At 46.2% G+C, this 70,799-nt stretch overlaps 2 protein-coding genes across 2 annotated transcripts; both read left to right on the top strand.

Moving 5' to 3' along the window:
* Positions 1 to 1,615: 1,615 nt before the first annotated feature.
* On the top strand, positions 1,616 to 29,366 carry LOC102457302 (cytochrome P450 2J2-like). Its single transcript, XM_014578205.3, has 9 exons — positions 1,616 to 2,097; positions 4,615 to 4,777; positions 8,836 to 8,976; positions 12,998 to 13,158; positions 18,883 to 19,059; positions 20,779 to 20,920; positions 21,879 to 22,066; positions 25,318 to 25,456; positions 28,217 to 29,366. Exons 1-9 carry the CDS (start codon positions 1,891 to 1,893, stop codon positions 28,396 to 28,398), a joined length of 1,500 nt encoding a protein of 499 aa, XP_014433691.1. The 5' UTR covers positions 1,616 to 1,890; the 3' UTR covers positions 28,399 to 29,366.
* Positions 29,367 to 38,312: 8,946 nt separating this feature from the next.
* LOC102451199 (cytochrome P450 2J2-like) lies at positions 38,313 to 63,763 on the top strand. Its single transcript, XM_075936104.1, has 9 exons — positions 38,313 to 38,681; positions 42,279 to 42,441; positions 50,365 to 50,514; positions 51,567 to 51,727; positions 54,818 to 54,994; positions 55,544 to 55,679; positions 57,481 to 57,668; positions 60,166 to 60,304; positions 63,224 to 63,763. The coding sequence occupies exons 1-9, from the start codon at positions 38,472 to 38,474 to the stop codon at positions 63,397 to 63,399; spliced, it is 1,500 nt and encodes a 499-aa protein (XP_075792219.1). The 5' UTR covers positions 38,313 to 38,471; the 3' UTR covers positions 63,400 to 63,763.
* The last annotated feature ends 7,036 nt before the right edge of the window (positions 63,764 to 70,799 follow it).

Genomic DNA, 70,799 nt, shown 5'->3' with positions numbered 1-70,799 from the left:
AACTGCATGGGGGACTATTGTACCCATCAAAGCCTCTAGGTGAGCGGTCCAATGGTGGAATGCAGTAGTAAGGCGTGCAACTGGGGGCTTTAATAGGTGTCCCCTTGAGTATAACCCAGTGGGTCCCCCTCTGAACAACTGGACATACGCATTTGCTGAACACTGATGTCTGTGCACTGGTCGCAAACTCAGCTGTGCAAAGTATCCACCCCAGCAAAACAGCTGACCTCTTGGAAAAGCTTGTTGCTCATCTTGGTTTGTGTCCATGCTTTGCCATGATGATGGATGGTATTTACATTGAAGTTGACCTGCAGTTTGTGATGTATCTGGGTCAAAACGCTGCCTCTCACTATATTCACAATAGGAGTCAAGACAGAAGTGGGTTCCAATCAGGCTGTAGCACAAAAAAGGCGTTCCTGTTCATTACGCTTACTAATGTACTTTAGCACATAGACTATATACTTCTGAAATTGCCACCAATGTACACAGTCTTCCAGCTACAGCAATGAATAGCAGCCCAGTGGAAATTAAATCTGGAAAAGACTGCTCAAAAAGCTGTTTCTGAGGAAAAGGGCCCTGTTTCATAAATTAAAACGGACACCAAAATGGTCCAGTATCAAAATTTTCCATTGTTCGTGACATTTTGCTTTGTATTGGCTCCTGACATACTTTTCAAAATCATTTTAAAAATCATAATTGACATTTTTTTTACTTGGCTGTAAAATGAGTGTTGGTAAATGAAAAGCTTTTTAAAGAAGTTCAGCAGGGGTATATCTACACCACACCCAGAGCTAGAAATAAACTATTCAATTTGAGCTACGCAAATTGCGTAGCTTATTTCGAGTTAATTTTGAAATAGCTTATTTCAAAACTTGGCACTGTCTACACAGCACTTATTTTGAAATAAATCACTATTCTGAAATGTCCCTTATGCCTCATGGAATGAGGTTTACAGGGACATCAGAACAGAAAGCCTGTTATATTTTGAAGTAACGGGCATGCTCAAAAGATGCAGAATAGCTATTTCGGGATACCTCCGGTACCCCAAAATAGCACTGCAGTGTAGACGTAGCCAAATGAGTTGGTTAAAATTTAACCAGTGAACAATGAGCTAATTCTCTGCTGCTCTATCCTACTCACCATGGAACATGTGGGGATGTATTGAGGGGGCATCTAAGATTTTTAGATGCTCAAAGCCCACTCATGTGAGGCGTTGAAGTCACTGAATGTTTAGGGTTCTCTGTACCCTGTAGGATTGGACCTTTAGGGCTTACTTGTGCCGACCTTTCTCTGACTAAACTTCTGTTGACTGCAGTGTGCTTCCAAGGCTTCAGTGGGAGTTGGGGATGCAAAGCGCCTCATCTATGGTGCTCAGCACTTAAGAGGATCAGCCCCTGGGTCTTTTGTATGGTGCCCATTACCTCAGGTGCCTTACCGTTTTTAAATTATATAACTCCCTACATATGTAATTAGTGATGTAAGCTCCTTTCACTGTAACCTAAAATGTTTGTAATGCTTATAATCCCAATTAGGTATCTGTATAAAGGAGCTCACTGTTAATTAAAGGCAGAGAGGGGAAATGATTTTCCAGCTCAAAATCTGAGGGAACCTATCAGAGTGGTAAAGCTGCAAATGAACTTACAAGACTGCTTCTTTAGCAGAATGAGCAGGATTTCCTTTGCTGCAACACTGTTTAAACCTGCTTATTTTGTGAGCATTTTCACAAACAGAGGTTCCCGAGCACTCCCTTGGCAAGAGCTGCCAACCAGGCAGTGACTGGCATTTTAGCCAGTTTACTTTACCCACTTCTACCTGCCATCTCAGTAAGACTAGACAAGGGTCAGAGCCCATGTCCCTTTGGGATTAAAAATCTGTACATTGCCACTCAAAATGCAGCTGCACTTGTGGTGCATTTTAACTTCCCTCTGGGAGAAGATGACAGCCCAGACTGTCCTTGTCATTCTGGTCGTATTTCTTTTGCTTGCTGATCATGTGAAAAAGAGGCGCCCCAAGAATTTTCCTCCCGGGCCACGACTTTTTCCTTTTGTTGGCACTGTGATAGACTTCAAGCAGCCCATCCACCTCGCTCTGCAGCAGGTAAGAGCTTGACTGAGATTGAGCATATTAATACTTTGCATGTATGGGGGGAGTTCTAGAACAGACCCTTGGAAGCGCTTTACAAACAGTAAGTCTTACAACAGCCTGTGATGCTGGTAATTGGTACCTGATCCCTGGGTGCAGAATGGATCTGAATGCAACAGAAGCAGAGAGATTGTTCCATTTGAGCTGACTCCAACCCACCTCCACCTCTCTGTGGTATCACAGAATGGCTGAGGCAGATTGTGGAAGGGCTGATAGGAGATTGGTAGATCCACAATTATGCAGACTTCAGAAGAGCTTTTGTCCATTTATTCGCCTTTGCTCTGAGGTGCAGGATTTGTCCCATTCTATCTATTTTACACATGGAAAAACTAAGGCACAGAAGTTAAGTGCCTATGTGACTTGCTCAGGGTCACCAGAGAAGCAGTGGCAGAGCCAGGAATAGCATCTAAGAGTCCAGATTGACAGTGAGGTCACTGGCATTATGACAATTTACACCAGCTCAGGACCACCCTCCAAAAAGTAGAGAAGAAGGGTCTTAATCTTCATTATAACTGGTTGGGCAAAGTAACCTCCCTCTGGGGTCTGGCTTGTTTTCTTTTGCTCTGCTTTAAGATACAGTTCTCTAATATTCCATCCAACCTAGGTCAGGTTGAGGTTCTCTCCAGCTCCCATTCCTCTTGGGTGATGCCTGGGGGAACTTGGGAAACACTTATCAACAGGGCTATATTCTGGTAGGTTTTAGTTCTCAGAATAATGATTACACATACAACTCAAGGAGGGCTGTCCTTTGGATTTATAGGGCCCTCTGCAGTACTATTAAACTGGTGCAGTTCCCCTATGCCCGACAGCCACAGTGCGAGAGAAGGTGGGAAGGGAGAGACCATTTTTTTAAATATGTGATTTTTATAATCTTTAGCAACACACTAACGAAATATTTCAAAGGAAATATTAAACTGAGATCCTGCAGACACACAGGTTCTGAGTAAATATTACAATAGTGAACAGCTGTTTTTTATCAGTAAATTCAGAAAGTGACAGTATATACCTGGGGATTGGCAAATGCCTGTTAACTGGCTTCATTACCACTTGAATGGCTCTTTCACAGTTTCTGTGTTGTGCTAAGAGGCCGAGCAAGGTAGAAGGCTTTTTCACTTGAAATTAATTAGCTCTCCCCACACCGCTGCAACAGCCACTGAACAAGCATAGGAAAAGGCGAGGGAGTGGACATTAAGATCTAGTGGCAACAGTGACACATGGTAGCACTTGGGATATATGCCATTCCCATGTATGCCACCAAAATTTTAATTGCTAAATAGGGTGCTTCTGCATGCCCCCCTTCCTGCCCCTCTAGGTGGCCTACCCTGCATCTCCTCCCCCTGCAGGCACCAGTCGTCCCTGCCCATTGCTGTCCCAAATTTTCAGGTGCCCTATACAGCTGCATATTCTGTGTATACAGAAGGATGGCCCGGATGCAAGGGACCTTAATAATTCCTTGTGCTCATTTTGCTGAGCCAGAAAAGGATCCTACAAATAACTAAAAAAAAACAAAAAAAAAACCCAGCAAGCAAATGGTCTAGTAGCATTTTATAGACTAACAAAACATGTAGATGGTATCATGAGCTTTCATGGGCACAGCCCACTTCTTCAGATAACCAGAGTGAAGAAGTGTGCTATGCCCACAAAAGCGCATGATACCATCAATATGTTTTGTTAGTCTATAAAGTGCTACCAGACCATTTGCTTGCTGGTTTTTTCTGTAACAGACTAACTCGGCTACCCCCCTGAAGCTCACAAATAACTAAGACATCCCTTTCGGGCAGAGCTTTAAGGGGCACTAGCAACCCTTTTAGGCCTCTGATTTATCCTCTTCTTCATGCTCAAAACTGTTATAATCTGATGGAGAAAACTGCCCTGATTCTAAATGGCAATGATATCTTCCATTCCTGGGAAGCGGGAATCTGCGGGACCAAATGTAAAAGTTCAGTGAGGGAAGTATTAAGCTGCTCAGGAAGATATAAGCTGGTCTAAACATGAAGTATAACTTGACTCTGATTGGCAGTGACAGGTGCCCCAGATGGGAAAGTCTTAACCCTTGTCCACACAGATGCTGTAGGCACAGGTTGGTAAGGGAACGTGTCATGGAAAATCCAGGCCTCGACAGATGCTTCCTAAGCCAATAGGCACTGCTCAAGTTCTGTCCACCTAGGATTAGTTCTATGTGTATAAAAGTATGGGAGGGGCATCAAGATGATGGGAAACCATTTTTAATGAGAACTTTGTCCCAACATTGGTCCTGTATGTTACCTAACATTCCAGGAGGATCATCTGGTTCATCCTCTAGCCTTAGTGTTCCAGCCCACAAGACTCATGGCCAAGTTATACTGAGCGAAGCTCAGATTGCTGCGATGTCTCTCCTACGTGACAGCTTGCCAATATTTTTATACCATCTCCATATGTCCGGTTGTTAGTTTGACACAGAAGTTAACTGAATCAGAGGAACGTGTCTTTCAGCTTATTGGCCGATATGGCAACATTTTCAGTGTCCAGTTTGGAAATCTGACATTTGTGGTGGTCAATGGATACCAGCTAGTGAAGGAAGCTCTTGTACACCAAGCTGAAATATTTGCAGATCGACCACATATCCCACTTCTCCGTGAGATTTTTAAAGGCTTCGGTGAGTTCTTGCAACATGGTTGTCGTTGTTTGCTCCTTCGCCTCATTGACATTTGGAGAAATAAATAAATAGGTTGCATTCTGCTCTTGGCTACAATCTCAGCAACTTTAACTGGGATGCCCAGATCCACAGGAGAGCTGGAATTTTTCCAGTGTTTCTAAATCTCATGGGGATAATATTATTTCTCTCTCTCGCTCTCGCTCTCTCTCTCTCACACTCTGAAAGACTGTGGGATGGACTTGTTTTAACTGGTTTCAGTGGATTTAACATGAGAGATAGTATGGAGTGTAAACAGCCCCTTCCCTATTTGGGTCAGCTGGACATCATAACATGTAAAGCACTTTTGCTGAATAGGCCTCAGATTTTGTAAAGATATTTAAAACACCTTTAAACATCTGGCTCTAGGCTAGCTATATATGTACTGCAGGTTTGATATTTCTGAATCTGAATCAATTTCCTAACTCTGAATGAACTGGAAAACATGGCCTAGCAATGGGAAAGAGACAGAGCTATCTTTTAGGACAAATTTTGGTTGCCGGAGGTTACGGTCCTAAATACATGGAGGCACCTACTCAGTCTTAAACTCTGTCAGACACTGATACTACAGCAATGAGCACAGTGAAAAGAGCTAGATTCATGGACTGAGTGTTGTCCTATCAGTATGCTGGAGAAGGAGACTATACTACCAGTAACACCTGTGCCTGTCGCTGCACTATGAAAACTCCCTGCTAACTATACAGGCACAGAAATTGTACACCTAAATGCTTACATATTACCTCCATGTAGTTGCAGGAGGGTACAATTATCAATGTTATCAAAGTAATCTACCTGTCCAGCCCTGCCACTCTTTCTGACACTCATTTTGTTGGTTTTATGGGAACCTGTAAAACATCTACTGTATGTCTCCTTAGAGGTGGCTGCACTTCCACTTCATTGTTTGGCAAAGTGACTCTGTGTACAGGGCTGAATTCAAATTTACTCCTTACTGAAGTAAACACTCCGGCTGTGTCTAGACTGGCCAGTTTTTCCGGAAAATCAGCCACTTTTCCGGAAAAACTTGCCAGCTGTCTACACTGACCGCTTGAATTTCCGCAAAAGCACTGACTTCCTACTGTAAGAAATTAGTGCTTCTTGCGGAAATACTATGCTGCTCCCGTTCAGGCAAAAGTCCTTTTGCGCAAAAAGGCCGTGTAGACAGCTCAGATTTGTTTTCCGCAAAAAAGCCCCGATCGCGAAAATGGCGATCGGGGCTTTTTTGCGGAAAAGCGCATCTAGATTGGCATGGACACTTTTCCGCAAAAAGTGCTTTTGTGGAAAAGCGTCTGTGCCAATCTAGATGCTCTTTTCCGAAAATGCTTTTAACGGAAAACTTTTCCGTTAAAAGCATTTCCGGAAAATCATGCCAGTCTAGATGTTGCCTCCCATTGACACTGGATAGTTTGTCTTCTACATTACCACTTGAATGGCTCTTTCACAGTTTCAATATTGTGCTAATAGGTCTGGCAAGGTGGAAGGCTTTTTCACTCCTAATTAGCTCCCCACTGGAGGAAGTCTCACCAAGCTGCAGCAGCCACAGAACAGGCATAGGAAGAGGTGGGTGGGTGGACTTTAAGATCCATTGGCTACTTGGGGCTGCCTACTACTGGGAAGAAACAGAAGGAAAGAAAAAGAAAGAGAGAAGGAAAATAGTTGAAGCTAATGGGGTGGTTATTACATTTTGGAGCAGCTGAGCTTCAGCTTTCCTGTGAGGGTCTCTCTGTCTTTCAAAGCTCAGTGACAGACAGCATAGGGATGCTAATGTTCTTGATCATCCTGAGAGAGAGACACACCCAGCTACCACTGAAGGAAATGGAAGTCTGTCAGTCAAAACAGAGTATCCTTTCGTGCTGCTGCTACTCACACTGAATAGGACTTGAAGCAAAATGCAGGACAATGTAGCACTTTAAAGACTAACAAGATGGTTTATTAGATGATGAGCTTTCGTGGGCCAGACCCGCCCACGAAAGCTCATCATCTAATAAACCATCTTGTTAGTCTTTAAAGTGCTACATTGTCCTGCATTTTGCTTCAACTACCCCAGACTAACACGGCTACATTTCTATCACTGAATAGGACTTAAAAGAGAAGACCACTGAGGTCAATGGAACTACTCTGACAACTACTCAGGTCATTTGAAGAAGTGGGCTGTGCCCACGAAAGCTCATGATACCATCTACATGTTTTGTTAGTCTATAAAGTGCTACCAGACCATTTGCTGTTTTTTTAGTTGCTAGTGTGAGTAAAGCTGGTGCAATCAAGCCTTTAGTTATCACCACCGCATTTGGCCCAAGTGTCCTAGAATCTGTTTGCACCCAGGGAACTATTTAGATGAAAGGAGCTAAATAAATGCCAGGGGGTAGGGACACTTAAAGAATTTTACAGGAGATGGGACATTGGGAGGGGCGGAGAGCCCTGAGGGAGCACAGTACATTCTGTTTCTCAGCTGATTCTGCTCACATGCTCACAGTCTAGCATGTGGAGTTAGCAAGGAGTTCCCCGTCAGATAGGCAGTCACAATGGGGATTTTTATTTTTATTTTGGCCTCCTTCTGCAGCATGTGAGTGTAGTTTGCTTGCCAGTGAGTATATCTCCTGAATCATTTCCCTGCCATTTCATGGTCTTTAGGCACTAGTCCCCCTCTGTCCTTCTTGTAGCACATAAGATCAGATTAACTCTCCTGTGGGTCCAGGGCTATTCATTTTTGTGGGGCTCCTGTGGGGCAGGGGTTGGAGTGTGGGAGTGGGCTGAGGGCTGGGGTAGGGGATGGCAGGGTGGGAGGGGGTGCAGGTTCAGCTGAGGCAGTGAACTCTGGGATGGGGCAGGGATTAGACAGGAGGTTGGGATGCAGCAGGAGGTTCAGAGTGTGGGTGGGAGTTTAGGTGTGGGAGGGGACTCAAGGCTGGGGTGGAAGGTTGAGGTATAGGTGAGGTTGTGGTGTCTGGGAGGGAGTGTGGGTGCAGCAGGGGGTTCTGGGTTGGGTTAAGGGGTTAGGGTGCAGCGTGGGGTGCAGGCTCTGGCCAGGGGGCTGTTATCTTGTACACCTCCTGGTTAAAAGTGCAGTGTGGCTAAGGCAGGATCCCTGCTGCCCTATCTTCATGCTGCTTTACTCCCTGGAGTGACCAGTATGTCCAGCCCCAGTAGGGGGACCAGGCCTCTCTGCACAGTGCCTGCTGCCCATGCCCACAGGCACCACAGGTGCCACATCTGCAGCTCTGGTTGGCCACAGGTCCCAGCCAATGGGAGCTACTGAGCTGGCACTGGGGGCAGAGGTAGCATGCAGAGATTCCCTGGACACCCCTCATGCCTCCAGTCCAGGGTGGGTGTGAGGCTCAGGGGCTGGTGTCCAGTCTGGGTGCAGAGACTCGATGTGGGCCGGGTGAAAAGAAGCAGCCCCAGACCTGCGGAGACCCCTTAGCCTGAGGCCGTGGGCTGCAGCCCCTAAATCCCCTGTGTTAATCTGGCTCTGGTCACACATAACAGCCTAGTCTCCTGCGGAATGTGGTACTTTGGTCTCATTTCAGTTGCTGGGTGGTATCCGTGCACTGTGATGTATAGGAAGCCAGGCAAGATGTCCTAGAGGTCATTTCTCAAGGGGTGTGGGTTTTTCACACCCCTCAGTGATGTAGCTCCCGTGATGAAAGTTTTCTGTGGACCATCCTCTGTGACTCTTTTTTCATCCCCCCCTTTACTTTTCTTCCCTGAAGCTGCACACAGCAGCACAGCCTATCCTTACAAAGAAAATCACACCCCACCCACAGGTCTCCCAGTACTGTAATAGCATGAATAGTAAACGACGTGTTTTTTACCCCCAAGCACAAAGTACAAGAGCTATGGGGAAGCAGATTAAAGCAAATCTGTAAATCTCATTCCTGTGTGTGTAAATCAAATGCTTTGGGGGGTTTTCTTTGCATGCAAAAATATAATTTTAAAATGTTTGGGTTTTTAATATTCTCATGCTCATTTTTAAACTGGTTTCTTGCATGTGGCAAAACATATTGTGGGTTTTTTTTTCACTACAGGGCTGATCTCATCAAATGGATATATCTGGAGGCAACAAAGAAAATTTGTTTTATCAGCCCTGAAAAGCATTGGCATTAGTTTTGAAGAACGAATCCAGGAAGAGAGCAGGTATCTTACTGAAGCAATAGAAGAAGAGAAGGGTAAGAAATGAACATACAGTAGACTTCCGATAATCTGGAACCTATGGGACCTAGGTGGTTCCGGATTATCAAATATGACGGACTATCAGGAGGTACTATAAGCTGGTTATATATATATACTGTATACATTATACTGTATATAAAGTGTTCTTAACCCTTTTAATTGTACATACTGTATACAGTATACTGTAATATTTTTGGGTTTTTAAGCCTTTTTTACCCTTTTTGCTCAGTTCAGCTGCTGCCTCTGTTACCTTGTGACTCATTTTTTGCTGAAGCTCACTCACTAGGCTCTTGCCATTTTGATGCCGGACTATTGGATGCTGGACTATTGGAGTTTTACTGTACATTATTTTGTCCTAAGAGTTTAGCTGTGCTTTTGTCAGGACAATCACACAGACATCTTGATCAGTCCCCTTGCTCAACACCAATCCTACCCCTGGCCTTTGTTGAGCCTATGACAGAAACAACTGAAATGACTGTAACACATAGATATATGCAGCCTGGTGGCACCAGTGAAAGGAACAAACACAGGCAAACAGGAATTGCCCTATGAGATGAGAGCAGGGCTCCATCTACTCTGGTAGCCTCTCTCTGAAAGGCGATGTCTACACAGCAGCGCTATTTCAGAATAACTAACATATTTAGTTAGTAACAGAATAAATAATGTTAGTTCTTCCGAAATAAAATAATGCCAGTCTACACTACAAGCCTTTATTTCGAAATAATGGTGAGCTGGAGGACTTCTTACTCTGACTCCTTTAGTCCTCATTTCACAAGGAGTAAGAGAAATCAAAGGAAGAATGTTCTTCCTTTGACTTCCTGCTGTGTAGACAGCGACTTAAGCTCTGCAATTGATGTAGCTGAAGTTACGTAGCTTAATTTGAGTTTTGCCCTGCTAGGTAGACGTATCCAAAGTGACCAATACAAGATGTTTCACATGGAAGTGCAAAGCGGTCCATAATGGACAATTATTCAATAATCTGACCATAGAAGATGCTTTTCTATTATTTTATTTTTATTATTTTTATGATGACAGTACCCAGGAACCCCAATCAATGATGAAGACTTCCTTGTGCTGGGCATTGCTAAAGAATACGTTTTATGTGTATTGGGAAAATAAACATGTGCGTTTTCAATAGTATTTGGATAAGTAACAGAACAGCACATACAATGCACGATGCAACCCTTAATTTTAAAAAGCTTATGATTTATATTATCAAGTAATGGATTTTTAAAGCAGCCATCTAGACTTGTTATTCTCTCATAACTTTCTATTACTCTTTTATAGTTATATACGTACGCCAAGAATTCTATTGCAGTGGTGTTTGTAGAATAGAGTTAGTAGGCAATGTGTAGAGAGAGGAGAGAGAATCTTTAAAAGGACACAGTCTAGTGGTTTAGGACTAATAAAATCTAAGATTATATTAGTATTTGAAAAGTTTTCCTGGTTACTTCAGTTGGGTTTTTCCTACAGTTTTTAAACCCTAGACTTGTGCACAAAAATGGAAAGTAAGATTGACTAGAAACTGACTATTGAACTGTAAGAAAATAAGAATTCTTAGTGTGATGGGTTGGGTCACAGAGATCCCCTTGAGACTGTCACCTGATGGGCCGATCATACCACTGAGCCCTCTGGGGCACCCCACCTCTGTCCTGCTGAACCTGAAGCTCTGATTTCCCCCAGCAAAAGCACAGAGTTGGGGTCACAAGACAAACAAAGCAACACAGATACTGAGAGAAACTTAGCTCTGGAAAGGCTTAGTCATAGGGACTCGACACAGCACCCAGGTGCACAGCCCTAATGGGACCAGAACCCCGGATAAATCTGTCTTACTTTGCATAAAAGCTTGATACAGAGTAAGCTCATAAATTTGCTCCCTTTATCAATGAAAGAGAAATACGCACATCTATTGACCTTCCTCCCCAAGGGCACAATTATTTACAGTGGGTTTAATAATAAACAAAATAGAATGTATTAAATATAAGAACTGGGATTTAAGTGGCTGCAAGTGAAAACAGACAGATCAAAGTAAGTTTCTAAACTAAATAAAACTAAACACACCCACTAAGCCTAATACACTAAAAGAACTTATTACATATCATGATTTCTTACCCTAGTTCTTATTTCTGCTAAATCCTTCTCAAGCCAGAGCAGTTCTTTCTGACCTGGGTCCAACAGCTCTTCTCTTGTCATTAGTGTTCTTTTGTTTCTACAGTAAAACTCCATTAGTCCGGCATCCAATGCTCCGGGACTCCTGATGGTCCGGCACCATCAGGAGCCCAAAAGTGCTGGGGCAGCCGGACAGGCTTCCCCAATTCAGCTGCTGCTGAAACTGACCAGCAGCTGAATCGGGGAAGCCGGGAGCAGAGCAGCTGGGGTGCTGCCGGGTTGGTCTGGTAGTGCTGCCCCTCAGGGCTGCGGGACCAACCCGGCAGCACCCCAGCTGCTCTTGGGGACGCCTGGGGCAGAGCAGCTGGAGTGCTTCCAGGTTGGTACTGCAGCGCCAAAGGACGGTGATGCGGGACCAACCCGGCAGGACCCCAGCTGCTCTGCCCCAGGAGTCCCCGATTCAGCCGCTGCTGAAACAGATCAGGCTGAATCCGGACGCCTGGGGCAGAGCAGCTGGGGTGCTGCCGGGTTGGTCCTGTAGCGCCGCCCCTCGGCGCTGCGGGACCAACTCGGCAGGACCCCAGCTGCTCTGCCCCAGGGCTCCCCAAGTCAGCCGCTGCTGAAACAGATCAGCGGCTGATTCCAGGAAGCCCCGGGCAGAGCAGCTCTGCCTCGGGCTTCCTGGAATCAGCCGCTGATCTGTTTCAGCAGCGGCTGAATCGGGGACCCCTGGGGCAGAGCAGCTGGGGTCCTGCCGGGTTGGTCCCGCATCGCCGAGGGGCAGCGCTATGGGACCAACCCGGCAGCACCCCAGCTGCTCTATTGCAGGCATCCCCGATTCAGCAGCTGCTGAAACTGACCAGCAGCAGCTGAATCAGGGACTCCTGGGGAAGAGCCTGACTATCGTAAGGGGGGGCTATGTGGGGTCTGGGGTGGCATCCCCTCCCACCCCACTCCAGACCCCTAATAGCCCCCCTTCTGAGAGTCCGGCATATCTGATAATCTGGCACCCCCCGGGTCCTAAAGGTGCCGGATTATCGGAAGTTTACTGTAGGTGTTCTCATGTATCCTCTTTGTGTAGGGAGCAGTCTATGTAGCCAGCTGAAGACAATCATTCTTTACTTCTCCTTTCCTTATATACAATTTCCCCAGTACAAGAAGTCTTTATTCAATTCTCCACACCTCTGAGGAAAAGTACCACATTCAAGATGGATTACAGTACTAGGTAGCATGGTCACATATCTTTGTAGGCTCAACCATAGTCCAGGCTTACAGGAAAAACATGACTATTCATAGATCATTGTCTTGAGTACCAGACCATTAAGTTCCTTGCGTACTGTTAATGGCTTTCACTAGCACACCTAGATTAATACACAGGTTTATACTTCAAATATCTAACTTTAAATACAGGAATGATGTGTGCACACAAATAGAATATACGCATTCAGGGGATTTCAAACTCTCCAATGATAGGTTGCATGCCCCATCTTGCATAAACTATATTCAAGTTAGGCATATTCATATTCAAGTACATATTTTCATAAAAGTATGGGAGCACAATGTCACAATTGGAACTTATGTAGAGCTTTTCCATAGTAGATATTAATATGTTTTAAATGGATGAGTAGGCAAATGTTAATCCCATTTAACAGATGGGAACATGAAGTCCACAGAGACTCAGTGGATTGCCCCGGGTCCTAACAAGCCAGTGTAGAACTAAAATTAGAATCCAGATCTCCTGATTCCTAGTCTGGGAGTCCCTATTCATTTGTCACACAAAACCAAAACAGTATAAGTGATGAGTACATATGATTTTAATAATATTTCAGTTTTGAGAATCTATGGTGGTATTATTATGTAGTCTGGAATATTTTTAAACTGACTCTGTCCCTATATTTTCTCCTCCAGGGCAACCATTTGATCCTCATTATAAAATTAATAGTGCCGTTTCAAATATTATCTGTTCCATCACCTTTGGGGAGCGCTTTGACTATCATGATAGTCAGTTCCAGGAATTACTGCATATGCTTGCTGAGACATTACTACTCATAGGAAATATTTGGGGACAGGTAAAGCTGGTTTGTTTTTTGACATTCTGGGAAATTTCACAAACTTCTACAATTTTTATGGAAAGTGGGCAAAATTATTCTTAACGTTTTCTGCTGTTTCCTCCTTCCCCTGGTTTTCAACCAGCTTTATTTGTGAATCATACTGGGGATGATAAAAGCGCTTACCTACCTCCCAGAGGTGGTGTGCCAATAAATATGATAAATATATTTAGGATTGTGATTGAGATCTACTGATGAAAAGTACTATAGCAGAACTAGGTATTAATTATTAGTTATTAATAAATAGGCCAGAGTATCCAGATTTATAACCAAATCAAGCCAATATTGATTGATTTGGAGTTTTACTGTGAATAGATGATTCATTTCTGTATACTGTGGTTCACATAATGATCTCAGAATCTCAGGGTATGTCTACACTACAGAGTTAGTTAAAACTAACGGACGTTAGTTCGAACTAACTTTAATAGGCGCTACACTAGCACTCCGCTAGTTCGAATTTAATTCGAACTAGCGGAGCGCTTAGTTCGAACTAGGTAAACCTAATTTTATGAGGATTAAGCCTAGTTCGAACTAGCTAGTTCGATTTAAGGGCTGTGTAGACCCTTAATTCGAACTAGTGGGAGGCTAAGGCTTCCCAGGTTTCCCTGGTGGCCACTCTGGCCAACACCAGGGAAACTCTATGCCCCCCTCCCGGCCCCGGACTCCTTAAAGGGGCACGGGCTGGCTACGGTGCCCGTGCCAGGTGCAAGCCTGCCAGCACCCAGCCAGCAGACCCTGCACCTGGCACGGATCGAGCCAGCCACCCGATGCCCTCCAGCCCTCCCCCTCTTCCCGGGACCAGGCTGGTGGCTCCCGGGAGCTTGCCCGGGACCGCAAGAGGCGGGCACCCGCCTGGGCTAGTGCGGACATCGTGGACCTCGTCCACGATCTCCGCACTAGGCACAGGAAGGTGGCCGTCTAGGGCAGGAGAGCTGCCAGCCTGGCCACCCAGGAGCAGGAGTGCATGAAAATCAAGGTGGTCCACTGAGACCCCCGACCCTGAGCCCTGAGCTTACAATGGCCGTCCTCGGTCAGACCAAAGGTCCATCTAGCCCAGTAGCCTGTCTGCCGACAGCGGCCAACCCTAGGGACCCTGGAGGGGATGGACCGGAGACAGTGACCAAGCCATTTGTCTCGTGCCATCCCTCTCCAGCCTTCCACAAACTTTGGGCAGGGACACCACTCCTACCTCCTGGCTAATAGCACTCCATGGACCCAACCTCCATCACTTGATCTCACTTCCCTTTAAACTCTGTTCTAGTTCTAGCCTTCACAGCCTCCTGCAGCAAGGAGTTCCACAGGTTGACTCTTTGCTTTGGGAAGAACAACTTTCTGTTACTAGTTTGAAGCCTGCTACCCATTCCTTTCCTTTGGTGTCCTCTAGTCCTTCTTTATGGGAACTAATGAAGAACTTTTCTGTATGCACCCTCTCCACCCAGCTCCTGCTTTTAGAGACCTCTATCCTGTCCCCCCTCCGTCTCCTCTTTTCTAAGCTGAGAAGTCCCAGTCTCTTTAGCTTCTCTTCATATGGGACCTGTTCCCAACCCCTGATCATGTTAGTTGCCCTCCCCTCTCCCAGCCTCTCTCTTCCCCTCTCCCACCTCCTTTTCCCAGTCTCCCCCAGTTTTGTTCAATAAAGACAGACTCCATTTTTGAACACAATTGTCCGTTATTTTGTACATCAAGAAAAGGGGCTAGGGAAGGGTAAGTGGAAGGAGGTGAGGGATGAATGGGGCACGAGCCCCCGATGGGGAGGACTGGGCTGGCTCTGTGGGCTTCTGGGGGTGGAAGCTCTCCTGCAGCCCCCCAATTGCCCCTTCTCCCCACATGGCAGCCTGCGGCAAGTGCAGCCGGGCTGATGGCCGAGTGCTGTGATGTGCCCAGTGTGGGCACTCCGGGCACTCCAAGTCAGGACTGTTTTGCAAGCGGGGCACCCCTGAGAACTGTCTGTCCGAGGTGGGGGTCGGGACCCTTTAAGCACAGCCCTCGGCTAGCCTGAGACAGCATCTCCACGCTCTAAGTCCTCCTCTGATGCCCTGCCGGCACTGCTTCCGGCCATCCGTAAGCCCTGTTCAGGGTCCACTTAATGTGGACATGCTAGTTTGAATTAGCGTTTTGCTAATTCGAACTAGTTTTTAGTTCTAGACGCGTTAGTTCGAATTAGCTTAGTCCGAATTAACTAATTCGAACTAAGTTAGTTCGAATTAGCGCTGTAGTGTACATATACCCTCAGTTATATCTGTAGAACTCCATAATCAATTGAAAAGTCTTGGAGACTGTAATGGTCTGGTCTCTTGCACCCCGCCCAAGTTCGGGGGGGGGGCAATAAAGTCCCCTCGTACCGAGGGATCACTGACCCGCCTTTTGGTATAGCGACAGGGGCCAGTCGCAAAGTGGGTCGCATGGGGGGGACCGGGGAGGGGACTCGGGCCCTCCCTCTCTCCGAGTCCCAGCCCAGGGCCCTAAGGCAGGGGAAGCTCTCCCTTGCCAATGGAGGGGGTTGAGACCCCTTAACCCTCCATTCACGGGGTCCGCGGCCCTGCTCTGTGCCTTCTCTCCCCGGTTCGGGTCAGTCAACCCCCCATCGCAGCGAGAGACTCACCGCACGCTGCTGCCTCCGAGCCTCCCCAGGGGTTTTCGGCTCCTCTGGTTCTCCCCCCCGACTCCTGTCCCTCCTGGCCCTTTTGAAAGGGCCGCCATTCCGCGTCCCCTCTAGGCTCCGCCCCCGGCTGCGTCACCCGGCCCCCTGGGAGTCCCGGGGTGACGTCACGGGTGACGTCATCTAAGTGCGCCGGTCTGGGCTGTGGCCCCACCGCCACGGCCGTACCCGCACCAGGCGGAGCGGTCTCGGGCTTCCCCTCGGCTCCCCCGCCGCTCCTGACAGTGCGGGGCAGCAGGATGAGACCAGCTGCCTCGTCACAGAGACATAACCACATCAGTCTGTATCTGCAAAAACAATAAGGAATACTGTGGCACCTGAAAGATTAACAGATTTATTAGGCCATAAGCTTTCAACGGTAAAATCCACTTCATCAGATGAATTGGAGTGGAAATTACAGAGATGTTGTGCTCCATACTTTTATGGACATATGTTTTTGAATATGAATATGTCTCTTTTGTAATACTAATATATAGGTATATATTCATTTTCTGTGCCGAAGGATAAATGGACACAAATCAGACATCAAGAAAGGTAACATACATAAACCTGAAGAAGAACACTTTAACCTTCCTGGACATTCAGTAATGGATTAAAAAGTAGCCCTCCTTTTACAAAAAACCCCTTCAAAACCAGATTTCAAAGAGAAACAGCAGAGTTGCAATTTATTTGCTAATTCAGTACAATCAAATTAGGTGTGAATAAGGATTTAGACTGGTTATCTCACTACAAAGTAATTTCCCCTCTCTTGGTATTCACACCTCCCCATAGGCTGCTGGGAGTGAGCCACATGCACACTGACTAAATTAGTCTATGAGTCTACACTTGATAAGTAACTTCCTTCTTTTGTTATAATAGTTCTCATATATGTACTCCTGCCTGTGTGATCCTCAGGCTGAGAAGGCCGAGCAAGGAGCATGCAGCTCCTCTCAGCCCACCACCTCCTCCCACCTGTGTCTAGAGAAGTAATGGAACTCACCTGATGGGCCTTCCCCAGTTTCATCCGAGCCCTGGGTGACATCCTGGGAGGGGGTACCAGTTCCAGGCACAGGCTGACCTCCTGGCACTCCTCGTCTTCCTCCTCCTCCACAGCCTCCTTCTCCTCCTAGTCCTTCTTGTCCACAGCCCTGCCCTCCGAGAGGCTGATGACAGGCATCTCCAGCCCAGAGTCCACAACAAGGTGGGGGAGGGACTGACACCCCTCCCAGAATGCGGTAGAGCTGCTCGTAATAGGGGCATGAGTGGGGTGCCACTCCAGAGCAGAAGCTCCATTCCCTGGCCTTCGTGTAGGCCTGCCTCAGCTCTTTCACTTTCATACGCATCTGCTCCTAGGTGCTCATGTGGCCCTTCTGGCCCAGGCTGTCGGCCATACCGACATAGATGTCTGCATTTTGGCGTATGGTGCGAAGATCCTGGAAGTTGGACTGATCTCCCCCACCCCCAGACCTCGATTAGATCTAAGTTCTCTGCATTAGTCCATGAGGGTGCCCTCTTCTTCCACCTCTGGCCAGGGGCTTCCGAAGTGGCTGCTGGCATGCTTGCAGCCGTGGGGGGGCTTGGAGGGAGCACTAGACTCTGCCATGGTAGCAGGGAAAGCTGTGCAGGGTCCTGTTGTGTGATAAGATGTGAGCAGGGCCTGCATCATGCCACAAGCACTTTCCCTTCTGCCTGCAACTTTAAAGCCTTCAAGGGACGGGAAACTATAGAGTTTTGAGAGGTGTGGACAGAGAGTGGTCATCCAGGCAGCTGTCAGAAGCCCTGGAGGCCAGTTATTTCAAAATAACCATGGCTGCCCCATCTACACACACCCTATTTTGAAATAGCAATTTCAAAATAGGCATTATTGTTCGTGAAATGAGGGTTTATTATTCTGGAATAAGAAGCTTGTTATTTTTAAATTATTTCAAAATAACAGGCTTGCTGTGTAGATTCTCACCTTGGTTTTTTCGAAATAACATGAGTGTAGTAATTAATGCTGGAGTGTAGGCATGCTTTTAGTCTCTAAGGGTACGTCTACAATGCACGGTTAATTCGAAATAAGCTATTCTGAAATCATTATTCCAAAATAGTTTACACTGCAGGGAAGCCTCAAAATTAGTCTGAGGCAGGCTTCCCTAATGTAGATGCGCTATCTCAATTTAGAGCCCCAGGAGGCACTAGGGAGGAATAACTTAGAATGGTCCTAGTGAGATGCTATTTTGAAATAGCAGCAGTGGAGAGTCTACACACCCCTTATTTTGAAATAGCTATTTCGGAATAGGCGTTATTCCTCATAGAATGAGGTTTACAGATTTCAGAATAAGCCGTCCGTTATTTCAAAACTATTTTGAAATTACAGAATGCCTGTGTAGATGCTCACATTATTATTTCGAAATAACGCTAGTTATCTCGAAATAATGGTGCAGTGTAGATGCACCCTAAGAGTATGTCTACACTGCACAGTTATTTTGGAATGAACTATTCCGGACTAGTTATTCTGAAATAGCTTATTTAGAAATAGCATATCTACACTGCAGGGAAGCCTCAAAATTAGTCTGAGGCAGGCTTCCCTAATGTAGATGCGCTATCTCGATTTAGAAATAGCACAGTTGCAGTGTAGACACTCACATAGTTATTTCGGAATAACAGCCATTATTCCAAAATAACGTTGCTGTGTAGACACACCCTAATTATAAGGGATCACAGCATTCCTCATTGTTTTTGCATAATCAATTGAGTTATTCTGGGTCCATACCATGGTATAAATGAGATGAGACTCTAATTGGATTTTTTAAGCTTTTGCTTCAGATGAAGGAACTTTATTGGCCAGCATGAGTTCTAAAAAATAAATTTTTATGAGCAGAAAACTGAGCCTGATTCATAGCAATGTAACTCCATTGACTTCAGTGAAATAACTCCTGATTTGTAGTGATGTAAATGTTTGGAGAATCAGGGTAATAAATTCTAGTGGATGTGTTAAACTGTAATAGATATTTTACTTGATCTATGAGGTATTAATTTGTCCTGTTCACCTTTCATCTTAACAGCTATATAACGCTTTCCCCTGGCTGATGAGGTGGGTACCAGGGCCCCATAATAAAATTTTCAAACATTGGAAGAAACTTAAATGTTTTGTGAATGGAGTCATTGCAAAGCACAAGGAAGACTGGAATCCATCTGAAACCAAAGACTTCATTGACTGTTATCTGAAGGAAATAGAAAAGGTAAGAGGACAACAAAGACCAACCATTTACTGTGCAACAGAAAGAAAATGATAGACAACACTCAGATCTTGGTTTGTCTGAGCAACTAGGCTACGTCTAGACTGGCATGATTTTCAGCAAATGCTTTTAATGGAAAAGCTTTCCATTAAAAGCATTTGCGGAAAAGAGTGTCTAGATTGGCACGGACGCTTTTCCGCAAAAGCACTTTTTGTGGAAAAGAGTCCATGCCAATCTAGACGCGCTTTTCCGCAAAAACGCCCCGATCGCCATTTTTGTGATCAGGGCTTTTTTGCGCAAAACAAATCTGAGCTGTCTACCCTGTCCCTTTTGTGCAAAAGCTTTGCGCAAAAGGACTTTTGTCCGAACAGGAGCAGCATAGTATTTCCGCAAGAAGCACTGATTTCAGACAGTAGGAAGTCAGTGTTCTTGTGGAAATTCAAGCGGCCAGTATAGACAGCTGGCAAGTTTTTCTGCAAAAGCAGGTGCTTTTGCAGAAAAACTTGCCAGTCTAGACACAGCCCCTGTGTTTATCTGGAACTGGGTATGTGATTTAGATATTGCCATTCTAAATTGTCTGGTGCCAACTAATTCTTTTATAACAAAAAATTGTAATAAAAGTTAATTGAATGGGTAGTTATTCATGTCATTTAAAGGTATTTACAATGGAGAGAAAGCTCAGGTTACGTACATCATGCTGCTTTAAAGCACGTGGAAGGTCACTTACTCTGGTGTCTATGAGAATTTCTTAATGTTAAAAAAATTGCAGTCCTTGATTTGCCAAAAGTCATTGCCTGCCATACTGCAAAGACTTCTGTTGAGATCTTCAAAATGGTCTGAGAGATTTAAGGAGTTATCACAAATTAATTAATGTAAATCCAGGCCCAGTCCTGAAACTGTTATGGACATGAGTAACATCAAAGGCATCAATAGGACTATTCAATGGAAAATGATTTTCTAACGTGACTATCATTTACAAGATTGCAGCCCAGAGGGAAAGGGGTGCTAACATGGATATAAGTCACCCTTGCACCCTCCTCCTCTAGGGGGAAAGTCTCCTGGAATAAATTAAACAGAATAGAGGGCCTAAATTGATGTACCCTTCCTGGGTGGATCTATTGGCCACAGCTCCAAAGAGAATTTTTGCAGTGCTTCACGTAGTGGCTCAGCTCCTGAAACATTTCCTGCACTGGGGGTCAGATCCTCCTCCAGGTGTCACTGGGGCTTTTAGGATCCACTGTTTTGGCCTTCTTTCCCAGAGTAAAGGGGCTAGCAGTGGGGTACCAGTCTCTCCGTAAATGAATGAAAAAAGTCAGGACTGAGGTTTCTGAGGCAGTGAAGTGGATTTGTGTGGTGTTTTAGATGCTACTTTTAATTATTAAAACTGGGAGCACTGGCTTTTGGGAGTCTGGAAGCACAGGAAACAGGAAGGAGGGGGGAGGAGATGGGCCAGGCCTGAGTGAGAGCTACAGAGGGGAGCAGCACCAGCTTTGTGAAGAGGTTTCACTTTTGGTAAATAAAGTCCTGTTGAAGTTTGTTGGTACCTTGCTTACATGATACAACAATGTGGACACACATCTTCTATTAATTTTAACCATGACATCCATTTGGTGAGGCCATAGGTTTTTCTTTTGGAGGGATAATTTGCCCACCCATACTATACAGATGGACTGTTACCATGTACAAATAATTCATCTATATTTCCACTTACGCTTTTTTAAGTCTAAGGATGACTCCATCTCTTATTTCAATGAAGAAAATCTACTGTGTTCCACACTGGATCTCTTCTTAACTGGGACCGAAACGTCTGCCACAACCATACGCTGGGCTCTCCTCTACATGGCATTATATCCCAAAATTCAAGGTACTGCTATGAAATTGAAATTTTCTTTCTTTCCTTTCAATGTATTCCTTTGAGGCCAGATCCAAGGCCCATTGAAACCAATGGTGGTCTTTCCACTGACTTCATCAAGCTGTGAATCAGACCTTATATTCTGTGCTTAAATTCCTCAGTGAGCTCCAGTAGCAGAAAGATTGGCTCTCTCATCTCCTGCGGAATAGCAATGAACACATATTGAACTGAGTAACTCTGAGCTTTAGTGCTAGAAATCCTCAAGCTAATGGTGGCCATGTAGTCCCGAGTGTACCATAACTATGAGAGGAAAAGGATTTTCTAGCAATAAAGAAAAGGAACTAGGAGTCCAATGTAATAATTTCTTCCTGGTTTTGCCACTGTCTTATTCTGCAATGTTGGACAAGGCACTTCACCTCTCTGTGCATCAGTTTCCCTATCTGTAAAATGGGAGTAATGTCTCTTAGCTACCTCACAGGCCTATTGTAATGCTTATTTATTTAGTATTGAAAGGCAAACTGAAATACTGAGACAGAAATTTCCATTATGGTGGAATTATTTATTATTAATTGGCACTCTTTTTACAGCCTCAGCAGACATCCCACTGACAGAGCAGCTATGAAAAACAAAGGCCTTGCCCAAAATCCATTGAAGTCAATGGAAAGACCCCTATTGATTTCAATACACTTTGAGCCAGGTCCTGGATTACCTGTCACCATTTGAGGCCTAGAGCTAATTCCTTGCAGGCATGTACCAGGCAGGTTAGCAGGGCAGTAGAAGCCACTGTCCAGGGTGTGCCTTTCTGTGACCAAGGACACATTTACATCCAGGATTTGAACAGAGGCTCCTGTCTCTCAAAGCACTCTGAAAATAAAAATGCCGTTGAAAAACTGAGTAACTCAAGGCTCTCTACGTAGCAAACTGTTCCTCTTTGTTAGAACTGCTAACGCAGCTTTTTGCTTCTTTTCAGAGAAAGTGCAAACAGAAATTGACACAGTGATTGGCCAGTCTCGGCAACCCACAATGGATGACAAAGAGAATATGCCGTATACCAACGCAGTCCTCAATGAAATACAAAGGATGGGCAACGTAGTACCTATCAATGTGCCCAGAATGGCAACAAGTGACACTACACTAGCAGGATTTCATTTGCCAAAAGTAACGAAACCAAGCCTTCCTTTCTTTCGTTGGTCTAATGTTAGATCTAGCATTTAATTCCTTTAAGGTGACATCTCATATCATTTAAAAGGGGTGAAATTCAAGGGATCCAATACCAATTTCACAGAGTACCCTAGAAATTTATCTAAAAATGAAAAGAATTTAATAGGGATTGGTATTGTTTTCATGACTTTTTAAAAATCATCCAATAGAACAATATAGCAGTGATATAATTCTCTATTGGGAGGGGGAGGGATAGCGCAGTGTTTGAGCATTAACCAGTGTGGAGGCAGGAAAAGAGAATAAGGGAATTTGTGTGCAGCCATCTTGGTCTTGTTAACAAGAGAGCAAGAGTCAGGCTAAGTCTGTGGCCTGACAACGCGAGATCTGTGATTAGACGCTGCCTTTGCCTCTCGCCTCCAAACGGACATAAGGATAGAATGCTGACTCTGGTAGGGACCTTGAGATAAGGAGCATCTGGGTGGAACTAAATAACTGTTAGCCATTGGTGATTGTAATGGGAAGGAGACTAATTGTTATTGTTATTATATTTAATAGACAGTATATAAACTGCTTCATAATTGCTTGTATTCGAAGATCTGCCTCGGAGCGGGGGACTCCCTCCCCCGTCCGAACCAGTTTTTCCCTTGCTGCAGCTCGTAATAAAACTGCCTCTGGCTACTTGTTGCTTACAAACTCAGAGTGAGGACAATGTTTTCTTCCACACCTGCTTAAACCCAGAGTTGGGTCTGTCTACACTACCCCCCTAGTTCGAACTGGGGGGGGGGGTAATGTAGTCATACGGAGTTGCAAATGAATCCCGGGATTTGAATTTCCCGGGCTTCATTTGCATAAAGCCGGCCGACGCCATTTTTAAATGCCGGCTAGGTCGGACCCCGTGCCGCGCGGCTACATGCGGCATGGACTAGCTAGTTCAGATTAGGCTGCCTAATCCGAACTAGCTGTACATCTCGTTCCATGAGACGTACAGCTAGTTCGGATAGGAAGCCTAATCCGAACTAGCTAGTCTGTGCCGCGTGTAGCCGAGCGGCACGGGGTCCGAACTAGCCGGCATTTAAAAATGGCGCCGGCCGGCTTTATGCAAATGAAGCCCGGGAAATTCAAATCCCGGGCTTCATTTGCAACTCTGTATGACTACATTACCCCCCTCCCCAGTTCGAACTAGGGGGGTAGTGTAGACATACCCGTTGTGAGTTCAATCCTTGAGGGGGCAATTTAGGGATCTGGGGAAAATCTGTCAGGGATGGTACTTGGTCCTGCTGTGAGGACAGGGGACTGGATTCAATGACCCTTCAAGGTCTCTTCTAGTTCTATGAGGAGGTATACCTCCATATTATATCTTGGATTTAACATTTTATAAAAAGATTATAATTTTTTATTAAATTCTACTAAAGAACTACTTAAAGGTGACTTTTTTGGAGGAAGGAACTATGTAAAATGGGCTTAGTTCTCATTTTACTAAAATCAGAATATTCATTTTATTCCTGGATTTGTCTTTGCACCTCACAGACTTCATTTTTGGTGTTAAAAAAACCAACAATATAGAGAAATTTCATGAATCATATGAAACCAAGACCCAGGAATAATGGGAGACAGTGCTAAAAGGACATAGAGTTTTTGTATGTTAGGCCTAAATGTCTTAGGAAACTCAGCTATGATAAATAGATATCACTAATTAAAAGTTAGTTTTCAGCAGCTCGTACATAAACACCAAGCCCTCATCATAATGGTAAATATCAAAAAGACTTTTATTTCTTACATATGCCATCTTCATTTGCCATGAACTGTCTCCTTAATGTTTGTGCAATAACTTGATGGCAATGTCTCCCCCTTCTCTTGTTACATGGTAGTAATTTCAGCTAGGTTAAAAAAAAGCAACAGCTGAAGTAAACTGTAGTTTAAAACCTTGAATACACACAAAAATTGCACTGGTTTAATGAAAATCAGTTTGAAAAGTGATTAATTGAAATTGATACAAACTCCTTTGTGGGCACACTTTTTGTGGTTTTATACACTTTTATTGGTTGTAAACTAGTTTATATTGATTTAGGTGTACTAATATAATTATAATTTACCAACACAAACCAATCCAATATAAACCTGATGGCGAAAGAACTAAAAGAGTCTGTGGAAGGTGTTGCATTGATTTAATTAAGGTCTTATCTATACAGGGGCATCAAGGAAAATTAATCTGCATTAACTAAGGGTGCGTATTTGAAATGGATTAGTTAAACAGCACTAAATCTCTGTGTAGACAATGTTAAACTGAATTCAATCCATTTTAATACTGAATTAGTGTGTACACAGGAAAAGTTAAGCAATTTAACTAGTTCTGTTCAAATTCACACCTAGTTTGGATTAATTGTCCTGGATGTTCTTGTATAAATTGTTAAAAGAACACACCTTTAGTTGAACCAATTGCATTTTGTGTGTAGATCAGATCTTAGAGAAGTAATACAATAATTTAAAAACCAAAATAGCTCAATATGTAACCTAGCACAAACATATGTCTACACTTCAACGCTATTTCGAAATAACTAGTACTATTCCAAAATAACTTAGTCTGCATCTACACAGCAGGCAGTTATTTTGAAATAGTGTAAAAAATAGTGTCAAGCTGGAGGACTTCTTATTCTGACTCCTGTAACCCTCAGGCTGTATCTACACTGGCCGCGAGTTCTTGTGCAAGTAAACTGACGTTTTAATGTATGAAATCAGGGCTTCTTGCGCCAGAACTCTGATGCACCCACTCAGGAATAAGCCCTTTTGTACAACTGTTCTTGTGCAAGAGGCCAGTATAGACAGGCAACATGAATTTCTTGCACAAGAAAGCCCTACGGTTAAAATGACCATCAGCGCTTTCTTGCGCAAGAGAGCATCTACACTGGTATGGCTGCTCTTGCGCAAAAGCACATCTCTTGCGGAAAAGCACATGCCAGTGTAGACGCTCTCTTCTGGAAGAGTTTTTGCAGAAGAACTCTTCCGTAAAAGAGTTTTTGCGTGAGAACGCGCCAGTGTAGACATAGCCTCATTGTATGAGGAATAAGGGAAGATGGGGGAAGAGTGCTCTATTTCCAAATAAGGGCTGTGCAGATGCTCCCTATTTCAAAATAAGCTACACAATTGACGTAGCTCAATTTGCATAGCTTATTTCGAGTTAAGACCTGCAGTGTAGACACACACTCCCTGAGCTGCTTTTAATTCCAGTTCTCTTCATCTCCTTTTTGCAGGGTACCACTGTGATCCCCAGTTTGACATCAATAATGTTGGACAAGAATGTGTGGGAAACTCCTGATACATTTAATCCTGAGCATTTCCTGGAAAATGGCCAGTTTAGGAAGAGGGAAGCCTTTCTGCCTTTTTCTGCAGGTGAGATAATGTGTGAGGGAATGTTTTTGCATGGAAAAGTCAATGCCCTGTTTTAAAAATTGATGAATCTAGGAAGCGCCATCCCAGGGTAGATCCATAGTCCATCTAGCCCGGCATTCTGTCTCTGATAGTAGCTGTTACCTGATGCTTCTGAGGAACATTCAAAATCCTTCAATGGACAATTCTTACTGGGCATTACTGTATCACAAAGGAAAATTCCTTCCTCACTCCATCTACCAATGCAGGCTTTTTTATTGCATTCATCATTAGTGTAAATTGGACATTAAATGGTTGCAAGAGTTTGCCACTAAGAATAATCTCTGATATTTTCATTAAGTGGTAAAGCTCTGAGGAAACTCCTGTTGGTAAACATTCCCTCCCCACTCTTTACTAAGAGATTTCTCATGCATGGACATTTGAGAGAAAGGAATATACAGATAAGGACATCTAGGAGCCATCATAATTCTAGCTAAGGACAAAGGATGATCATAATGTCCTATTCAGCTTCTCATAGTGGGGGCTTTTCTGTATTAGCTCAGCGGTAGTAGCTGACTCATAGTCCAACCACTAGAGAGGCTCAGAGATCCACACGGATAATGTGGGTATAGAAATGTCTAGAGCTCCTTTGAGACTGTCTATACATTCTATAATAATAATAATCCCCAAATCGTTTTTCCATCTGAGAAAGAACATGGCAAACACGAAAGTAGTAGTCAGTTGTGCTGACAGAAATTCTGGGTCCCATGGCAGAACAGTCAATGGGTCTCCAGCCAGGGGCGGCCCTAGACTAGCTGGTGCCCTAGGCGAACCATGCAATCGGCGCCTCCACCTCCAAACCCCTCAATGATATTGTGCCACCATTTGGTGCCCCATTTAACTTGGCGCCCTAGGTGACCGCCTAGTTCACCTATATGGACGGGCCACCCCTGGTCTTCACACATGCACAAGCTAAGCCTATGTGGATGGGGTCCATTTGACATTTGTGGAGCCCTGAGACTCTGCTGGCTGGTGTCCAGCAAGCTGCCAGCCGCACTGCTAAGCATGCTCCTCCGGCATGACCAGGACTTCCACATGCCTGCTCGGTAGGGTTGCCAACTGCCTAATCGTGCAAACCCAAAGACACTTGCCTTGCCCCTACATCACCCCTTCATGAGGCCACACTCCTGACCCATATCTTCTCCAAGACTCTGCCCCAACTTACTCCATCCCCCCTCCCTCAATTACTTGTTCTCCCCCACTCTCATTTTCACCAGGCTGGGGCAGGGTGAGGAAGGTGATGCAAAATGCAAGTTCTGTGAGGGAGATTAGGTGCAGGAAGGGGTGCATGCTCTATAAGGGACTTTGGAGGCATGGTGCAGTGTCTAGGCTGGGGCAGGGGGTTGGGTGTCTGGCCTACATGGTGTGGGCTCTGGGCTAGGAGTTTGGGTGTGAACTCTGTCAGGAAGAGGTGAGGGGTGTTGGCTCCGGGCTGGAGCAGGAGTTAGCATGCAGGAGGGGTTTTGGGGACATGCTTACCTTGGGCAGCTCCTGAAAGCAACCAGCACACCCCTCTGGCATTGGATCTCAGGCAGGGTTGCCAGGAGGTCTCCTCACACTGCTGCCCACAGGCACTGCCTCTGCAGCTCCCATTAGACACATTTCCCAGTCAATGGGAGCTATGGAGTTGGTGCTCAGGATGGGGGCAGCTTGTGAAGACTCCTCCCCCCAGGAGCCACAGGCATGTTCCAGCCACGTCTGGGAGTGGAACAGAATGAAGGCAGGCAGAATCCTTCCTTAGCCCCACTGTGCTGCCAGAAGCAGCAGGCAGAGGGCACAAACCCTTTTAAACCTCCTGGGCCCCTGGGAAATTTCCCCCTTTGCCATCCTCCCATCTGTGAGACTAATAGTAATACTGATTAAATGAAGGCAATTGACAAGTTTTTCAGATAACTGACCATATGAGTGAACTTTTAATGGAACAGAACTCAGGGGCTACATCTACATTAGAGCTATGATCAATGGAATGGAGATTAATACACCCACCGGTGGTTGATTTAGTGGGTCTAGTAAAGACCCATCAAATAGACCACAGATCACTCTCCAGTCAACCCCGGTATTCTACCCTAGAGGAGAAGAGTAAGGTCAGTCAATGGCACTATGTCTCCCATAGATACCACAGGTAGATACAACAGGTAGATGACCTTGAATACTGTGTACAGAAGTGGTCTCCTCACCTCAAAAAAGATATTTTGGCCTTGGAAAGGGTTCAGAAAAGGGCAACTAAAATGATTAGGGTTTGGAACGGGTCCCATATGAGGAGAGGTTAAATAGACTGGGACTTCTCAGTTTAGAAAAGAGGCGACTGAGGGGGGAGGCTGTGAAGGCTAGGACTATAATAGAGTTCAAAGAGAAGCTAGATAATTTCATGGAGGTTAGGTCCATAAAAGACTATTAGCCAGGGGATAAAATGGTGTCTTTGGCCTTTGTTTGTCAGAGGCTGGAGAGGGATGGCAGGAGACAAATCGCTTGATCGTTGTCTTCAGTCCACCCTCTCTGGGGCACCTGGTGCTGGCCACTGTCAGCAGACAGGATACTGGGCTAGATGGACTTTTGGTCTGACCCAGTACAGCCATTCTTATGTTCTTATGTCCTAAGGTATCACATAGCTGGAGTTGCATTCCTTAGGTCAATTTACTGATGTTGTACAGATGCTACCTTTGCCATCTCTTAACTCTGTAATTATAGCAATCATTCATCAGCTGCTTTTTCTTCCCCTTCCAGGAAAGCGGGTTTGCCCCGGGGAGCAACTGGCTAGAATAGAGCTGTTCATTTTCTTCACCACCCTTATACAGAAATTCACATTCCAACCTCCAAAGAATGTAGAGTTAAACGTTGACTTCACAATAAGCCTCACTCGGTGTCCGAAGCCATTCAAGATTTGTGCTGTTTCTCGATGCGGATAAGCAGGAAGATTTTGCTGGTTTTGCTTCTCATTAAACTCCTGCTTTTCTAGCAGAATACTCCCCTCTTTCCCTATCCAACCCGATATTTTTTTTTCTATTTTTCATTTTTTTAACAATTTTTTTTTGCCAAGAGTTTTTTAGCAGCCCTCAGAGCCACTCAGAGTGCACCACACAATGCTCTGGTGGCTATTTAAAGGGCCAGGGACTCGGGCAGCAGTGGCTGGGAGCTCTGGTCTCCTCTGAATCAACGGGTCCTGGGGCAATTGCCCCCTTTGTCCGCCGCTGTTGGGTGCTGGTCTTGGGTGCTCCTGAAGGTCTTCAGAACCATTAACCGTTCCCCAATAAACCCCTTTGGTGCTCTCTACAATGCCACAGAAAGCGAGAGCCTCCCCCCTTAACTAGCCAATAGCCTCCCTCTATTCCCAGTGCAAAGTCACAAGTCCAAGTCCTCACAGCCCCACGCAGCTCTGGGCAGCAGTGACAATGGGTCCAGTTCTGGTTTGTCCTTCTCAGGCAATTCCTCCATGGCACAGTGCCCCTCCTGGCTCCTCTCCTGCGGCATCCTGATCAGCTGCTCTGTTCCTCCCAAGCTTCAGGCAAGTTCCTGGCTGCTTCCTCCTAGGTGGGCCTTACTGGTGCAGCCCTTCTCTCTGAAGCTCTACACCCACCTCCCTCTCCTCTTCCTTCTCATTCTCTGCTCCCTTTCCCTCCTTTATATCAAGTCCTCCTGGAACAATCGGCAAGCAACAACCTACACAGTAACATGGCAAAACGTACAGATGATACAAAACTACTCAAGATAGTTAAATCCCAGTAGACTGCGAAGAGCTACAAAATTATCTCTTAAAATTGGATGACTGGGTAAAAAAATGGCAGATTAATTTTAAATGCAATGTAATGCAATAAATGCAAAGTAACGCATGCTGGGAAACATAATCCTAACTATACAAATAAAATGAGGGGTTTTAAATCTTGGTGTCCTTGTGGATAGTTCTCTGAAAACCTTCACTCAATGTGCAGTGGCAGTTGAAAAAGCAAACAGAATATTGGGTATCATTAAGGAATGAGTAGAGAATAAGAGAGAGAATATCATATTACCTCTATATAAAGCCATGGTATGCCCATATCTTGAAGAGTGTGCACATATGTTCACCCCCATCTCAAAAAAGATATCTTGGAACTGAAAAAGCTTCAGAAAAGGGAATAAAAAAGATTAAGACTGTGGGATGTATGAGAAGATATTAAGAAGTCGTGGACTTTTCAGCTTGAAAAAGAGATGACTAAAGGGGATATGACTGAAGGCTAGATATTGACTGGTGTAAAGAAAGTAGATAAGGAAGGCTATTTACTTCTCATAACTAGAACTAGGGGTCAATAAATGAAATGAACAGGCAGCAGGTTTAAAACAAAACAAAAGGAAGTATTTCTTCATACAATGTACAGTCAACCTATGGAACTCCTTGCTAGAGGATGTTGTGAAGACCAGGACTTTAACAGGGTTCAAAAAAGAGCTAGATAAATTCAGGGAGGAGTGGTCCATCAATAGCTATTAGACAGAATAGATAGTGTCCTTAGCTTTTGTTTGGCAGGAGCTGGGAATGGGCAACAGGGAATGGATCACTTGATGACTCTGTGTTCTGTTCATTCCCTTTTGGGCACTTGGCATTGGCCACTGTAGGATACTGGGCTAGGTGGACCTTTGGTCTGACTCACCTCAGGAAAATGATTTAAAGGAACCATGCTCACTAAACCCCAAAGGGGTTACAATAGCATTTGAGATCATTTATATGATTCCATGTTTGAAAATTATAGGGACTGAGTGGATGGGCACCACGTTTGCTTAAACCCCAGGCAGTGAGAGGGAGCATCTGAGATTTGGAACAACGGGTCTGGGGTCCATCCAGGGTCGTCCCTACTCATATGCAAAATACGTAGCTTCCTAGACCACCATGAAATTTGGAGCACTGAATTGTCCCAAATTTCGTGCTGCCCTAGGCAGCTGCATGCTACATTTTGGCACCATGGCTGATCCCATCCCTCAGCCAGCCCCCCACTGAGCAAGCGTCTGGGCTGGAGAAGCAGCCAGCAGCCTGAAGTACCTGAAGTGCCCCCCGCCTGAAGTACGCTCCAGCGAGGAAGGACAATGTTCAGCCCACTCTGGCTGAGCTGCCACCTGGCTCCCGGAGGAGGGGGCTGTTTTCCAAGGGCCGGACACCTCCTTCCTGCCAGTGCAGGCTCCAGTGTCTCTGGTAAGTGCTCCCCCCCATACTCTCTCCTTCCCTGTGGGGAGGAAGTGTGGACTTGTTGCAGTGCGCCCCAAAGAGGAGCAGCACCCCAGGGGCTCAGCTGGCTGTAACAACTTTTCTGGGGGCTAGAACTTTGCTGAGGGTGTGAGTTGCAGGCTGCTGCCAGGCACTGCCTCAAATAGGGAGCAGAGACGCCAAAATGCTCACCCTTCTGGACCTGCCTCGGACAGGTGGCTGCTTGGGGTGGGGAGGAAAGAGAGGGCAGATGGCTACATGGCTGCCCCTGTTCCTCTTGAGTCCTCCAGCCTGGAAGCTTGTGCTGCTCTCCTTGGAACAGAAAAGCCTCCCTACCCTGCTCCTGCCTGCCCCCTCTGGACCTACTCTCCGCAGCTCCTGCCCCTATAGCCACACCCTCTCACAGCAGCTACCCCCCATGAGGATGGCGAGGGCAGAAGCTGCTCAGGGCACCAAAATTGGGGGATGGTGCTAGTTCTAGCCATTCTATCTATCAGGGGCAGATGACAGTTTTGCGGGGCCCCGGGCAGCGTAATTCCGCGGGGCCCCCCCTTTGCCACGGTGCATGCGCGGGGCTTTTTGAAGCGCGGGGCCCGGGGCGGCCGCCCCGTTCGCCCTGCCCTATATCCGCCCCTGCTATCTATGCTAACCTGAAGTTCGCATTAACTGTGTCAAGCAGCCTAGTGACAGCTATGAGGCCCTAACTAATAATGGAAGTCTTACAGGAGGGGTGGTGCGTAACTTGTGGCTCACAGGCCATACCCAGCCCTCCAGAACATCTCATAAGACCTGCATCAACATAGTATCCTAATGGCTGATTCGTTCGTGTTTTGTCATCACGTTTACCTCATTTTAATTAGTTTACACAAGTGTGTCCTTAAACTGGGACTCTCTGGTCTGGCAACATTTGTGGTCAGGAGCCCAGTAGCAGGAGGGCTGGCAGCCCTGCATGGTTGCAAGTTCAGCAGGGCTGACGGTAACATGGCCAGGGCCAGTTTCCAGCTGCTCGGCTAGCACTGGGGCCAAGGCAGGTGGCAGAGGTTCACCAGGGGCAGGCGGCAAGGAGGGGTGGTGGAGTGTGGGACTGGAGGCAAGAGACCTCCCCTGGTCTGGCAAATACTCTCATTTGGGACAGGTCAGGTCCCAAGTATGCTGGACCAGAGAGGTCCAACTTGTATAGGATAGAAACAATCTATCAAAATGCATATAAAACGAGCTGAACTAAAAATATAATCCATACAGGTGACTTTAATTCTTATTAAAAGGTGTAGAATCTATTTGGACCACACAAGCTTTTGCTTAAGTTTATGTGGTCCTCCTGTGTAATAAGGTTGGGCACCATCATCTTATAGTATGAATTCCCCATGATGATGTGTTAGAATTTTGTACTGTTCCTGTGCAAAGATTGTTGTTTCTCTTTAAAGACTGGAAATGTGACATTTCATTTGCTAGTTCATCTGGGTATGCAGAATAAATTTGAATTTACAGCATTGTATACACATAAACTCTGCTTTGACAGTAGTCAGGAGGATTATATGACAGACACATTCTTCCCATCTGAACAAACTTTGTTATAAAAATGTAATATTGCAATTGTCTGTCTAGAGAACATTCTTTGAAATAATAAAACACATACTGAAAAAAAATCGGAGTTTCAAGAAGTCAGTGATTTGGCATTGAAATGGTTCGTTTGAGATTTGGGCATATAATAAAATCATGCTTACAAGACACTTATCATGAGGCTAATTAGAACTCAGCCTCATGAGTCCAAGTGCTAAAAGAACATAGTGTCTGTCATTAAGAGCAAATGAGGATTGTACAGGAAGGAAGTGGTAGGAGAAAGTAATAGCGTGTCTGTAGACTTTGCAGTGAAAAAATCGTATTCAGCTGCCAATTTCTCCTTTTGTTTTCTAATTCCTCATGAATAATCATTGTGTCATTATTGGTCAGGGTGTAACTTTACCTGCTAAGGAGCTGTCAGTAAATACAACTTTAGAGCCACATTATGGCTTTCATGGGAAAAGTGCACAGCGGGGTCATAAAAGTGCACAGCGGGGTTTAAACTCACTTCATTTCCTCTGTTTCTTCTGGGACCAAGGTTTTCACACAACAGTAGCCCTCCTCACACTCCATGGATACACTATAAATATTGGAGGCCTCTGCAGAAGACCAAGGCATTTGTGTGGAGCACTAATAATAATAATCAATCAAAAGGGGTAAACAATGAGGCTGCAAAGTTTGCACTAAACTGCTCAAGGTAGTTAAGACCAAAGCAGACTGTGAAGCACTTCAAAAAGATCTCACCAAACTAAGTGATTGGGCAACAAAATGGCAAATGAAATGTAATGTGGATAAATGTGAAGTAATGCACATTGGGAAAAATACCCCCAACTCTACATATTATATGATGGCGGCTAATTTAGCTACAACTAATCAGGAAAGAGATCTTGGAGTCATCGTGGATAGTTCTCTGAAGACATCCATGCAGTGTGCAGCAGCAGTCAAAAAAGCAAACAGGATGTTAGGAATCGTTAAAAAAGGGATAGAGAATAAGATGGAGAATATCTTATTGCCCTTATATAAATCCATGGTACGCCCACATCTGGAATACTGCATGCAGATGTGGTCTCCTCATCTCAAAAAAGATATACTGGCATTAGAAAAGGTTCAGAGAAAGGCAACTAAAATGATTAGGGGTTTGGAACAGGTCCCATATGAGGAGAGATTAAAGAGACTGGGACTTTTCAGCTTGGAAAAGAGCAGACTAAGGGGGGATATGATAGAGGTCTATAAAATCATGAGTGGTGTGGAGAAAGTGAATAAGGAAAAGTTATTTACATGTTCCCATAATATAAGAACTAGGGGCCACCAAATGAAATGAATGGGCAGCAGATTTAAAACAAATAAAAGGAAGTTCTTCACACAGCACATAGTCAACCTGTGGAACTCCTTGCCAGAGGAGGCTGTGAGGGCTAGGACTATAACAGGGTTTAAATGAGAACTAGATAAAATCATGGAGGTCAAGTCCATAAATGGCTATTAGCCAGTATGGGTAAGGAATGGTATCCCCAGCCTGTTTGTCAGAGGGTGGAGATGGAAGGCAGGAGAGAGATCGCTTGATCATTACCTGTTCGATTCACTCCCTCGTGGCACCTGGCATTGGCCACTGTCGGCAGACAGAGTACTGGGCTGGATGGACCTTTGGTCTGATGCTGTATGGACAGTCTTACGTTCTTATGTTCTTAATTAATTAACACTAAACCTTTATAAAGTGCTTTTTATTAGTAGACCCCATAGCCCTTCCCAAATGAGGTTAATGCCATTATTCCCATTTTACAGATGGGGAAAAGGAGGAACATAGTGGGGAAGTGACTTGCTTCCAGTAAGCTCAAGGAAAACCAAAACTAAAGTCAATGTTTCCTGAGGCCTAGTCCAATGATATATCCAGTAGATCACACTGTCTCCTTTACTACTGCCTCCATATGACCACCTCGTCTACCCTCCTCTGACTCCTTATGCCAGAAGCAATTCTGACCCATTGAGAAGGTATTTTCTCTGCTGTAAACAACTTGTAAGGAGGTGAATAAGTAACCAGGTAACATCTTTACAGATTTCTCTTGTGTGAAGGTCCTTGTGTCTATAGAGGTTTCTCTCTTTCAAGGGTCTCAGTTCTTAGTCCTATTGTTAAAGACTATTAATTATTTAGAAACCTACCTTCATTTACTCTGGAATCACAATGTTTAGAGGTTTTGCTCATTCTTTTGTCCAATCCCCAAACTATTGATAAGTTAAATGGGCTGCGTTTTGTTTGCTAGTAGATTCAGAATATAGCTACAGCACAGATTTTTCATTAGGGTTTTCTACTTTTCAAAAGTGACATTTTCTTTTGGCATGAAACATCCACTGATTAAGAGGAAAAATAACAGAGTAAATAAAGAACATTTCCACTGAATTTCAATACAGATCTCAAGAAATACCATAATCTGGCCGGTTTTGCTAAGCAATGATTGTGCAATTGCATATTTATACCACAAGGGAGAGTCCTCCGCATGTATTATAATGGCATCTATTACTCACAGATGGTGATTTGGTGTACTGAATGAGCTAGACTTTTTAATTGATCACTTTAACCCTAATTCATTTTTAATTTACTCTTTGTGGTTAGAATCTCATAAATTTTCTAAAGAGAAAATGTAAAGGATTGGGATGTTCCAGAAGTTTTACGGGATACACTTGGCATTCACTCAATTTTATGTGCATCCAGTTGTGACCTGTGACTAGAATTACCACCTGCAAGACACAGAAAAATCAGCCACAGGCCAACTCCCTGGTTTCCCTCAATACAAAACATCCTCGTGCTGACCATATCCATGTTTTAGAGAAATAGTTTACACACGCGTGTGTACACACATGCAAATGTATGAATATTGTTAGGTGATTTTTATCATTTGTCTTAAACTTATCCTAACACAGCAAAGACTACAAGGGCGTGCATTGTAGAGAACTAAAGCATGACAAAACAAATGGCAGATTAAATCTTTTACTTAAAAAGGCACCATAGAAACGTGACAGGACAATTTAAAACTATCCAGAGAGTAACCTTATTTATGATGGGATGCACACAATTTGTTTGAGGCACAACATTGCCTATAATGCAAAATCTGGTTTTTTTCAAATACAGACCCAGCCAATTACTCTTACTTTTCCGTCCTTCCCTCGCTCAGAGGCAAAATGAGACAAAAAACCATTTACAAAAAGACGAAAAAAGTTTTTAAATGTTACCGTCTGATCCTTAAAAAGGCTTCAGTGCATGAGTTCTAGATCAGGCCTACCGTCTGTGCCCTGATACCAGGGAAATAAAAGTCTTTCTTAGCTTTCTCATTTAATTCCATAGCAAAGAAGACTTGATTTAACTTTGTCTTTCAAAAAACAGTTGATAAATAGTTAAAAAAATCCAAACATTTAGGGTCAAATATTTTAACTCCTCAGTGACTTTCTTGATTAGTTTGTCACATGAGTAATCCCTTTAAAAACAAAGGATCCACTCATGGCTCTTTACTAACAGTGGCACCCACAATGTGCTAAATTTCTCCAAAGGTGGTATATGCACAGTCAGAAGTGGTGCAATTGACACATTCCCATCTATCTGTCCAACCTGTGTGTGTAATGATACTTTATTGCACACACAGGTACTAGTGTTCCAAAAGTGAATGTGCAACTCAGAACTGCACTTAAACAGAAGCCAGCTTGTCCCCTCTTTGCACACCTTACCCTGTGTCTGCTTTTTACAAATGTATACATTTTTATGAAACAATTTACAACAGAGAGACAGAAAGAGGGGGGGAGGGGGGGAGAGAGAGAGAGAGAGTGTTTAAAGGAAGCAAAATGCTGTGTATGCCAGGTGGTGGACTAGAGCGAATATGAACTCACAATACAGGGTGAGCATTACCAAAAAACACTATTGCAACTTTTCTGGAAATTAAATCACAGTTTATTTGAGTTTCTACACTAGGGCCAGGCAAGAGACTGTCAGTGGGCCGGATCCAGTTCACCTAGCACTTTCATCCGGCCCATGGCAGCTCCCAACCCTGTCCTCTAATGTGCATGGGCGCCACCAAGGAGATGCGAACCCTTTCACCTCCTGCTATTTAAAGGGTGTGTGCCTTCCTTGCAGGTGCCAGGCAACGGATTAGCAGCCATGGGGAAGGCGCGGGCCCTTTAAAGAGCAGGAGCTGGAAGCTGCGAGCCCTTTCAACTCCTGCTACTTAAAGGTCTCATGCCTTAGCAGCCGTGGGGAAAGTGTGAGCCTTCAAATAGAAGCTAACACGTTTCCTGGGAGCCGCTGGAGTGGCATGAGCTCTTTCAGCTTATACTGTTTAAAGGCCCCACCCCTTCCAGGGCAGCCTGAGGCCACTTCAGAAATTTGTGAAGTGCCCCCCCCTTCAAAAATTATTGCTCACCCCTGTTCTAGACTCTTGCTTCAGGAAAGGAGTTACACACTTGGCTAGCTTTAAGCACATACTTAACTGATTTCAGTGGGACGTAAACATGTGTGTAGTCCCCTTAATAAAGATGTCTCGGACTTTTACTGGGAGGATCCTTTGTGCTGCAATCTAGCCTTAGAGACTACAACTCCCATGAGCCCTTGGGAAAAAGGAAGAAACAGTGGCTCTTCTAGGCTATGCAGGCAGAGGGTTGGTGAGCTCCATTTTTGAAGATAGGAGCCAGACTGGTAATTTAGAGCCTTTTTCCAGTCCAGGAGCTGCTGCTGGAACCAAGAGCCTGCTGCTGAGAGCTGCTGGGGTTTGGATCTAGCAGGCTGCTTCAGGGGCTGTGGGAGATTGCTCTGGAAGGGTGAGACTCTGGCTGTGCCTGTGGCTGAAAAAGGCCTGCTCCAGTGGCAGAGGGATTGTGCAGTTGGCTTCCTGACTGGACTGACACACATAAGCTGCACAGGGCTTCGAGCGCACCCACACAAGCAAGTGTCAGGGACTCTGAATCCAGAGGAGTGCACACTCTGGGGTGGGATAAATGGTGGCAGTGCAAATGCCAGAGAGATAAGTTTCCTATCTTTCTGTGTACTTTGCTAATTGATTTTATTCACTTTTAATCTGTTAAACCCTGTTTCTTTAAGTTGGTAAGTAAAGGTGTGTTAATTCTAATTTAATCAATTAGATATTATTTATAATTGGTGTCTTGGAGTTAGATCCAGATTATTACTAGAATAAGTTTATTTCTGGAGGCTCCCAAGGCACACCATGAAGTGTGTACAGGGCCAGCTAGGTGGACACACTGCCATTGAAGATTCCATTATGAGCAAGGGACTGCAGCAAGGGGGTGGATAGGGAATCCCCAACTAACCAACATCTCCACTGGAGTACTCAGGATCTCCTTTTATGTTAAAAACATCAGGTGCCCAGGCACACCTATGAGTTTGACGAGCTCCCAAGTAACCCAGGGAGGGAAAAGGGGGTTACACATACTTAAAGTTAAGCATGTTCTTAAGCACCATTTCCTGTACTGCAGCCTTTTACTGCAAGCTCTTTGGAGGCAGAAACTGTCGTTTATTGCATGTTTTTATAGCACGTAGTGCATACAGGCCACCATCTGCTGGGCCTCTTGGCACTACCACAATATATATGTTCAATTACAATAATCTACTATAATCACAGTGCCCCCTCTTTGATCCGAGTGCAGGACTGGTGCCTAAATTCTTAAATGAAACCGCCAGTAAATGTATAATTGTACAGTACTCTAATACCCTGGGAATGGGAGTCAAAAAAAATGAAAAACCATGTCATCAGAAATGATTGCTCAGAAAACAAAGCATCAGGATCCTAATAGAAGGCACCAAGGCACTAAACAAAAATGGTGTTTTCAAAACATTTAATACACACGGTAAGAAGATCTTTTGCATTCCTGACTAGTAGATTTGTAGACAATCTGGTTCTACTAGATATTTTTCACAATAGAGAATGGGGGAGGAAAGAATCTGTAAATGATTTTTTAAAAACAGCTGGGTGAAAATGAGAACAAAGGAGAAAAAATCTGACAGATATTTGCTGATGAGTTTAAGGAACCACAAAGGTGGTGGTGGTGGGAGGAGGGGGCCTAGCAGAGTTTCTTGGTTAAGATTCTGGCATGGGAAGCTCTTTTGTACCTGTCTGAGGTTGTTTTGATCTGGCTTGTAAACTTTGTCCTCCTTTGGCACCAGCAGCAGGAGGGTGGGGCTGTGCCCGCTGCAACCGGGTTTCTCTCTGCCCCTGTCACACTTCCCTCTTTCAGCTGCAGGTGCACACCTGGCTGGGGAAGATGTCGCTGCAGGCTACCCCTGGGTTACTGTGGCTCTGGCAGATTGTGCCCTTTCAGACACTGGCCGTGTTCTTGGGCCTGTTCCTGCTGATTTCTGATGTCATGAAAAGGAGACGACCGAGGAATTTCCCTCCGGGACCTTTGCCCCTGCCCTTCCTGGGCAACCTACTCTACATTGATGTCAAACGGCCTCATATCGCCGTTGAGAAGGTAAGTGGGGTAGGGGAGCAAGCACTGGGAGTGCTGTCTGCTGTTGCATAAAAAAGCCTCTGCCTGAGCTTGATTTTTATGCATGCCTTTTCTGTAACTACAGTAAACTGTAAGGTCTAAGGTTTTTAAACTGCAACTCGTGATCTTTGTCCAACCTCGCAACTTGCTGTAATCTTTGTAAAACTTTGTAACTCTCAAACTTCCTGTATGCTGAAACTTTGTAACTTTTGTAACTCTCAGCCGTTTTGTAATTTGTTCTAACCTGCCTTCTCCCCTGTGTTTGTGTGGGTGTGTTTTGTTTGAAGTTGCAATGCTAAGACTGGACACATGGTGATGAGTCATCACAGACCGCTACTTTTGCTGCATACAGGGAAGTCTGGGCATGCTCCCTGATGAGGAGGTGAATCAGTCACAGGAGTCATTCAAATACTATATAAGGAGAGCGAGCACATGTGAGACCTCTCTCTTTCTTCCCCTCCTCTTGAGAAACTCCTCTCTACAGCCAGTGTCTCTCCTCCTGACCAGCTTCGCCAGCCATGATGAGCAGACAGCCCCTCCAGGATTTACATGCCCTGCCTCCTTCTGCAACCCATATGCCTGTGTGAGTGCCTGAAGGCAGGAACGAATGTATGTGACTGAATGGAGGCATGTGGCCCTCCTGCTGCGCACTCTTCAGCACTTCTCACAACAGAGCACTGTGCTCATTCGCTGCCCGCATGTCATCGGACAGGGCTTTGATGGTTTGCCCCTGCTTCCGATTGATCTGCCATAGATCACGGATAGCAGTCAAAAACCCCCACTGCTGCCAATTTCTTCCCTTGATCCAGTCCTAATTACTGAAGACACTTTTTCTAGAGCTATTGGGGTAGGTCCTCTATCAACTTACAAATCAGCATCCCAAATCACCGGGGTGTCACCCGGGCTAACATCTGCACCACTAAGCCCCACATTGACATTGCCGGCCACCCTGGCAGGGCCGCCCTTAGGCCGATTCCCCAGAATCGGGCCTTGTGCCTAAAGGCCCTATGCCCTGAACCCAGAAATGTGCTGGGCGCCATGGGCAGCAAGTTATATGGGCTCGTCGCTCGTGGTGCTCATGCTCCACCAATATTCAGAGCAGGGGGCCCTGCTCCAACAATATTTGGAGCTGGGTCTCTCCCCTGGCTCTGCCTGGAGCAGTCCCCGGCCCCCACCTGCTGGCCCCCCCACGCATCCTCCCACCCTGGCCCCAGAGTGTCCCTCTCGGCCCCGTCCTGTCCCTGCCCTGCGCAGCTTTCAGTGCGGCTCCCCCTCGCTGGCGCACGCTGCTGCCATGTGCGGCATTCCCAGGTAAGTGGGGAGACACCCGGGTATGACATCATATCACGACCCAGGACTTTAAAACTGTTCGGAGCCACATTGTGCTGCTCGGCCTAGCTCCGGGTTTGGAGTCTGGGGTCCGAGCGTAGACTCCGGCCCCGCAAAGTGGAAGGTAGGGGAGGGGGGAAAACTAGTGGGAAGGGGTGGGAGAGGAAGGGGCTTGTGCGGAGGGGGAGGGGGAAGAAAGGGGAACACACCAAGGGACAGTGTGGAGGAAAGACAAATTCCAGGGGGTCAAAGGGCAAAGGGAAAAAAGGGCAAAGGAGGCAGGGGCAGTAAGGAAAGGGGGAGGCACCAGGAGGGTGCAGGGCTAAGGGAAGGTGCAGGTGGCAGGGGATTCTGGGGGTGAAGCAGAAGGGCAGACACATGCATGGGAGGGGCCAGCACCAGAAGAGAGATGCAGGGCAGGTGTGTAGAGGGAGGTGTTAGCAGAGGGGATGAGGAGGGGTAGCTCGCATGATCAGAGTGGGGCTACTGGAGGAATGGGCACAGGGGGGAGAGAAGAGCTGATGGAGGGGGGCAGGTTGCCGGAGGGCTGAGGGCAGTGAGAAGGGCAAGAGTCAGGACAACAGAGGAGGGTGAGGAGTTGGGGGGCAGCAGGCACCAGGGGAGCTGATGGAGCAAGGGGAGGAGACATGGCAGCAGAGAGAAAAGATAAAGGTTTATAAAATATTTATTAACAACTTGGGTGCCACAGTGGCACATCCAAACAAGTCACATGAACTCAGTACTGGTGCACAACCCAAAATCCATTCTTCTCATGGGAGGAAACTCTTAGGCTATGTCTATACTGGCAGCTTCTTGCCCAAGAACATCTTGTGCAAGGGTTCTTGTGCAAGAGGTCTTGTGCAAGAACACTCCCACATTGCTATGTGCGAGCTGTGCTTTTGCTTGCGCAAGAAAGCTCCAATGGCCATTTTAGCCATAGGAGTTTCTTGCACTAGAAATCCCTGCCAAGCATCCATACTGCCCTCTTGTGCAAGAGAGCTTATACCTTTTAGAAAAGGGCATAGCTCTTGCGCAAGGCACCCTCTCTTACCATGCCGTACTGTGAATTTCTTTGCGCAAGAGCAGGCGGGCAGTGTGGCTGCTCTGTGGGTTCTTGCTCAAGAACGGCTATACTTGCGTAAGAAGCTGCGAGTGTAGACATAGCCTTAGAGGAAACACTTCCCCCAGTCTCTCTGCCCCCGAGTTAATGTCACACACATTGGTTTAATGCAATTACAGGATAGTTGCATGGGGAGGGGGGCGCAAACTAATCCCTGTTGGTAGGAGGATGGTGGGAAAAGCCCTTTGAGAGGAGTGACATGACACCTTTAATTCTGGTCATGTGTCCATCTTTCCCTGAGCGTGTTACCTCCAGAGGCCTGGTTAATGGGGGTAAGTGGGTGTGGCTAATGTGGCACCACCAAAAATTATACAAACCTGCCGCCCCTGCTGGGCACGCTGTGGGAGGGGGCATCGGCCCTGAGGAGGAGTGTGTCAGCTGCCTGCGCCACAGAAGGTGTGAGTTTAGCGCAGGGTTTTCCTGCCGTGCGGGAGGGTATGTGTGTGTATTGACAGAGGATTTTTTGTGTGCTGTTTTTTGGGGAGGGTGTTGCTCAACTAAAATTGCTGCGGGGCCCCGTCAAAATTGTTCAAATTGGGCCCCGCACTTCCTAAAGCTGGTGCTTCACCCTGGGTTTCGACTCACTCCATGACTCTGTGCCTTCCCTGCCCACATCGCAATTGTTCTAGTTGGTTACCCTCCTCGATGCACCAAATGTTTTACTTCAGAGGCTGAGCCAGCCAAACTCTGCTCTAAGGCTCGGTGGGTAACCAAGAAGACACAAATCTCTAAATGTGAATCAATGCAAGGTTTATTAGATATTACAGAAAGAAAAGCAAGAGAAGGCTTATAATATCCAAATAGTCTAGTAGCACCTTAAAGATTAACAAAACATGTAGACGGTATCATGAGCTTTCATGGGCAAAACTTACTTCTTCGAATGACACATTATTATTATTATCATTTATTACTTATTTATTACTATTTACCAGTATGTCTGTCCTGTTGTGAGCGCTCAGGCAATGGCTTTTGAATCAGTGCTTAAACAGCCAGGCCCTTCCTTCCTATTGTAATACAAATTAGTAGGAGTAGCAGTACAATAATAAGAGTAAGAAGTCATCACCTGAGCTCTAGTTCTGGTTATCATACAAAATAAACATGAATTAATGCACATGCTCTAATTTTTCCAGCTTGCTGAGAAATATGGCAACATTTTCAGCACACAGATGGGTAGCATGACATTTGTGATTGTAAATGGATTCCAGCTGGTGAAGGAAGTGCTTGTCCATCAGGGCGATGACTTTCTTGATCGACCACAATTTCCTATTATCCATGAATTCTTCAAGACATTTGGTGAGTTTTCTTCCAGTATTTCTCATGTACCGTTTCTGAAAATGAAGGCCCTGATTCTGCAAATGGGTTACACTTTATGTGTATGAACTGAAGTCTGTGCTACGGTAATATCTTAGGACCAGATCCTCAAAGGTGTTTAGGTGTCTATCACAGGGTTGATATGCCAGTCACTCTTTTGGGGTTGGGGTCAGGCTGCGTTATAGCCTGTGCTTGCCTCTCTAGGGATGCCCCCAGTCTCGGGGTTGCATGGCCCTGTTGCCTAAGTCAGTGATACGATGCCTGCAATAAGGGCTGCCAGAGTCAATCATATGGACCCCTGCCATCAGGGCAGTGCAGCATAGAGGCCAGAGTCAATAGTGTTAGTAAGCCAGGCCATGAGTTTCGAGGTGGGAATCATGCCTGCCCTCTCCACCAGATTCTGAACCCAAGGCAGGTTTCCTACCAAACCTCACTGAGCTTGTCTCTAGTTCTTCATCACCAAGTTTCCCTGGTTACCTTCTACCCAACTCTTTGCAGTTCACTATTTCTGGGTCTCCACAGTAACTCCCTTCTCTGTGGCATCTCAAGTCTGTGTGTAGGGGTCCATCTCCGGCCGTCTAGGCTCCACATCCTGCACTGAGGGCAGCTCTCCCACAAGAGTCAAGAGGACACCTCCTTCCTCATCAGCCCAGACTGAGCTGTTCTGCTGCCTTTTATATCCTCTCTCCAGCTGGAGAATGCCCAGTGGAGTTGAGGGGGTGTGGCCTCCTCAGCCAAGAGAGAAAGGTTAACCCCTGCTATTCCAGTGCAGAATTGATACACCCCATCCCAGTGCCTGACTACTAGAGAAATCAATTGGAGTTAGACACCTAAATACCTTTGAGAATCTGGGCCTTAATAACTTGATTTGATTTTGCAAATATTTACACATGTTCTCATGTCTCTGTAGTGGGGCACTATTTGAAAACATGGGAAGCCTTCTGGGAGGGATGACTGGATCCAAGTTCAACTGGTCACTGTGGAAAAATAAAGGGTGAGGGATGCAGGTCACAATGTCAAAATGAGGGATCCAGATGGGAACACTGAGCAAAGAACCTTGGACAGCGCCCCCTGCATCTCAAAGTTGTCGATGGAGCCAGTGAACTCTGCCCGGATGCGTGAAACCAAGGAGGAATGAAAGTAGGCCCCACAGTCACAGAGCATCCTCTCGTCCAGCATCCTCCTCCTGGTGGTGTAGATGGCGGCTTTTGCCAGGGCCAGGAGAAGGTTGTCAAGGAGGTCCCATGACTTTGAGGGATGGGGTGTGCATAAATAAAAATATGAAGAGGTGTGAGGAGAAGTGCAGCCAGAACCTCAGTAAGGGTATGTCTACACTACCCCGCTAGTTCGAACTAGCGGGGTAATGTAGGCATACCCCACTTGCAAATGAAGCCCGGGATTTGAATGTCCCGGGCTTCATTTGTGTAAGTGGGGAGCCGCCATTTTTAAAACCCCGCTGGTTCGAACCCCGTGCAGCGCGGCTACATGGGGCTCGAACTAGGTAGTTTGAACTAGGATTCCTATTCCGAACTACCGGTACACCTTGTGGAATAGGAATCCTAGTTCGAACTACCTAGTTCGAGCCCCGTGTAGCCGCGCTGCACGTGGTTCGAACCAGCGGGGTTTTAAAAATGGCGGCTCCCCGCTTATGCAAATGAAGCCTGGGAAATTCAAATCCCGGGCTTCATTTGCAAGTGTGGTATGCCTACATTACCCTCCTAGTTCGAACTAGTAGGGTAGTGTAGACATACCCTAAGAGGTTCTGGAGGAGCCGGAACAGGTTCTGCAACCTGGCACATTTCAGATACACATGCACCAGGTTTTCCCTCATGCCACAAAAGGGGCAGGTATCTGGGTTAGGGCTGAATCACATCAAGTACACGCCCATGCTCACAGCTCTTTGAAGGAGTCTCCAACTGATGTCCCCGATGGGCTGTGGAATTAGGGTGGAATATACGCTGGTGCATCGAGGTTCCCCACCCTTCACAGGTCTTAAATAGTCCCACCATTTGATGTCAGGGAGAGACACGAGGGTGAGGAAATGCAGAGTGTGGAGCACAAGCGTCTATAGATTGTTCTCTTGGCGCGGCTCGGAAGCTGACCAGCTACAAATCTTGCAGCCGTCTTAGGGTCCAGGGATAGGGTGGCCAGGGGGGCCTGCAGAACAAGAGCCCGAGAACGACAAATGGATGGTTTGCAGGAAGGGAGGGGCGGGGCGTACCCTCTCGCAGGGCTCGCTGCAGGAAGTCAAGAGCAGGCCACGACAAAATCACCTTCACCTCCTGGAGTAGCCGCAGGGGGAGTGGAGGGATGGAGAGCCCCATGCACTGAGCGAGCGCTCGAGGATCCACCTAGTCCCTTCGTTGTAGTCCAGGAGGTCTCCGACCTTGGTGGTTTCTGCCAGGATCAGCCTCAAGCACACTGAAGGAGACTCTACCACCTGCACACACAAGGCTGGATTGTGGAGTAGGGGCTCCGCGAGGAGGTCTACTCCTTCAGTGGCCACAATGGACCTGGTTGCTGAGAATAGCTTCCAGGTCTGGAGGAGTTCCTGGTAGAATTTCAGCAGCTCTGAAAGGTCTTGCAGAAGACCCCATTCGATCTGCTATATGGGTATTGTCACTGGGGCATCCTCGACCTGATCAGAGAGACTTGGGAGCAGACCTCCTCACCTTCATGAGGCCCAAAGGGCCCAGGAGCAGAATTTCAACCGCTGGTCCCAGGAGTGAACCCTTAAACCGGAGAACCGGGTCCTACTTTTACTTCCCTCGGAGTGTCAAAACTCCTCGGCCGGTAGCAAGCACCCTACGAAGTTGTCCACCAGGTTGGACCGGTGAACTATTGAACCTATCAGCCCAACTGGAAGAAAAAGAAACAAATCTATCATATAAACCTACTGAAGTCATGGCGAGACCGGGAGGGTTTGATGATTACCCCATATCCGTCTGAACCAGAGATGGGACCTCAGCTGCCCAACATGCACGATGACAAAGAACCAGAACTTGTGGATACCCTTTTGGAGGAGCAGGTAAAGCAAGCCCGACGCCACATAGAGTCCTTCAAAAAAACATTTACCTCTCAGCCCGGGCGTACCACCATTATAACTCATTACATCCAGACTCCCCCTGAACCAGTGGTACGTAAGGTCAACCGTCCGCTACCCTGCCAGATGCAGGAAATCATGGAAGTAATTTATAGCTGGAAGTGCAGTCAATGCTTGAACTGGGGATGATAGAATGCTCAAAGAGCAAGTGGAGAAGCCCGGTGATGTTGGTCCCAAAGCCGGATGGCAGCATCCACTTCTGCATAGATTTTAGAAAGGTTAATGCATTCTCCAAATTTGACGTGTACCCCATGCCGTGGACGGATGAGCTTTTAGATCGCCTAGGAACCGCCAATGTTATCACTACCCTTGATCTCATGAAAGGTTATTGGCAAATCCCTTTAGAACCCGAATCTCGGGAAAAGACTTCTTTTATGACCACCTCCGGACTCTTCCACGTTGTAAGGATGCCATTCGGTCTTCCTGGAGTGCCAGCCACGTTTCAACATATGATGGACTATTTACTCGCCCCACATACAAAATACGCCACGGCTTACTTGGACAACGTAGTAATTTATAGTCGAGTCTGGGAAAAACACCTCCTGCAAGTAGCAGCCGTTTTAAGGACTCTCTGAGATGCTGGATTAATAGCCAACCCAAAAAAGTGTAAAATTGGCAAGAGACAACGTATCTGGGGTATCTGTTAGGAAGGGCCTGGTACATCCTCTAGTGGGTAAGGTGGAGGCCATTCAAAGTTATCCGATTCCCACCACCAAGAGGAAAGTGAGGCAATTTCTGGGATTGGTGGGCTATTATCACCGTTTTATGCATTTGCATCCCTAACAGCACCTTCATGGAGCTTCTCACCAAAGATAGCCCACACAGGGTAAGATGGACAGCCAAATGTGGGACCGCCTTCCAAGACCTGAAAGACACCCTATGCCGTGAACCTGTGTTGTTTAGCCTGGACTTTATGTGACCTTTTGTAGTCCAGACAGAAGCAACTGACTGCTGACTGGGTGCAGTGCTGTCCCAGGAGGTTGAGAGTGAAGTGTGTTATACATTAGCTGCAAGCTGTTCCCACAAGAGCGTAAGTATGCCGTAATTAAAAAGAAAGCCCTAGCGGTAAAGTGGGCCTTTGAGGCACTAAGGTACTACTTCCTGGGAGACTCTTTAAGGGTATGTCTACACTACAAAGTTAGTTCGAACTAACGGATGTTAGTTCGAACTAACTTTCATAGGCGCTACACTAGCGTTCCGTTAGTTCGAATTTAATTCGAACTAACGGAGCGCTTAGTTCGAACTAGGTAATCCTCATTCCACGAGGATTAAGCCTAGTTCGAACTAGGGAAACTCTACTGACCCCCTCCCGGTCCCGGACCCCTTAAAGGGGCATGGGCTGGCTACGGTGTCTGTGCCAGGTGCAAGCCTGCCAACACCCAGCCAGCAGACCCTGCACCTGGCACGGATCGAGCCACCCACCTGATGCCCCCCAGCCCTCCCCCTCTTCCTGGGAGCTTGCCCAGGACTGCAAGAGGCTGGCACCCGCCTGGTCTAGTGCGGACATCGTGGACCTCGTCCACGATCTCCGCACTAGGCACAGGAAAGTGGCCGGCTTGGGCAGGATAGCTGCCAGCCTGGCCACCCAGGAGCAGGTGTGCAAGAGAATCAAGGGGATCCACTGAGACCCCCGACCCTGAGCCCTGAGCTTACAATGGCCGTCTTGCGTCAGACCAAAGGTCCATCTAGCCCAGTAGCCTGTCTGCCAACAGCGGCCAACCCTAGGGACCCTGGAGGGGATGGACCGAAGACAGTGACCAAGCCATTTGTCTCGTGCCATCCCTCTCCAGCCTTCCACAAACCTTGGGCAGGGACACCACTCCTACCCCCTGGCTAATACCACTCCATGGACCCAACCTCCATGACTTGATCTCACTTCCCTTTAAACTCTGTTCCAGTTCTAGCCTTCACAGCCTCCTGCAGCAAGGAGTTCCACAGGTTGACTCTTTGCTTTGTGAAGAACAACTTTCTGTTACTAGTTTGAAGCCTGCTACCCATTCCTTTCCTTTGGTGTCCTCTAGTCCTTCTTTATGGGAACTAATGAAGAACTTTTCTGTATGCACACTCTCCACCCAGCTCCTGCTTTTAGAGACCTCTAGCCTGTCCCCCCTCTGTCTCCTCTTTTCTAAGCTGAAAAGTCCCAGTCTCTTTAGCCTCTCTTCATATGGGACCTGTTCCCAACCCCTGATCATTTTAGTTGCCCTCCCCTCTCCCAGCCTCTCTCTTCCCCTCTCCCACCCCTTTTCCCAGTCTCCCCCAGTTTTGTTCAATAAAGACAGATTCCATTTTGGAAGACACGTTATCTTTATTTTGTACATCAAAAAGAGGGGCTAGGGAAGGGAAAGTGGAAGGAGATGAGGGAGGAATGGGGTACGAGCCCCCGATGGGGAGGACTGGGCTGGCTCTGCAGGCTTCTAGGGGTGGAAGCTCTCCTTCAGCCCCCCAATTGCCCCCTTTCCCCAGATGGCAGCCTGCGCCAAGTGCAGCCGGGCTGATGGCCAAGTGCTGTGATGTGCCCAGTGTGGGCACTCAGGGCACTCCAAGCCAGGACTGCTTTGCAAGCAGGGCACCCCTGAGAACTGTCTGTCCGGGGTGGGGGTTGGGACCCTTTAAGCACAGCCCTCGGCTAGCCTGAGACAGCATCTCCACGCTCTAAGTCCTCCTCTGATGCCCTGCCGGCACTGCTTCCGGCCATCCTTAAGCCCGGTTCAGGGTCCACTTAATGTGGACGCGCTAGTTCGAATTAGCAAAACGCTAATTCGAACTAGTTTTTAGTTCTAGATGCGTTAGTTCGAATTAGCGCTGTAGTGTAGACATACCCTTATTCTTTTTACTCACCACGCTACCCTAAAATGGCTCCACCGAATGTGTGATACCAACAGCCACATCATGGACCGGTACCTGTCCCTCCAACCATATGTGTTTACGTTGGAACACCAAGCAGGAAAGGACAACGCAAATGCGGATGCATTGTCCCGCATTGAGGAAGAGCAAAGGCCCAGTCCCGGAAGGCGGGAACTGGACTTAAGGGGGAAGGGTGCAGTGAGGTGGAGTGGCCGCCCACTGTGCAGGAGGCAGAGGAACCTCTCCAGGAGCCATTTTGGGACACCACCCTCGACTCCCCGAATGACCTGCTACAGACTCAGGTACCCGCTGAGGGGGAGACAGGAAGTGGCAAGGGGGATAGCACGGGCTGGTAAAAGCCCTAGGCCAGCGTGTTGCAGGCTCGAGCTCCCGCTGAGCCAGCAGCAGCTGCACTGCTGCATCCAGGGCCCTGGGCTGGGGTGCAGTGGAGTGGGTGGGCCTGCGTGCCCTCTGCCACCCGCCTACCAGGTGTCAGTCTCCCCCTCACCACCTCAGCAAGCGATCCACTTGCCTCCCTCCTGAACAAGGAGACCCCCAAACCTGTGTTGTGTTGGTTTCCATGCCCTGAATCAGGGCCTGACTTTACCCTTGAACTGAAACTGTGCGTCTTTGCTGCCGCCTGGGCCTCTTAAAGCTGCAGGGCTGCTGCCCTGCCCTGAACCAGGGCCAGGGCCCTCCTAATTAAGAACTTTATTGCCCCTGCCTGAGACAGGCCAGGGCCTCTTGAACTTCTATTTAGAGTATTTGTTGCCCCGCCCTGACCTAGGGCCAAGGTTATTTGATGCCCTGCCTGGAACAAGGCCGGGGCACTTAGACCAGTATCACTGGGTTGATTGTTTTATTGTTGCCTTGCTCTGCCTTAGAGCCAGGCCCTGGTCTCCCTCTCCGCTTCCCCCCTGGGTAGGGGACAGTGTTGGCACTTACCTGGTATGGCCTCCCTTGACGACCCTGCCGGGACAGCTGGTGGTGGCTCTCTGGTGTGCCCGGGTCAGGGCCCTCCGGTCCCAGCTCACTGCCTCCCAGGTTGGCGTGGACCGCCCTGCCCCCCAGGAATTAGTCGAGGGTGGGGAAGTAGGGGCAGGTGTCAGCCCCTGCTGCAGCTCCGCCCCTGGTGGCCCTGGCATACGCCTGCGACAGCTCCTTCACCTTCAGGCACACCTGCTCTTGGGTGCGCCTGTGGCCTTTCCTGGCCATGGTGGCCACTATGCGGCCATAGACGGCCGTGTTCCTCCACCTAGTACAGAGATCATGGACATTGGGGAACTCCCCCCAAACCTCAATGAGGTCCATGATCTCTACACTAGTCCATGAGGGCAAGCGCTGTCTTCGGCGTCTGACTGGCCCCTTTGTTCCGGGGAGACAGCTGGCTGCCACTGGCTTCCATCATGTGGCCACTGGCTGAAGGTCTGCGGCTGCTGGCAGGCCTGTCTCTTGCACGTGCCCAGTGGTCAGAGTCTGCCCCTTTAAGAGCTCCGGAGCCGGCGGGGGGGGGGGGGGGGGGCGGGGCGGGAGAGCAAACGAGTTTTCCTGGTTGTGTCCAGAGTGGCCACCAGGGGGAACTGGGAAGGGCTGGAGGCCCCCAATTCAAAATAAGTGTCTACACAGCACTTATTTTGAATTAGCTATTTTGAATTTGGTGTTATTCCTCCTAAAATGAGGTTTAACAAATTCGAAAAAAGGGCTCCACTGTTTCGAATTTATTTCGAAAGAGTGGTTTGTTTGTGTAGATGCTATTAAAGTTAATTCACAATAACGGCTGCTATTTCAAATTAACTTTGTAGTGTAGATATACCCTCAGAGATTCCAGTGATGAGCATGGGGAACAGAACAGAACAGAAGAGAATATTGTGTGGACAAATAACCAGACTTCAATTAAACTTGAAAAGGAAAGGAGTGTGAAAGTAATGACCATTACCAATTGTCATTTTTCACCCCAGGATTAATAATGTCCAATGGACATAGCTGGAAACAACAAAGAAGATTTGCTTTATCAACTCTAAGGAACTTTGGCCTGGGGAAGAGGAGCTTAGAAGAACGCATACTGCAGGAGAGCAGATACCTCACAGAAGCATTTGAAGAAGAAAAAGGTGAGAATGAGAGAGTTCTATCAGAAATTGTAGCAATGAATGTGAAATAAGAGAGATGTGCCTGAAATATGAATTCAAATCTAGATCTTTCCTAGCGCTCATTTCAGGAATTTAGTTTAGCCCATGGGACATACATGCACCTTGCTGTCATGGTCCAGATCTGTATAAAGATCCAAAAGTTTGGTGATTTGGGGGTTTCATGTTCTTATATCTGTCATTGCTAAGTTTAATGATTGGGGAGAGAAAGTGGTTCATAATTACATATATGTGGAACCTCCCAACACCACAAAAAGAGGCTGAGACCTGTGTGGAAATGTAGAAATGTCGCTATGCAGAGCAAAAACTGACTTGAACCGGCAGTCCTGCTCCATGCAGCAGAAGGCAGCTCATCCCATCTACAAGTTTAACAGTTTTGTCAATACTCAGGTGACAATGCAGCGAACGTTGCTGAAGGGATGTGTCTGAGCGTGTGCAGAGGAGTGTGATAGATGCACATCTTGAGAATGGATTTCATACACATAGACTGTGTCTACATTGGCACCCCTTTCAGGAAAAGGGATGCTAATGTAGACTTAGGAATAGCAAAATCTGCGGGGGATTTAAATATCCCCCGCGGAATTTGCATTTACATGGCTGCTGCTTTTTTGTGGCTTGGGGTTAAGCCGGAGAAAAGCGCCAGTCTAGACGTGATTCTCCGGAAAATAAGCCCTTTTCCGGAGGATCTCTTATTCCTACTTTAAAGAGCCCAACTTTAAAGTAGGAATAATAGATCCTCCGGAAAAGGGCTTATTTTCCGGAGAATCACATCTAGACTGGCGCTTTTCTCCGGCTTATCCCCAAGCCGGAAAAAAGCGGCAGCCGTGTAAATGCAAATGCCGCAGGGGATATTTAAATCCCCTGCAGATTTTGCTATTCCGAAGTCTACATTAGCATCCCTTTTCCTGAAAGGGGTGCCAATGTAGACACAGCCATAGTTTATGCCTGTCAACAACTTTCTTCCCCTTTTCTACAAAAGCCAGAAGAACCCCAATTTCTCCCTTTTTCTCTTCCAGGGCAACCTTTCGACCCTCATTTTAAAATTAACAATGCTATTTCCAACATTATCTGCTCCATCACATTCGGGGACCGGTTTGAATATCATGACAGTCAGTTCCAGAAGTTACTGCGACTGATTGATGAGAATATGTATCTCCAGGGAAGTATTTGGAACCAGGTAGAGCTCATTTGATTTTGCCTATAGCCACATGAACTCAATGATCCCACCTCCAGCAATTTCAGTGTCACAGAGTCCTGTTGGTCCCAGATTAACTGTGAAATTATCCTGGCTAGGGCATCCTTGCTGTCCTATTTCCCAATAAATCTCTCTCCACCTCAGTTCCCCCTCTAGCTATTCTCTTCCACCCTGCCCCCCGGAAGGTAATCCTGCCAGATCCTCTAGCCTGAATTTTCGGTACCAGTGTCCCCTCTCCCCATGCACATAGTGCGATGTCTAATGGGGATGAAGACCCAGTGAACAGTTTCAGTGGGCATCAGGGAGGTGTGCCTAGGAGAAAGGAAGGCAAAAGGGTGACAAATCTTCACCGATCCCAAGCAACGCCCTTCCTGGCTGTCTCCTAGGGCCTTGGACTGTGCTTAGGGGAGAGATATCTCAGGGTATGTCTACACTACAGCACTAATTGGAGCTAACTTAATTCAAATTAGTTAATTCGAACTAAGCTAATTTGAATTAGTGCATCTAGACCTAAAAACTAATTCAAATTAGCGTTTTGCTAATTCAAAGTAGCATGTCCACATTGAGTGGACCCTGAACTGAAGTTAAGGCTGGGCAGCAGGTTAGAACTTAGAGTGTGGAGCTGCTGCCTCAGGCTAGCGGAGGGCTGTGCTTAAAGGGATCCAACCCCCACCCCGGACAGACAGTTCTCAGGGTTCCCTGCTTACTTGTCTAACTCAATGAGGGACAGCAAAGCAGTCCTGGCTTGGAGTGCCCTGAGTGCCCGGCACAACACAGAACTCGGCCATCAGCCCAGCTGCACTTGCCACAGGCTGCCATCTGGGGGGGTCAATCGGGGGCCTGTCAGGATCCAGAAGGCCCTGCAGGAGAGCTTCCACCCTGAGGAGCCTGCAGAGCCACCCAGTTCTCCCCATCAGGGGCTCGTGCCCCATTCCTCCCTCACCTCCTTCCACTTACTCCTTCCTAGCCCCCCTTCCTGATGTAAAAAATAAAGGTCACGTGTGTTCAAAAATAGAAACTCTCTTTATTTAACAAAACTGGGGAGACTGATCAACCTCTGGGGAGACTGGGAAAAGGATGTGGGAGAGGGGAAGAGAGAGGGTGGGAGAGGGGAGGTTGAAACTTAGGAGGAGGGAGCTGGAAGGGGGAAGCCAGGGGAAGAAGGTGGAGGGGAAGTATAAAACTATGGTATGCCATATCTTCAGTACTGTGTACAGACGTGGTCTCCTCACCTCAAAAAACATATTTTTGCCTTGGAAAGGGTTCAGAAAAGGGCAACTACAATAATTAGGGGTTTGGAACAGGTCCCATATGAAGAGAGGCTACAGAGACTGGGACTTTTCAGCTTAGAAAAAAGGAGATTGAGGAAGGATATGATAGAGGTCTATAAAATCATGAGTAGTGTGGAGAGGCTGAATAAAGAAAAGTTCTTCGTTAGTTCCCATAATAGAAGGACTAGAGGACACCAAATGAAATGAATGGACAGCAGGTTTAAAACTAATAAGCGAAAGTTCTTCTTCACACAGCGCATAGTCAACCTGTGGAACTCCTTGTCACAGGAGGCTGTGAAGGCTAGAACTATAACAGAGTTTAAAGAGAAGCTAGATAAATTCATGGAGGTTGGGTCCATGGAGTGCTATTAGCCAGGGGTAGGAATGGTGTCCCTGGCCTCTGTTTGTGGAAAGCTGGAGATGGAGGACACGAGAGAAATCACTTGGTCATTGTCTTTGGTCCATCCTCTCCAGGGTACCAGGTGCTCGCTGCTGTTGGCAGACAGGCTACTGGGCTAGACGGACCTTTGGTCTGACCCAGTATGGCCATTCTTATGTTTTTATGTTCTAAGCTCAGGGTCGGGGGTCTCACTTGACCAATTTGATTTTCATGCAAACCTGCTCCTGGGTTTGCATGTGGCCTTTGGTGGCCAGGCTGGCAGCTATCCTGCCCTAGACGGCCGCATTCTTGTGCCTAGTGCGAAGGTTGTGGACATTGGAGGCCTCCCCCCAAACCTCAATGAGGTCCACGAACTCTGCACTAGACCAGGTGGGCGCCCGCCTGTTGCGGCCCCGGGCAGACTCCTGGGAGCTGCCAGCTTGGTCCTGGGAAGAGGCAGAGGGCTGGGTGGCAGCGGGTGGCTGGCTCATGCCGTGCCAGGTGCAGGGTCTGCTGGCTGGGTGCTGGCAGGCTTGCAACTGGCATAAGCACTGTAGCCAGACCGTGCCCCTTTAGGGCTCTGGGGCTGTGAGGGAGGCAGAAGAGTTTCCCTGGTTTGGCCCAGAGTGGCCACCAGGGCAATCTGGGAAGGGCTAGTCTCCAACTAGTTCGAATTAAGTGGCTACACAGCCCTTAATTCGAACTACTTAATTTGAACTAGGTGTTAATCCTTGTAGAATGAGGTTTACCTAGTTCGAATTAAGCGCTCCGCTAGTTCGAATTAAGTTCGAACTAGCAATTTGTATGTATAGATGCTATGAAAGTTAATTCGAACTAACTTTATAATGTAGACATACCCTCTAAGACTTGTGTAGCAGTGTAGATTTGCTTGCGGCAGTGGGGGTGGCACGGTGTCCCTGTGCAATAGGCCAGGTGGGAGATGATCCTGGAGGCACAGTCAACCTGCCATCAAAGTCAGGGAGTCACCCAGCCAGCAGCTCCTTCAGGTGCCCATTTGGAGGGACAAAGCACTGTGTTTTATAATGATGCTGGATCACTGAGATAGACAAAAACCCCGGGTTTCCAGGGACACGTTGTTACCCAAATGTGGCTTGGAGAAAAGAGTCCATATCTTAGCTAGAAAGAATGGACTGGTGGTTAAAACAGTGCTCTCACTGTCTGGCTTGGAATCAGATGCCTGTGCAATCGTGGCAGTGCCTAGCACGGTGATGTGAAGTGCCTAGCACGCTGCTGTGCTGATCTCCTCTGAGGTCTCTGAGCACATCCATACTGCAATTATGTATTAGGGTGGTTTAATAAATGTGGTGTCTCCAATAGAATGCATGGGGGTACATTAAATCATAAGATGGTTTTTTATAAAAGGAGGAAAAAACACACTGTTTTGTGTTTGTATGTCAAAAGCTGTACAACGCCTTCCCCACCCTAATGAAGTGGATCCCAGGACCCCATCACACCATTTTCAAAAACTGGGGGAAACTGAAGTGTTTTGTGAGGGAAATTATTGCAAAGCACAAAGAGGACTGGAATCCCTCAGAAACCAGAGACTTCATTGACTGTTATCTGACGGAAATGGCAAAGGTAAGAGACCAGAGAATAAAGTGAACAACAACAAAACATTTTTTAATTTTAGAATGAAGTGAAAAGGAACAAAATATTTTTTAATTTTAATAATTAGAAGTAGAACTACAGTGACAGAGATCTCCATTGAGTTGTCTGAGCAGCTGACCCTCCATTAGTTAAGTTCGAAATCTCTGGGGCTGATTCTGTAGAGCCTTAAGCAGGGAAGAGTAGTCAGTAGTGCTTTGTTGAATATTTGCCTGTGTTCTAGGGGCCAGACCAAAGAGCCAGTGAAAGTGCCTGGGACTCTTTCAGAGACACCAGCAGGCCTGCTGCTCAGACCTAAAATCAGCTTAGATTTTTGATTCTCAAAACTAATGCCAAAAGCACAGTGTTTCTATGTAACGGTGCTGTCCTTTAAGGGGCTGTCTTTGCTCAGCTCTCTCAAAGGCAGTGGAAATTCAGGGCATCCAGCGGTTTGTGTACCTGAGCCTGGAATGATGTTTCCATGGCTTTGTATAATACTAATAAATATTGTTTTTGTGCCTCCCACTTTGTCTTTGTTCTAAGGCCGATACTGACTATAGTTTCCATGAAGAAAATCTCGTATTTTCCACATTGGATCTTTTTTTTGCTGGAACTGAAACCACATCTACAACCATCCGCTGGGCTCTGCTGTACATGGCCACAAATCCAGAGATTCAAGGTAAATGGTCAAGGTTTCAGTTTCTAAGGTCATAATATCTCTTGAATTTCTGCCCTTAACCCTTGCTGCATCCGGTTTTTCACAGAACTCAGAATGTTGGTTTATAAACAGTCTGAGCAAAGATGCTTTCTTCCCACAGTTGCCATTTCCCCGCATTCAGAAACCCTTTCCTTTTTTCCCCTTTTTCTCCCACTCAGTTACACCCCCAGCAACTAGTGCAGAGTTAAGGAGTGCAAGCCACAGCTCGAAAAACCTTGATATAAGAGGAAGTTGGTTTTCTGAATAATGCACAGGACTGGGATTTAAGACACCCTAATCCTAGTCCAGGTTCTGCTTCAGACTTCCTGTGTGACACTGGGTACAACATTTAACTCTTCCATGCCTGTAAATGTAGCTTCGTGATTTTTAAAATGTGGACCATGGGCAGTGTCCTCTTCAGCCTTCAGATGTGAGCTACAGAGGCAACAAGGGGGACCTGAGTTAAAAATTGTGGCCGATTTAATCTCCTTCCTGTCGTACAAAATGGGTGCAATCCTTGGACTCTTGGCAAGATGCTGGAATAACCCTCTGCCTGAACAATTGGAGAGTGTTGCCTGACAGAAGATAAATATTCAAAGGTTCAGAGTCCCTTGGGTCAGCCCAGTAATTGACTTTGCTCTTTTGAACAGGGACAAAATGGCTGTGTCTACACTGGGCCACTTATTCCGGAAAAGCAGCCGCTTTTCCGGAATAACTTGCCAGCTGTCTACACTGGCCGCTTGCTTTTCCAGAAAAGCAATGACGATCTACTATAAAATTGTCAGTGTTTTTCTTGAAAAACTATGCTGCTCCCGTTCGGGCAAAAGTCCTTTTCCGGAAAAACTGTTCCAGAAAAGGGCCAGTGTAGACAGCACAGTAGTCTTTTCCGCAAAAAAGCTCTGATCGCGAAAATGACGCGGAAAGTGCTTTTCCGGAAAAACATCCTGCCAATGTAGACACGCTTTTTCCGGAAATACTTATAACGGAATACTGTTCCATTTTAAGCATTTCCGGAAAAGTGTGCCAATGTAGATGTAGCCAATATGTATTGCTAATGCCTTTACATTTGATTTTGAGAAGTGGAGCAAATGCCTCTTGCTTTCCGTGTAGGTATTAAAGGAGGTTTTCCTATTATGCCTTAGTTACATTTAAAAATGGTTCTCATCTCCCTCCCATTGCACTAGTCTAGGGCTAATCAGCTGCAGTTTTCTTACGTATTTGTACATTCAGATCTCTTCATTGCTCACTGATAGGGTATGTCTACACTAGCCCCCTGATCCGAACTAGGGTGGCTAATGTGTGCATTCGAACTTGCAAATGAAGCCTGGGATTTAAATATCCCGGGCTTCATTTGCATATTCCCGGGAGAGCGCCATTTTAAAATCCTCTTAGTTCGAACTGACTGCCCGTGATTATCCGCGGCAGTCAGAAGTTAATCCGAACTAAATCCTCCTGCAATGAAGTATAACAGTTAATCCGAACTAAGGACTTAGTTTAGATTAATTTCTGACTGCCGCGTGTAGCCACGGGCAATCAGTTCGAACTAAGGGGATTTAAAAATGTCACGCCCGGGAACATGCAAATGAAGCCTGGGATATTTAAATCCTAGTTAGAACTAGGGGGCTAGTGTAGACATACCCATACTGTTTTCAGTGCATAAATAGGACTTTCTTAGGAATAGTTTTAAAATCAATGATCTCTACACCCTGTCCTGCTTAAGCATGTTGTTCCATGAACATATTGTTTGTTCTCATACCCATAATGACCTCTGCTCTTTTCCTAGAGAGAGTGCAAGCAGAGATTGACACAGTGATTGGCCAGTCTCGACAGCCCACCCTAGGGGACAGGGACAACATGCCGTACACCAATGCAGTTGTTCACGAAGTGCAAAGGATAAGCAACATTTTGCCTTTCAGTGTGCCTAGAATGGCAACAAGGGATACAACACTGGCTGGATACCAAGTGCCGAAAGTAAGTTGGAAGGAAATGTATCTTTCATTTCTCATATTGGTTTAAGAACTTCATAGAGATGAGCCCAAAGAAACATCACAGACAAATACACCTTTGCCCTGAGGAGGGCCCAGTTCCAAATCTGAACCCATTTTGGGACCCAACCCGGATACAGGGCTGCATTTGAATAATGGCCCCTAGTTTTAAGTATCAGGCTATAATTCCCTAACCAAAAGCTTGATACTCACATTCCCAAGCTTTGAGACAATTGAAATCCAGATCAGAATTTTGCATCTATCTTCATAAAACATGGTGTAAGTGATTTATTTTAACTGCATGAAACCCTAGTAAAGGGACTAGGAATTAGTTCCAGCACAAGTTCACCACTGTGGCTATTGTTCATGAAAGGTCATCCAGGCTCTTATATCCAGAAACTTAAAGGTATATTGGTGCCTAACTCTTTTGGAAACCAGCAGGAGTTATGTGCCTAAATACCTTACAGGGTCTGGGCCTTGGTGTCTGCAGATGGGAGTGGCTGATTTTTATTGACAGGTGGGGAATATCTCATCTTCAGCAGCTCCAGAATTCTGGACGTACGACAGGGATTCTTGCGCAATAAAACTCTATAGCTAAAATAGCTTTCTTGCACAAGAGAGCGTCCACACTTATGCTTCTTGCGCAAGAGTTATGCTCTTTTCTTAAAAGTGGAAGCTGTCTTGGCAAGAGCTCTTGCACAAGAGTGCTTACACTTGTAATAAAAGAGTGTAGTTCTTGCGCAAGAAGCCGTCTCTTACCACACCATACTGTACATCTTCTTGTGCAGGAGCGGGTGGGCAGTGTGAATGCACTGCAGATTATTGCACAAGAACAGCCGTTATTGCACATGAAGGCACAAGTGTAGACATAGCCTAGGTGTGTGGGTTACATCTGTACATCTGTGACAAGGCTAGCTTGTCCCGCACTGAGCAGGTGGGAGGGGAGCCCGTCTATTGGGTAGAATACGCCCCTCCCCCACAGCCCTACTGGGGCCGCTCGCAGTGCAGCCTCACTATAAAAGGCCGCCGGGCTGCTCAGTTGGGGCGGACCGCCGGGGAGGAAGGAGCTCCAGCCCCAGCTGCAGGCCACAGCTGGACCTGCTGCCAGAATCAGAGCCGGAGGGACCGCCGCTATTGCTGCTACCATCCCTGGGGTGAGCACGCCCCCAACGCCGACTCCGGGGGGGCGTCCGCCCCGTTGCAGTGGACATCCCCTGCGCTGCTGCCCCAGGGATGGGACCAGCTGATATTGCTGCCGCCGCCGCCAGCCCAGCATCGCCAGGTAGGACCTCTGTCGCGCACAAGGCTGGGATAGGAAGCAACCCAGGGCAAGGGGCAGGGAAAACCCCAGTGGGCTCAGCGTGTTTCGGGGAGGACCCCCCCCCCCCCCCCCCGCTGAGCCAGTGGTGGGAACTACCCATCACCATTAGGGCCCTGGGTTGGGGTCCGGTGGAGAGGGAGGGCCCGGACCCCCCTACCCCAATCCCTCGGGGCGTGGACTATGCCTCAGGACCTGTTGCGGATGCTGGACTAGGCCTCAGGGCCTGCGGTGACTACGAGGCTAGGCCTCAGGGCCTGTTGTGGCTACTAGACTAGGCTTCGGGGCCTGCTTTAAACCCCCCAGACCAGGCCTCAGGGCCTGTGAGTTCGGGGGGGGGGCCTGCTTTAACCTCGGGGAGGAGAGGATGGGGTGAGGGTGGCTCCCGCCACAACACCCCACGAATTTTAGGTAAACCAGTGCAGTTAACAAGAGACCTATCCCAAGAGACCATCTTGGTTACAACAACTTTGCAGTCCACTGAGATGAAGGAGGCCTTTCCGTGTGTCCCACTAACTAGCCTAGGTTGCCCTTTGCTGTTTTGTACATGTATATCTGTCATACAAGACCAACATCCACCACATCCATGAAAATTTGGCTCTTAAAAAGAAACGTGGGTGGGTAGGTTTTGCTTCTTTTTGACTCTTTATGTTGTATAAAGGATACCTGAGAGTTTATCGTTTGTATTGGTTTTTATTTAAGAAATTCAATCTTGCCTACTCTGTTTTTCCTAGGAGATGCAGGAGAACTAGTAGGTCCATAGTATTGCACCTATGAAGGAAACAAACCTGCTAAGTTGAGTTAGGAAGTGATTTTTAGTCGACTATTGTCTGTGTTCTTTGTTCTGATGTGATATTAACACCTGTTTAACTCAAATGCTTAAACAGTTGGAAGAATGTTTTCTGTCTTCGAAGATTACTCCCATTCTGTTCATTCTGGCTCCCCCAGAGATTACCAGCAAAACCAAGGAAAGTCAGATCTGAGATTTGAGATGAATATAATATAAAGAACTGGGTAGAAAATTATTCTTTAAAAAATCCTGTTGGCTCTTTTGAATATATATTCAAAGATTAAAAAGAAACAACATGGTGCCTCTTTTTTCACCTCTTTTAGGTCACATTTAAAAATAGAATAGGTGTAAATTCCTTTTGTTCTCTTTTTTTAGGGTACTGTTTTAATTTTCAATTTAACATCAGTGCTGTTTGACAAGAATGAGTGGGAAACCCCTCATACTTTTAATCCTAAGCATTTTCTGGAGAACGGTCAATTCAAGAAGAGAGACACTTTCCTCCCATTCTCTGCAGGTAACATGTGTATGATACTATTCATTAGCATTATAGAACCAAGTCTTGGGCTCTCTCCTTTTTCATGTTAGGCAAAAACCCACAGGCTGCATCTAGACTGGCATGATTTTCCGCAAATACTTTTAATGGAAAAGTTTTTTCCGTTAAAAGTATTTGCGGAAAAGAGCATCTACACTGGCACGGATGCTTTTACGCAAAAGCATCCGTGCCAATATAGACACTCTCTTGTGCAAGAAAGCTCTGATGGCCATTTTAGCCATCGGGTTTTCTTGCGCCAGAAATTAACATGGCTGTCTACACTGGCCCTCTTGTGCAAGAATACTTGCGCAAGAGGGCTTATCCTTGAGTAGGAGCGTCGGAGTATTTGTGCAAGAAGCACTGATTTTGTACAGTACAAAGTCAGTGTTCTTGCGCAAATACTCGTGGCCAGTGTAGACAGTGCTCTTTCGACACATCCCTTATTCCTCATAAAATGAAGTTTACAGGGATGGCGAAAGAGAAACATTTTCTGAAAAAGCAGACACATTCCTTAGGAAAGCAGTGCAGTCTAGACATAGCCTTAGTCTCTATGGAAAACGGAAAGCTCAAAAATGAAAATTATGAGAATCATTTCTGTCCCTGTCCAGCTTGCACAGTTCTTTTGAAAGGTAAAGGACAGGTCATTGTTGAAAAGTGCTCTCTCCTAAAACTGGGCTAGACATAACAATAGCAACAAAGAAATTATAGTGTAGACATAACCAAAAGTAGTAGAAAGAGGAAGTAGCCTACCTCACTTATTGGGAACGTCAGAGTGAGGACAAGACTTGCCTTCCTCATCTTTCACTATTCTTTTTCACTTATTGGAAGAGGAAGATGATAAAAATGTTGGAGATTCCTGAGGCACCCTCCTAAAAATCAACGAACCATTAGAATATTTTACTATAAGATGTGATGGATTTTCCATCACTTTGATTCAAAATGCTGTGCTCTATGATCATCCCAAATTGGTGGGAATGATGCAGCAATCTCTGGGTGACATTCTATGGCCTGTTATAGGCAGGAGATAGATACACCCGATGGTCTCTTCTGGCTTTAAATATCTGTGAAAATGAAGAAAGAAAACAGAGGAGAATCAGTTTGCATCCTCCCATGAATGTCATTTTAATACTACTGGAGTATCAACCCCTAAACCCAGTTTGATTTAGGATACAAACTTTACAGCTAGCCCATTTTTCTCTGATGGCATAGACTTGACTCTGTCATTATAGCCTCACATCTTTTTGGGGAAGTTCAGCTTTAAAGCCAAACTTTGTAGATTAGACTTCTCTCTGATTCTTGCTCAAAAGGCTTGCCAGTTAGGGTACATTTACACAGCAACATTATTTTGAAATAACTAGCGTTATTTTGAAATAACTTAGTCTGTGTCTACATAGAAGGCAGTTACTTCAAAATAATGTTGAAATACTTTCAAGCTGGAGGACTGCTTACTCCAAATCTAGTGACACTCACTGTACAAGGAGTAAAGGAAGTGAGAGGAAGAGTGCTCTATTTCGAAATAAGTGCTGTGTAGACAGTCATCGAAATAAGGTATTTTGAAATAAGCTATGCAATTGATGTAGCTCTATTTGCATCGCTTATTTTGGTTTAAGCCCTCCTGCGTAGATGCACCTGTGTAGATGTAGATTTTTGTGTTTTGCCCACATCATCAAGAGCATAAAAAAAGGTTCTGAAAATCAAACTTTCATTCAAATATGGATTTTCACCTGAATATACATTAAAACTGGTGGTTCTGTGTCTTTTATGAGAAACAGCTAGAGCACGTCTAAAGTACATTCCTCTCCGAAAAAGAAATATAAATGAGCCAGATCAAAGTGCAAATGAAGCGGGGATTTAAATATGAGTACCAAGCGCTTTTTCAAAAAAGGTTTTTTTCAAAATAACCCTGTCTAGACAGTGTTATCACTTTTGAAAAACCCTTTCTCAAAAAAGCACTCAGAATTCATTATGCAATAGAAGCGCAGGATTTTTAACATTCCGTTTCATTTGCACTCTCGATCAGGCTCATTTACATTCCTCTATCGAAAGAGGAATGTAGTTTAGACGTGCTCCTATTTTCACCTGATACTATATTCCAAATTTAAAGAAAGAAAAAAGATTTCACAAACAAAACTGTGTGAAGCAGGGATTCGACAGTTTTACACAAGTCTTGTTTATACACAGGTCTATCAATACTTTCCTGCAACTTAAAAACATGCAGTATTAGCAGTCTTTGTGTGTGTGTGGTTAAGTAAAGAATGAAATACTTTTTCTCTTTTTATGCAGTTTATCTATAAACTAAGAGTCCGGGCCACCCATGAGGCGTACAGCTAGTTCAGATAGGAAGCCTAATCCGAACTAGCTAGTCCGTGCCGAGTGTAGCCGCGTGGCACGGGGTCCGAACTAGCCGGCATTTAAAAATGGCGCCGGCCGGCTTTATGCAAATGAAGCCCGGGAAATTCAAATCCCGGGCTTCATCTGCAACTCCGTATGACTACATTACCCCCCCCTAGTTCGAACTAGGGGGGTAGTGTAGACATACCCTTAGGCAGTAGTGTAATGGCAGAGTTAAACTGTGGATCAGGCCTTCAATGGCCTTGCAGAGATGTGGTTGATCTTCCAAGAGTTATCAAACATCATTGTTTCTATTATGAGAAGGAATTACCGAAGTACTGATGTAATGAATGCAAATCTTAACATCCACTGTTATGAATAAAGGAAATTTTAGTAATAAAACCACCAAATGGTGAATCAGAAAGGGGGTGGGGACTGATGATAAATCCATCTCTTCTTCCCCACAGTTCTGAAATTGCTGCCATAGAAAATTAACACCTCATTTGTCATGAGACCTAAACTGTTCTGACAAGAACCTTTGGCTGATGTGCACAACTGTTTTCTTTTCAGGAAAGCGGGGTTGCCTTGGTGAGCAGCTGGCTAGAACAGAGCTGTTCCTGTTCTTCACCACCCTCCTTCAGAAATTCACATTCCAAGCTCCAAAGGACGTAAAGCTAAGCCTTGAATACCGAATGGGAATTACTCTCCACCCATTGCCATACCAAATCTGTGCAGTGTCTCGGTAGGGAAAGCCACAGCCTTTTTGTCATTGGCCTATTTCTCAAAATAATTAGTATTTGCTGTGCTTGTGTATAGGGCTGCATCTACAATATCAGTCATTTGACCATTTGAGAACCTGATATTGGAAGGGACTATAGCAGTTATGATACATCCTACCATGCTGGCAGTTAGTCTTGATGTCCCTCCCAAGCAGCCTGTGTATGTACACTCAGACCAGCCTATTCATTCCTACTGCCCTGTGAATCTGGTTTTTAAAAAAGGGTAAATATATTTCTTGAATGCCTTCAAAAGGAACATTTTGTTTCATTTGCAGTTTTTCATGACCAAACAAAAATTGAAATGTCTTTGAAATATTTCATTTTCAAACAATCACAATTGAAACATTTCTGCAGTCCTTCTTTAAACAATTTTTTTTTTTTACTTAAAAACATGAACCCGCTTTACCTGCATCCTGCTACCTCTGAATCTTGCTAACTAAGGATATGTCTACATTGCACGGCTATTTTGGGATAACGGAGGTATTCTGAAATAGCTAACCCGTGTCTACACAAGCTGCCAGTTATTTAGAAATATTTTTCACTATAACAGGTGCGCTATTTCGCCAATCCGGTAAACCTTATTTCATGAGGGAAAAGGGATGGCCAAAATAGTGTGTTATTTTGAAATTTGGCGCTGTGTAGATGTGCCAAATTTAAAAATAAGGTATTTCAAAATAGTTTCAAAATAAAAGATATGCAATTTGCATAGTGCAAATTGTATATCTTATTTTGAATTTAGGGTGCTATGTGGATGCATCCTAACACACTTCTCTTGACCATTGTGATCTTTGATGAGAACTCAGTGTGACGGACCGAGCCGTGTCTGGGCATGGATGACGGCGTCTGGTCAGGGCGAATTGCCCAAAACCAAGGCTGCTTACAGCCCTTAAATGGAGAACTTTCCCAAGTAGCCCACAAACCAGTTACACTAAGTGCTCCAACTGCCAATCTGGCCAGCAGGAAGCCTCACGAGCAAAACCCCTCTGTATCCCCAGCTCTCCCTGTGCCACAATCAGCCTCAGGGCTTACACACAGGTGAGGGGTTATAGAACCCAATCTCACCTACCCCAAACAGGTTCTCCTGATCCCAGAGAACTAGACACACATTCCCAGTCAATTTACACTTTGGATCTTACCCACAAGGTCACGCAGGGCCAATCCTTTAGTATCTAAAGGTTTATTAATAAAAGAAAGAAAAAGTTGAGTGTAAAGATCTTAAGGAGAATACATTACATGCACCAATCACCAAGTTCTTGATGCAGGTGTCTTGATCATGAGGGTTATCCAGCAGCCTGGGGACTAAGGGGTTAACTATACCTAAGCCAGGTAGGCTACGTCTACACTGGCATGATTTTCCGGAAATGCTTTTAACGGAAAAGTTTTCCGTTAAAAGCATTTTCAGAAACCACGTCTAGATTGGCAGGACGCTTTTCCGCAAAAGCACTTTTTGCGGAAAAGCATCCGTGGCCAATCTAGACGCGCTTTTCCGCAAAAAATCCCCGATCGCCATTTTCGTGATCGGGGCTTTTTTGCGGAAAACAAATCTCTGCTGTCTACACTGGCCCTTTTGTGCAAAAGTTTTTTTGGAAAAAGACTTTTGCCCGAGCGGGAGCAGCATAGTATTTCTGCAAAAACACTAACAATCTTACATGAGATCATTAGTGCTTTTGTGGAAATTCAAGTGCCAAGTGTAGACAGATGGCAAGTTTTTCCGCAAAAGCAGCTTCTTTTCCGGAAAAAGTGGCCAGTCTAGACACAGCCATAGGATATGTCTACACTACCACCCTAGTTTGAACTAGGGTGGTAATGTAGTCAACCGGACTTGCAAATGAAGCCCGGGATTTGAATTTCCCGGGCTTCATTTGCATGTTGCTGGGCGCTGCCATTTTTAAATGTCCGCTAGTTCGGACTCCGTGCCCCGCGGCTACACGCGGCACGAACTAGGTAGTTCGGACTAGGAAGCCTGGCAACATGCAAATGAAGCCCGGGAAATTCAAATCCCGGGCTTCATTTGCAACTCCGGTTGACTACATTACCACCCTAGTTCGAACTAGGGTGGTAGTGTAGACATACCCATAGAGTCAGCCAATAGGAACGTAGGTAGGAATTTCAAACTGGGCAGTTTCTCTCCAGTTACTGAGGGGGACAGACATCATGTCCATCTCCAAGAAAAGACTCTTCACTATCTGTAAATAGGGTAAAGTTTAGATAAATCTGTGAGGTTGTATTGTTTTATGGTTTGGGAATGGGAATCTGATGTCTGTGCATTTAAAAAATGGGGTTTCCTCTCCTTTGCAACTAAAATCTTGGCCCATGGGGAGGCCCCCCCATGAGTATATAAATTGTGACTTTTCCATCTAGTCATTATTCTTGCAACAGAAGCATTGTGGTGATAATAAAAGTTCTTTCTCTTTTCTTATTATTAACCTGATATTGGTTAATCTTTGTGTCCTGGATTTTTACTTAGGGGTCCCAAGATTTCCCAAGTAGTCTCTCCCTGGTTTCTTGATTTTTACTTGGGTGGTGGCAGCGGATTTTATCCCCAAAATCTAGGTTTTTAAGATTTTGGGGGAAGTTTTATACCAAAGTCTAGAAAGATAAGGTTTTGGGGTACTTTTGTGGGACCCCACTTTTGCATTTATCGTGCCAGAGTGGGGAAAAAGCCTTGGCACAGGCTCTCAGCAGAGATGTTATAAACTGCTATCTTAAAGGTCTCTGGTGTACATCCTATGTCAGGATGGGTCAGCAATCCTTCCTGGCTCTCTGTCCCTCACAAGGCTGCATCTGGGATCAGAAGCAGAATTGAAGACAAAATGGAATCGGCCGCGTGGCACTTTATATTCATTCCTAGTGCCTTCCAAGCTGGAGAGGGTTGCATGGTCAAGTGACCTATCCCTGTGGCCCCTGCCAGCAGTCATTAGATCTGACTGGTTTGCAGGTTTCCAGACTCATTCCTCAGGTGTCTATTGGCCATCTTGAGAGCCATGGTCCTTGGGGCCGTGCTAATTTGCATAGTCATTGACTAAACAATCCTTCTTTACAACAGGCATCCCAGGCCCATCGCTCTGTCTCAGGCAGAGAACACTTACAGTATAAGTATGAGTCCATATTCATAACTCCACATACAAGCATCACACAAGTACACGAGTAGCATACCTAGAATCAGTAGAACATAAGCTTTCATTTGACGCCTCACGTCAACCCCTTTGTATAGATTTTGGGGCAAACGCCCCTTACTCCCTCCTCTCCGTGGCCGCAGCAGTGATCTGTCTGCTCCCCTTAAAATCCAATAACATGACTCTCATTCCCACTTTCCTGTCCTGGGCCATTGCTAGGGGGGCAATTGCCCTGGGGCCCAATGATTTAGAAGGGGCCAGATCTTCAGGCCCTTTAAATTGCTGCTGGAGCCCTGCAAAGCATGGCCCAGGCAGTGCTGAGGGCTGGCTTGGGGAGGCTTGGTGCATCCAGGTGGCACTGTGGACTGGCTGCCCCACTCCTGCCCCTTCCACCCTATGCCAAGCCCCTTCCAGGGAGCCCGGATAACCCCCATAATTCCCAGAGCCTGGTGAAGTCTCTTGCCAGCCCTACCTCTGACCGACAGCAGGAGCTGGCAGCACAGTGTGTAGAGGGGCTGGCTTCTGCTTCCCCTAGTGGGGGGAAAGGAGGCAGCAGCTTCCAACCCCCTCCAATTAACCGATCACATCCCTGCTTAGTTCAAGTAAATATAATCACCATTATTTGAAAAGCAGTTTCCCTTCTTTCTCCTCCGTTCCCTGTTTCTCTCAGGAGATTGCTCGCCTTCTTGAAGTAGGATCAGCTTTTTGTGAATGGTGGTTTATGAAGCCAGCCATTTTCACTCGTTCCCTCCCTGCTGTTCCCTTTCAAGCACCTGCAGAAAATCCAAGGAGTCAGCGAAATGGCTCACGTGTTCAGGGCATTTTTCTTCCCAGGCAAGTTGCATTGTAGTTTTCCCACTGATTCTGCTTAAAAAATTCCTCAGCCTGCTCCTGAACTGATTGGTGAGGAAAAATAGATTAAGACCATGATAATGGATGCAATATAACCCTGAAGGAGCTTTGGGAGGCATTAATGGCACAAAGAGAGACATTTGCTTTCATTGCAGGGTTTGGTCTCAATAGGGTTGCCAGATGGTTTAACCAAAAATACCGAACACCAGTCCCCGGGGAAAAATTCTGTTGAAAAAAAAAGGGGGGGGGGCCAAAGTTGTTGAGAAAGTTACTAAGCCTTCTCGATAGAAGGCAGCAATTGATCCTTCAAGCACGGCAGGCAGAGGAGCCAGTGAGGGCAGTACGCGACCAAGAAGAGAACTGGCAGCATGTAACTTCTAGAAGGGGAAAAAGGCCAGCACGGGATTCCCCCGATGCTATAGAGGTAAGCAATCGCTTTCAAGCTCTCTCCACAGGCTCTGCAGTGAAAGCTCTGGAAGGGACCTCACAAGGTAGAAACCAGAAGGGCGCACCATCTACTGAAAGGCATGGGATGCGTAGTCCTAGGGATGGGGGTTCCACGGCCACCACCCCCAAAAGGAAACGACGGGTGGTGGTGGTCGGGGACTCCCTCCTAAGAGGGACTGAGCCATCCCTCTGCCGTCCGGACCTGGAATCTCGAGAGGTGTGCTGCTTTCCGGGAGCTCGCATTCGGGATGTCACTGAGAGGCTTAGCAAGCTGATCAAACCTTCAGATCGCTACCCCTTCCTGCTTCTCCATGTAGGAACGAATGATACGGCCAAGAATGACCTTGAGCGGGTTGCTGCGGATTATGTAGCGCTGGGAAGAAGGATCCAAGACTTTGGAGCGCAAGTGGTGTTCTCGTCCATCCTCCCTGTTGAAGGGAAAGGACTGGGCAGGGATCGTCGAATTGAGGACGTAAATGCGTGGTTGCGCAGGTGGTGTCGCAGAGAGGGCTTTGGTTTCTTCGACCATGGGACTCTGTTCTGGGCGCAAGGATTGTTAGGAAGAGATGGGATCCACCTAACGAAGAGAGGAAGGAGCATCTTCGCGGGCAGGCTTGCGAACCTAGTGAGGAGGGCTTTAAACTAGGTTCGTCGGGGGACGGTGACCAAAACCCTGAGGGGAGTGGGAAAGTCAGATACCGGGAAGAAATGCATAGAGCAAGGAGCGAGAAAGGAGGACCCCAGTTTCGAATGGAGAAGATAGTGCAATCAACTGGTTACCTGAAGTGTTTGTACACTAATGCGAGAAGCCTGGGCAACAAGCAGGAAGAACTGGAGGCCCTGACCCAGACCAAGAAATATGATTTAATTGGGATAACAGAGACTTGGTGGGATGACTCGCATGACTGGAGCGCTGTCATGGAAGGGTATAGATTGTTCAGGAAGAATAGGCAGGGGAGAAAAGGAGGAGGAGTTGGACTATATGTAAGAGAGCACTATGATTGCTCTGAACTCCAGTATAAAGAGGGAGAAAAACTTGTTGAAAGTCTATGGGTCAGGTTTAAAGGAGCAAACAGCAGTGATGTTGTGGTTGGTGTCTGCTACAGCCCACCGAACCAGGTGGATGAGGTAGATGAGGCTTTCTTCGGACAACTGAGCGAAGCTTCCAGATCGCAGGCCCTGGTTCTCATGGGGGACTTTAATCACCCTGACATCTGTTGGGAAACCAATACGGCAGTACACAGGCAATCCTGGAAGTTTTTGGAGAATGTTGGGGATGACTTCTTGGTACAAGTGCTGAAGGATCCGACCAGGGGCCGTGCACAGCTTGACCTTCTCCTCACAAACAGGGAGGAACTAATAGGGGACGTAAAGGTGGGTGACAACCTGGGAAGCAGTGATCATGAGATGGTAGATTTCAGGATCCTGACCAAAGGAAGGAAAGAAAGTAGTAAAATACACACCTTGGACTTCAAAAAAACAGATTTTGACTCCCTCAGAGATCTGATGGAAAGAATCCCCTGGGATGTTAACATGAAGGGGAAAGGAGTCCAGGACAGCTGGCAGTATTTTAAAGAAGCCTTATTGAAGGCACAGAAAGAAACCATCCCGACGCGTAGCAAGAGAGGCAAACCTGGTAGGAGACCGGATTGGCTTACAGGGGAAATCCTTGGTGTACTTAAGCACAAAAAGGAAGCTTACAAAGAGTGGAAACTTGGACAAATGACTAGGGAGGAGTTTAAATGTATAGTTCGAGAATGCTGGGGGGTTATCAGGAAGGCGAAAGCGCAAATGGAGTTGCGACTAGCTAAGGATGTAAAGGATAACAAGAAAGGTTTCTACAGGCATGTCAACAAGAAGAAGGTGATCAGAGAGGGTGTGCAGTCCCTAATGGATGAAGGAGGTAACCTAGTGACAGAGGATGTGTGGAAAGCTGAAGTACTCAATGCTTTCTTTGCCTCTGTATTCACGGACAAGGTCGGCTCCTGGACTTCTGTGCTAAGCGACGCAAGATGGGAAGAAGATGGACAGCCCTTGGTGGGTAAAGAACAGGTTAGGAAATATTTAGAAAAACTAAACGTACACAAATCCATGGGTCCAGACTTAATGCACCCAAGGGTACTGAAGGAGTTGGCAAATGTCATTGAGGAGCCTTTGGCCATTATCTTTGAAAAGTCGTGGAGATCGGGCGAAATCCCGGATGATTGGAAAAAGGCAAATGTAGTGCCCATCTTCAAAAAAGGGAAGAAGGACGATCCAGGGAACTATAGGCCGGTCAGTCTTACCTCGGTTCCTGGAAAAATCATGGAAGGGATCCTAAAGGAATCCATTTTGAGACACTTGAATGAGAGGAAAGTGATCAGGAATAGTCAGCATGGATTCACAAAGGGAAAGTCGTGCTTGACCAATCTGATTAGCTTCTATGATGAGGTAACTGGCTCAGTGGACATGGGAAAGTCAGTGGATGTTATATACCTTGACTTTAGCAAGGCTTTTGATACGGTCTCCCACAATATTCTTGCCAGCAAGTTAAGGGAATGCGGATTGGATAAATGGACGGTAAGATGGATAGAAAGATGGCTAGAAGGCCGGGCCCAGCGGGTAGTGATCAATGGCTCGATGTCAGGATGGCGGTCGGTTTCTAGTGGAGTACCCCAAGGTTCGGTTCTAGGACCAGTTTTGTTCAATATCTTTATTAATGACCTGGATGAGGGGATAGATTGCACCCTCAGCAAGTTTGCAGATGACACTAAGCTAGGGGGAGAGGTAGATACGCTTAAGGGCAGAGATAGGGTCCAGAGTGACTTAGACAAATTGGAGGATTGGGCCACTAGAAATCTCATGAGATTCAACAAAGACAAGTGTAGAGTCCTGCACTTGGGACAGAAGAATCCCAAGCATAGTTACAGGCTGGGGACCAACCAGTTAAGTAGTAGTTCTGCAGAAAAGGAC

This window comes from Pelodiscus sinensis, chromosome 9, assembly GCF_049634645.1.
Source record: "Pelodiscus sinensis isolate JC-2024 chromosome 9, ASM4963464v1, whole genome shotgun sequence".
Lineage (NCBI taxonomy): Eukaryota > Metazoa > Chordata > Testudines > Trionychidae > Pelodiscus > Pelodiscus sinensis.
The sequence above is the reverse complement of the archived record's forward strand: the minus strand, read 5'-3'. Positions and strand labels throughout refer to the sequence as shown.

Bases quoted from the DNA above. Each gene is read 5' to 3' on its own strand.
- LOC102457302 (XM_014578205.3), top strand. From the start codon at position 1,891: ATGCAGCTGCACTTGTGGTGCATTTTAACTTCCCTCTGGGAGAAGATG. The intron at 20,921-21,878 runs GTACTGCTATGA...GCTTCTTTTCAG, and splicing joins ATTATATCCCAAAATTCAAG to AGAAAGTGCAAACAGAAATT. The intron at 25,457-28,216 runs GTGAGATAATGT...TTCCCCTTCCAG, and splicing joins CTTTCTGCCTTTTTCTGCAG to GAAAGCGGGTTTGCCCCGGG.
- LOC102451199 (XM_075936104.1), top strand. From the start codon at position 38,472: ATGTCGCTGCAGGCTACCCCTGGGTTACTGTGGCTCTGGCAGATTGTG. The intron at 38,682-42,278 runs GTAAGTGGGGTA...TAATTTTTCCAG, and splicing joins CTCATATCGCCGTTGAGAAG to CTTGCTGAGAAATATGGCAA. The intron at 55,680-57,480 runs GTAAATGGTCAA...CTCTTTTCCTAG, and splicing joins CACAAATCCAGAGATTCAAG to AGAGAGTGCAAGCAGAGATT.